This window comes from Triplophysa dalaica, chromosome 6 (assembly GCF_015846415.1).
Source record: "Triplophysa dalaica isolate WHDGS20190420 chromosome 6, ASM1584641v1, whole genome shotgun sequence".
In the NCBI taxonomy this organism is placed as follows: domain Eukaryota; kingdom Metazoa; phylum Chordata; class Actinopteri; order Cypriniformes; family Nemacheilidae; genus Triplophysa; species Triplophysa dalaica.
Window position 1 is genome coordinate 12,392,318 of NC_079547.1, and position 60,948 is coordinate 12,453,265.

The 60,948-nt window shown below is 39.9% G+C and overlaps 2 protein-coding genes across 2 annotated transcripts; one reads left to right on the top strand and one right to left on the bottom strand.

Moving 5' to 3' along the window:
* Window positions 1-8,165: 8,165 nt before the first annotated feature.
* LOC130424986 (claudin-18-like) lies at window positions 8,166-12,289 on the top strand. Its single transcript, XM_056751014.1, has 5 exons — window positions 8,166-8,385; window positions 11,438-11,602; window positions 11,685-11,823; window positions 11,931-12,041; window positions 12,166-12,289. Exons 1-5 carry the CDS (start codon window positions 8,166-8,168, stop codon window positions 12,287-12,289), a joined length of 759 nt encoding a protein of 252 aa, XP_056606992.1.
* dzip1l (DAZ interacting zinc finger protein 1-like) lies at window positions 11,633-58,308 on the bottom strand. Its single transcript, XM_056751167.1, has 17 exons — window positions 58,190-58,308; window positions 56,855-57,418; window positions 56,663-56,747; window positions 56,306-56,430; window positions 29,634-29,795; window positions 15,692-15,820; window positions 15,358-15,420; window positions 15,162-15,278; window positions 14,462-14,492; window positions 14,277-14,330; window positions 14,029-14,153; window positions 13,756-13,945; window positions 13,482-13,653; window positions 13,167-13,369; window positions 12,932-13,068; window positions 12,702-12,856; window positions 11,633-12,028 (listed from the first exon to the last, which is right to left on the bottom strand). The coding sequence occupies exons 2-16, from the start codon at window positions 57,362-57,364 to the stop codon at window positions 12,710-12,712; spliced, it is 2,250 nt and encodes a 749-aa protein (XP_056607145.1). The 5' UTR covers window positions 57,365-57,418; window positions 58,190-58,308; the 3' UTR covers window positions 11,633-12,028; window positions 12,702-12,709.
* Between the last annotated feature and the right edge of the window lie 2,640 nt (window positions 58,309-60,948).

Consider the following 60,948-nt stretch of genomic DNA (forward strand, 5'->3'; position numbering starts at 1 on the left):
ACACCACAAAATCTGCCTGTAAAAGATGTTGTTAACAAGCAGACCAAGAGTGAAAAAAACGTCAGAAAAAACAAAATCAATAAGTAATAGGCTATTTTCTATACAGGTTTTGAGGCCAGCTCTGCTCTGGTTTTAATGAGCATTGAAGACTTTTTAACTAATCGCCCACCGCTTTGATAGGATAGCAGTTTGCGTAGTTGGAGCCTTCTGTGAATATGTTTAGAGACGTAACGTTAGATTACACATTAGCAACATTCACAGTTTTGGCACGGCATTAGTATTATCTGGAGACCTCCTGTGATTTATAAATTACCTCCCCACATCACTATTTCATGTGACGCAATCGCAAGGCATGATTTTACTCAAATTTACTGACTTATTGATTCGCACAGGCTTAAGATCACAGACAACCTCTGCAAGTATTACAAATGTATAGTGGTCCATACGTAATACTACTCTCATGCGATAGTGCTCAGGGCACATCAAGCGATCTCTAACAAAGCAATAGTGATGCATAGTACAACATTTTTTTACTCACATAAGATTGCTGCACCATTGCTGTCAGATCCAATATTGATGACACTGCACTGCTTTTTAATTTTAGACTCAACCAGCGTCAACCTGTGCCTTGTTCACAAAGGAATCCATGACGAAATGAAGTGAACAAACGCTCACCCATGTGAGCTGGAATGTCTTTAAAAATTAACTTCCATCACGCATAACTAATGTCGGAATCCAAAGGAAGGTTATGCAAAAGATGTGTTCTTCCACAACAAGGTACTGACTGCACAGTATTTAGCGATCTTTAACGGCATGTTTATTGTTTTCTGGTTACGTGCAACTTGTGTTACTTCAGTACTGTCATTCGCGAACCAGTGGGCTGTGCTAGCGTCACTGAAATTCCTCTGTGGAGGCTAACTATAGGTGCATTCCAGGACCTGCCGTTTTTTTCTTTTTCAAAACTGCATCATGGCATTTGCTACTTTGTCAATACAGAAGCATCCATTTTGTTACACGTATCAGCAAGGATTGCACAACAATATACAATATACAGTATTGCTGTATTGATCTTTCAATGTTTTTAGCACAGCCCTAATTAAAGCCTTGTTCCATGTGCCCCTTTCATACTTTGAGCACCTGCCCCTTAAAAGGTCGCTGCACAGCCCTGCTTGATAATAATATTACACTTTAAATATACTGAGAAGACTGGGTCGAACAGTTCGTGATTTGCCACGTTCCATCCCATTTAGGACAGTTGCATGTCATACGGGACATGTAGCTTACATTCTGTATGTGCAAGCTCAAGTTCAAAGTCTACTCCTTATGCAAGTGAGACCAATTTTAAAGGTGCCTTTGCCCACAATCCCCTTTAGTTAGTGGGTAATGTTGCTATTAGAGCATAAATAATACCTGCAAAATTATTAAGCTCAAAGTTCAATGCCAAGCGAGATATAGTCTTTAACAGAATTCGCTTTTCAAGGACTACAGAGAACGGCTGGAATCGGACTACAGCCCCCCACTTCCCGGGTAAATGATTTCACTATTACGAGTGTTTATAGTAACCCCCGCCCACAGGGCAAGGCCTTTCTTAGAGAAAAGGAAGAGCCGCTGGAGTAGTGTTTTGTTATCAGAGATTGTAAACATTTGACTGAGCTGCTCCTTTCACTTTAATCACAGTCCTACAGCTGGTAAAATAATTTAGCTACACACATTCTAAGATAACCAATGGTCAAATAACAGCTTCCATGACTTTAACATCGGCTGTGAAAGCCGTTCTGTGTAAAACACTGTTATTGAGTGTGTTTGCGCATACCTCTAAAACAGTTCAATGAAACGTCCTTAGAAGTCCTGCTTGCAAATGTCTCCTAGTCAATCTTCTTGTTTTATTTTATTATCCAACTTAGGTCCAGTAATATTGATATAACCGGTCTGACCCAATCTGTCCGGTGTCATTTCCCTCGCCGAAGTAGGAAAAAAATTGCAATCTCTAACAAAGATTGAAGTTTGCACATGCACTAGTAGACGTCTGTTACACTTTGATCAATCCGCATGTATTTAACTGATGAAGTGAAGTTGATGCCATTGTTACTGTTTATTGCTAAAAGCCAAAGCTACTGAACACACGTGCACTGAGAGGGGGACCGACCAATCACAACAGCCTGAAGCGTAAGCTCGCTAATATGGTATGGGTGGGACATATTTATTAACACACTCTATGCGGGGAACCAATCCCGACAGACCTGGTCAGCTTTACCAATCAGGGCTGCATTTCCTTGAACCTTCTTAATGCTACATTGTTCTTAAGTTATACCTTAAGCTCTACCTTATGGTTAATACGTCTTTTCCGAAACTTTCGTAGTTAAGTATACCTTCTGTAAGTCATAAATATTTTTTTTACTTTAAATTAGTTTTAATTTTACAAATAAAATACTCGGGTTTAATACACTCAGTTTAGGCTATTGAAGTGTTTTCATGAATAAAATTGTCATACAATGATGTTTTTTAGCATTTTAAATTACAGCCTATTTTCCCAAGGCACATCAGCTGGCAAACCATTTGACAGGTAAGGCATAGTCTACATAAAGGGAATGAATGTTATGGGGAGTTTGTTCAAACTATGTCTTAAATCAAAGACGGCACCGTCCGCAGAGCCAGTTAGTGTATTTGCACAATTTCATTAGAGAACATTTTGCCACCTATTACAAATGTATGCCTCTCGCCAGGCACATCAAGGCTTCCATGTCATTGCGGGTGTCCCTAGAGTGATTGGCATTCTGGATGGCACACTTATCCATTGAGTGATTTACGCCAATAATGTGAATCAACACAGATCGTTGAGAACATTAACACACGATGGCAAATTATGAGAATATAAATGACCCATTCAAAAACAAGCGAAGCCACACAGCTAGTTAATGTAGCTGGTTAACGCAGAAAATGGCCGTATGTATGGCCGTGAGGTTGCGCGATTGGACGCTTGCAAAATTATAAATACATGCACACACACACACACACACAGACACATTTCTTTATTTCTTTATACTATTTCAATGAGTCTGATAAATGCAATTTCTACTATTTCTAAAGCATTTCTTTATAATAATCATTGTTTTCTAATACTTTACCCCCTCTATAACGCAAGGTAGAGTGAACAAAAGATTCTCGAGGCATTGATATAAACCTATTCAGCACCACCGCCATGGACAGCACCTGCTAACGTCACACTTAAGAAGGTTTACGTTAAGTTACATCGAAAGGTATAATTCGGCGAACACGCCTAGAACAGGTATAACTTGAGTTCAGGTGTACCTTTAGAGTCTTTGTAGCGCACTGAGAGGCAACGTTATGGGGATACGCAGCCCAGAGCATTTCGGAAGGAGGGATTGTATATAGACCAGAACAAATCCAGTCGTTTTGTGAGAAGAGAGACAGTGGTTAAAAAGATACTTGAACATCCATTGTTAAACAACCCAAAATCTCAAAAACAGCAAAAGAATGCCCCCTTTAACTTAACTATTTAATTTATATCAAAAATATGTGATATTTGAAAGTTGTTTAATCAAATAGGATCTATGTCACGTTGGTAAATAAGTTATTATTGTAAGTGTTTGTTATTAACGTGGTAGAATTGAGTAACAAATAAGGCTTTCTGTATTTATGCACTATTTTTTCCAGTTTTCCCAAACAGAAAAATATATCTTGCAGTCTATGTAATGAAGTTTATTTGTATAATAAAGACAACATGCATATTGGTTGTCTATTAATATGTTTAAAGCACATATTAAAGGTATACTTCACCCAAAAATGCCATCATTTACGCACCTTCGCGGGTTAGTAAGATCTGTTTGGTTATAAGCATTCTTCAAAATAACTTTCTCTTTGTTCATCAGACCAAAGAAATGTATACAGATTTGGAACAACTCGGAGGTGAGTAAATGATGACAGAATTTTTATATTTCGGTGTAGTATCCCTTTAATGCCTTCTTCTGCATGACCTTACTGTACGACCCACTACCTAAACCTAAAAGTGTATCTTATAAGCAGTAATTAGAAATTCATTTAGGTAAAAGTGGTGTGTAATAGTAAGTTAATAGTGAGAATTATTCCCTATTCTAAAGTGACCAACATTAGTCAACTACATTACTAGGATGACCAAAATACTCATACTACATTTATTCATCTTATAGTTAATACAACTGTTATCAAAAAGTTTAGAAACATTTTCTTTGATATCCATTTATTAGATATTCAATGCATTATGCTTTTTCCTCAATAATAAAATTGTTCTTCACAAATGATTCTAATGTTGTGTGTAAGCAGATTAAATATACTGTACAATATTGAGGTATTATTGAACGTAATTGTAAACAATAATGTTGCTATTGGAGAGTGATTACCAAGAAAAGATTAAACTGTACATCATGTCAAATAGGTTGCCAACCCCCGGAACTGTTGAATCATTTGCTAGAAATCCAAACAGACATTTGGTTACATGTCATTTAACATTTTATTCGAGGCAATACAGTTAGTTCAAAGCAATAAACTTTCCAGTAAATTGCATCACCTTCACTGCTCCAGTGTGTAAGTGATATGTATCTGGATTAATTTACCTACCTGCTATTTCACATACAGTATTTGCAGACTATTCCAATCACAATTCACATACTCTGGATAGAACCAGGACCTCATAATTGCAAAGCATTTGCACTACCACCGAGATGCATTGTCTTATTAGCATGAAATAAACTCCTGAACAAATACAAACTTAGAAATGTCAGGAAATTGATCAATTTAAAGCCTGTACTAAATTTGAGAAAGTGTCCGTCCCAAGGGTTTTTGCAACAAACACAATTTCCTCCGCACCCCCATCAACGATAAACAGGAAGGGAGCAAATTCACTGTCTCATCCTTATTCTTCCTGTCGTGCCAAGAAGCTGTACAAAGTACACTGCAGATCAAAGCCTTAATTGAAAAATAATTATAGGCACTTAATCATGGGAGGTGGTGGGCTAATTGAAGCAAAAACAAGGTGGCAGAAAGAGGATATTGTGTGAGCACCCTTCTTTAATAAAGCACCGTCTTCAATCCCCCATTGTTTCCCAGATTAAACTGGAGAGGGCTATTAGCAGAGTTAATTGGCTCTCTAATTTAGATCTGGCCAGTCTCAATGCATAACGGATGTGAGTCGCAGAAGCCTGTGATGTGCTCACTCTGTCACACCATATTGCCAGACCTGATTGGTTAATTGCTCCGGAATCTGCAAAGTTAGTGGCCATCCTTCAATTCCAGAGGATCTTGGTTGTCCTAGAGAAATCTAAACCCAGAGCTGACTATTGATAAAAAGACTCTGTTGTGGAAAAGTAGCTTCAGATTGAGTTTCCTATGGAAATATATGTATTTTGACCAACGCACACAAAACATGGAGTGTGTTTTGAAAAATCACACAACTTCAATTTACCTGTGACCATGTTATGCAAGGGCCTCTGGGCGTGCAGGTCAGTATACTGGGTTCAGCTATCAGTATTTGACAAAAATGTCCTAAATATCTTCCTGGAGCCTTTTCTTGAGAACTTAAGCCTATTTATCATGATGCACAGATGGGACCATGTCTGCGCTCCCACTGTGTTAGAACAAAAATCTTTTTCAATGTAATTTGAATACACTGTATCCTGTATTTTCTGTGAGCGCTGCACTGAATGTTCAATTGGCTGCTCTGTGTTGTGTATTAGTGGATAATGTGTATTGAAGCCAGGCCCCAAGGCAGTCATCTTAGAGGATTTCAAATTCTCTGTCTGTCAGCTGAAAGCAGCAGCCATGGCATTATGGAGCATCAGGATGGACAGAAGATAAAGAACAAGACCCAAGAAGAATGGCGAATGAAAGAGATTGAGAGGCTCTATGAATTCACTGTTTCAACACTTATTTCTAGTGTGAAATGTGGGTAAAAATCCTAATTGTCCTCTTCTTGACTGGCCCACATTCAGTAAGAAATCCTCAAGGCCTGTTGAGAAGTACAAACAAACTCTTTCCGCTTGGGGCATCAGAGAATGAAAAGCGCATGAAAGGAAACACTCTTATCAGCCTCTGCAAATTCATGCCCTGCTGTCATACAAGCATCTTACTCTGTTCACACTGCGCCCTCTAGTGGCAACTGGGTTGCAATAACGGTTTATCATCAATCTTGGTTGGCAGGGAAAGTTTTTGAGGACCTAAGCCAGGTAACCATGGGTAAAAGGCTGTAAATGACACCCTATTTGTCACAATTTTCCCTGAAGTCTTTCATCTTGGCCAACACAGCACAGCTCGGCTTCTTTTCTCTGAGAATTCACTAATGGAGGGTCCAAAATGATTGCAGCTGCTCAGGCTATCAGAGCTCACAGGCACAGAGAGAATTTAAAGGGCAAGAAACCTTTATGTCTCTTTATGAGGATGGAAGCCATTCTAGGTCATGTCACAAAATAGGACAAACAATCGCCAGAAACCTGCTAGAAGCATGAAGGTAGGTTGTGCGTTGCCAGGTGAGAAATGGAGAGAGGTATGATTCAACATTTAATCTCATTTTGAGATGAATGTGTACTGATAAGAATAAAAAGGAACCCAACTCTGTTGACAGAGATAAGAGCAGGCAGCCTGGTCATTGTGGGGATGTAGTCTCTGTTCTTTTTTTTTTCAGAACATCACTATAATAATGTTCTAATCATTACATATTTTTGGATTTATTTATTATGTATGTCAAAATCAATTGTGTTTATTAATTGTCACACACAGCAAACATAAGAACTGATTACTTTCTCAGCAGCAATTGTTTTGCTTGACTTTTGCGTGTCATTGACTGAACCTTAAAGGAAGACCAGTAAGTGTTTTAGCAAAATATTGTGTGATACAGCCTTTGTAAAAGGTTAATAGACCCACACCGTAATTATCTGTGTCAAAACTGTTTTAAAAAAGTACAAGTATACAAGGAACCTGTAAGATTTTGTCAACAGTGTGAAACATTCTTTTGGTCTAAATTTTAAACCAGCCAACATTACCTGCAGAAAAAAAAGACAAAACATACTACTGTAGTTTCCGTATACAAACCGTTAATGGAAAACGAAAGAAATGTTTGCTAAAACATTTGCACAGACAAATCTGGTTCTTTGTACAAGTCCTGTGAAAATGAATGTAGAACCCACCAGATGTTGTCATCCATGATACTTTGTTTTCCTTTTTTACATAGACAAACAGACACATTATGTATCAAATTAAAATAAATAAATAAAAACAAAAATGTTAAATAAGATGTAATGTAAATGCAAATCAAAGTTGTTGTTTTTCTGTGAATTTTATATATTATTCAGACGAGTGATGACAAATAAAAATAATTATAGTGTAAATACGATATATGATAGAATGATAGAATAAATGAAAACCATACTCAAGATTTCCAAAAATGGAAACAATATGACATTTCATGACTCATAAATGTTAGTGTATGCAGTATCGGTCCAAGGCACATTGGTTTCAGTTGATAATAATACTATCAGTGTTTACATTCGTTGATGTGATAAACTTGTGTTACAGCTCCACCCAAGATCAGCCAAAAAGAAACCAGTGATTGGTTTCACCAGTGACCTGTACTTTATTATAAGCGTTATGCTGGGTGCTAACACAAAATAAGAGAAAGACTACTGTGAAGAAAGTATATTAGAAATCCAAGTGTACTACTTTGCATTCATATAATAATAAATAATACTTGGCATTATATATTTAAATTAATTTCATTACACTAAAAACAAGATACAATTATATGCACCTTCAAAGCTGGATTCACTTGGGTGGTCCGTATTCATACTAAAACCCTGTTGAATAAAGAACTATACACATAAATTGTACACAAAATATTCAAAAACAACTTCCTTTCTGAAAATTCCCTACAACATTTCCATATCTGAGTTTCGCTATAACGTCATATGGATTTCTGTCCAATCTCCTGTATGCAACAGTTACACTAGTGTCCCACCCATTTGATGACTAGACTCAAACACACAAAGGGATGCAGAAAATATAGCTCTAGTCAAGGTCAAACCTTTGCACACTATACACTACCACCTAAAACCTTTTCAGACTGAGGAAAACAGCAGGACAAAGGCATTGCGTACCTCTACATATTACAAAGCTTCACCATGTCTGCAACCTTGTGTCAGGTGATGGGGTTTGTGGTCGGTCTGCTGGGGGTGGCAGGAATTACTGCATGCACGGGAATGGATATGTGGAGTACAGAAGACCTGTCCGACAATCCTGTAACAGCCATCAATACTTACGCTGGTCTGTGGAGGTCTTGTGTGCGACAAAGCTCAGGATTCACTGAATGCCGACCATATTTCACCATCCTAGGCCTGCCAGGTACCCTCATTGCTAGACAGAGCTAAATCAGATAGAGACTAAAAAGAACACAGGGTAGTTAGGGATATGTTTAAAATTTGAAGTTAAATCAGTTAAAAGGGCATTTTCTATACTAAACAATTAATCATTATCTCACAAGAAGTAAAAAAATATATGTGATATTTTGCCCTACAAAGGAAAAAACGCTACTGTGTTAACATTAAAACAAAGATTTTATTTTCAAATTTCTGTGTTCTCAAATTTGAGTACAGTTGAGCCTTATAAATATAAACCACGGATTTACCAATAAATTCAAGGTTACTTATACCATGGTAAACACAAAGATTTACTTTATCCATAGTTTAACCGTGGTATTTGTTTGAAACTGTGATCAAAGAAGTGGTAATCAATCTGTCAAAATCATGATTAATAGTCTAAGAGATCTGGTTTCTATAAAAATTCAATTGGGACAAAATGTGAGGTTAGTCAGTTTTTCTTTGCACAGGGTTGATTTATTAAACAACAAATATATTTATTGCAAACTATAACTTTAAAATGAATTGATTAAAAGTAGTGCAAACACTAAAGCTTCTAGCCACACCCAACACGGAAATATTCAACCAATGGCTCAAACTGAGACAATAGCAAATTAAACAAACATAAGATAAGAGTGGCTTCCTGTTATTATCCTACTTATTAAAGAGCAACTAAACTTGCATTGTGCTCATTACGTTAAAAAACAAAATGACCGCCACAATGTTTCAGGTACTTGGATTTATAATGGCTGCCCTTGGTCAGTTTCTGATATCATCTTCTACACTATTGGATATGTGGAGTATTGAGGACCGTTCTTATACTGTAATAACAAGCGTATATGCTTACTTTGGATTATGGCGTTCATGTGTGGAATCTACGTATGGTACCACACAGTGTCGACCTTACTTTACTATTTTGGGATTGCCTGGTATGTAATTATTTATAAATAAATATATAAAAAATGTACAGGCATATGTTTTATTTCATCAGCTCCCTAATTGCTGTGTTTACATACACTCTCATTATGTGATTATTGTCTTAAATTCTAAAGGCCATATAGTCAACAAGGTCATCATTCTTAATGACAATAATAAACATTGTTATGTTTTTTATGCCGTACTTATCTCTAGAAAGTAATTTTACCTGTTCCACCTTCTGTGGAATAAAGTCTAGGTTAGATTACAGTAGCTACTTTCTGTCTAAACCAACAGAAACTTTAAAGATTCCTGCAATAATGTGCTGAAATACCCACCATATACCACCCTAAAATTAGCATCTGCACTAGACAAAACAATTATCACAGCCTTTTATGCTTAACTAAAACAAGCCAAAAATGATGCGTCTTAAAGTAAGAAAAAATACAAATTTCATTTTTCGACAACAATTATTAGAAAACTGTTTTTGTTGCTTGAAAATGTATTGCTTCTTTGAATGTTTTGCAGATAGAACCGTAAAATTCTAAGCAGAACGTGATTTTTCAAAAATAGAATGTTCTATCTGTCTTTGACTATTCCAAAAATCCCAACTTACAATTTTCAGAAAACGTTGATATTGTACATTACGATAAGGGTCTCTGTCTTCATAATTTAAGAAAGAGATTTTTTCCTTTTACTATATGAAATTATACTTTAAAGCTTAATTTCTCAAAACTCAGATTACAGATATAACCTTATAATTCCAAGGTGACGATTTATAGACCTTTTCTCAAAATTTTCATTGTTGTAAAGCAACATTACATACATTATAAAAGATAAATAATAATAAAATAAAACAATAGTAATATATAAATAAATCAAATAAAAACATTTTACGGTATGAAAATACACAGTATTATTGCAAGTTTTTCTTGAACATTGCTTAAACGGATAGTTCACCCAAAAATTTCTCAAGATCTAGTTGTTCCAAACCAGAATTTATTTCTTTGTTTGGTTGAACATAGAGAAATATGTTTGGAAGAATGCTTGAATGCTTGTAACAAACAATTCTTGGAACCCATTGATTGCCATAGGAAAAAATTAAAATGGTAGTCAAAAGTAGGAAAAACGTCCTACATTCTTCAAAATATTTTCTTTTGTCTTCAACAGAATAAAAAATATCTTCTTTTGTCTTCAACATAATAAAAAAATATAAAGTCATTTTTCCTACAATGGTAGTCGATGGGGTGCAAGAACTGTTAGGTTTTATGCATTTTTCCATTTTTAGCCAAACTCCTGTCGCTTTCAGTCGAGTATAGACGCACTAAGTAAATGCTGGCAGAAACACCATTGTGGACACAGCCCCTTAAGCACCTTTATTTTTAAAAGTGTATGTTGGATTGTTAGAAACTGTTCATTTTTTAGTTAAATATTTTTATTTAATTTAAGCATATTATTTATTATTAAAACTGGAAACTTAAAATGATAATATACCAGAACAATAATGTCAAAACATACGAAAAGAATGTAAGTAAAATGCACAAGTTAAATGTAAGATGTTTATGTTTAAAGTATAAAGCCCCAGGAGATAATTATTAAGCTATACATATACATGAATATAAAATATTATAATATCATATAAAATATATTGTGTTATGTTTTATAATGTATATTGTATTTTTGTCCATATTTTATTGTTTTAAAATAAATAGACAAAGGTTACTTTACATAAAAGTAAAACATTCTGGCATTTTGTATTATTCATCAAATATATCTAGACTTTCTTTCTCTTATCATCCTCAGTACCCCTTCACTTCTACTGTGTGCAAAAAAATAGAGCAGCATCAACAAAAAGTTCCATAGTGTTTTTACGTCATGTGTAATTAGATAGGTGAAATGCAGTGATATAGACATGAACAGTCACAGTTGTTACTTTATGTACTTTATCACAATTTAATTGCTGTATTTTAATCAGAACCATACAGTTAAAAAAATGATAATTTAATTATTTATATAAGATCTTAAGACTAGTATCCATGTATAATGGCATTGGACTGCTGATGTGCAGTGCAAAATTAACTGTAACTCTAACATGTGTCCTCTTATGTGTTTCTGCTCCACAGGTCTTTTTCAAGCAGTGAGGGCACTTATGATTGTAGGAATTGTTCTTGGAGTCATTGCCACTATGATTGGCATTTTTGCCCTAAAATGTCTAAAAATAGGTAACATGGAGGACAATGTAAAGGCAACTATGACACTGACTACAGGGATTATGTTTGCTCTCTCTGGTAAAACATTTTTTTAAATTCTGTATTTTCATGCATTAATTAATTTCCATGCGTTATAACTGTAATTATTTTCTTTTTCCAGGAATCTGTGCTATAGCTGGAGTATCTATCTTTGCAAATCTCATTGTTACTAACTTTATGATGACTACATGGAGCTCAAGTGCAGGTGGACCTGGAGGTTTCGGTAATTCTGGATTTATAGGCTCACCTCTGACTCCGAGGTAAGATGACCATTTCATTCAATAAAATCTAAATAAAATAATTTACTAAAAAAAATTTTCCATACCAAAGCATATTAACTACATGCCTCATCTTTTGTGTTTTTTAGATACACCTTTGGCTCTGCCTTGTTTGTAGGATGGGTGGGCGGAGCTCTTTTGGTCGTGGGTGGGGTTTTGATGTGCGTTGCTTGTCGCTCCATGATGCCTGAGAAACAGCGGTAAGATAAAACAGGCTATATACATTGATTAACTGTCAAGACCATTTAAAAAAAGACAAACTATGAAACAAAACTAAATTGTTCTTGCATTGGATTGATAAAAGCTTGCATTTTACTTTTCCAGATACGAGACTGCAGCTTATAAAGCAGCAACCTACCGGTCAGAGGACAAATCCAAAAACTACAACGACTCCTACAAAGCTCAGAGTACAGTAGCAGCCCCCAACCAAAAATATGATTATGTGTGAAGGTCCAATTTAAAAAAGCCAATATTATATATCTACCACAGATTCAGTACTTGTCAGTGAAATTAAAATAATTAGGATCAGTATAGTATTGTGAAAATGTGATTTCTCCTTATCTTTACAATTCTTTATGCATTTTGTCTACATTTTTGTTTTGTTAACACTAATAACTGTTTAAAACACTGTTTAAATTTTTTTACACACATATGTTTGTGATGTTTGACTGATAATATTGAATTTCACATAGCACTGATGAAATATATGTGTCAACAAAGCATCGATTTATTTTAAAAACATATGCATAAATAAAGCACATACATTTTAAATATGAACTTTTTTTATTTATGAAACCCAAAGACCGTAAACTGTAAAAATGTTATCTTCAACAAATAAATGCATTAAAAAAGCATATTACGTCACACTTCAGTACGCTCCTGCTTTGCTAGCAGTAGAGCTCCACACGCTGGTCCCCGATGTCCCGACCACCTCTGAACTCCTGCATTCTCCTGCAGGTGGGATTGTGAGCTCTTCTATGGAGGACAGCTCCAAATCACTCTTTTCATCAGACAGCTAGTACACACAAGTCCAAAAGTTATTCAACAAGTTGGGAAATGAAAATTAATTGTGAATACGTGCAATTTTTACCGCTCGTTGTTTTACAATGGCGGGACGAGAGGAGAGGTTGGAGGCTGGAGGCAATACTCCAGTCCATCCTACAGGTTTCTTGGTTGGTGTGCTGAGCTGTCTCTCTAAACTCATTGTCAATGTTTGGACAACAGAACCTGCAATAATGAATCCTTTAAATGTGGTGACATTACAGTCTTGTTGTATATAAAGCAAATAAGTCTACTTTTCATTATAGGAATTTATTTTTACTCACCATGTGGGCTAAGTGTTTTTTGGGCTTTGGGTGTGTCTGATACCTCTGAAAGCTCACTATCTGAAAAATCAGGCTCAGCTGTTGGGTTTAGCAGTGACCCTGATTGGACAAGCCGTACTGACAAGGATTGCTTGCCTCTTGAGCTGGTGATATAAGCACTGTCCTCAAATGATTCAACCTCCTCTGAACTGAAAGGCGGTGTGCTGAAGAGAGAAACACTATCATGGAACACACACTGATGATATTAACTATAGATAAAATCTGCATGGCCCTTCAACATTGCTGCAATTGTATTTGAAAAATTGGGGAAATTACCTGGTCTTTTTTTGGCGTGTTGGTGAAGTCTGAGTAGGTGCTCTTGAGCGTGGTGTGGGGGTTGGGACAAATGTTTCTGACTTCTGGATCTTGGTTCTCTGAGTGGATGGCTTTGAGCCCTTCCTGGATCTAGGTCTATTCTCCTTGACTTGGGTTGAATTTGTCATTCCTCCTGCGAACATATATATACACATCAAAGTAATTCTATCTGTGCTAAAAATGCACATAGGTTTTTTATGGGTAGTATAGGAATATAGTTAACCAATCTGCTCACTTTTTCTGAAAGTGTGAGGTGCAGTTTTTCCCTGTTTCTTTTGTAGAACTTTCACTCGCTTTATGACCTCATGTGCATGGGTGTCTCTCAGGTTCTGAAGATCTGGATGCTCTCTGGAGCTCTGTAGCAACTGACCACTCAACAGTGCACTTAAATTCTTAAATGTCTGCATGGATATGCCCTTGGTACCCTGTCAAAAAAATCTGCATATTAGCTACTAACCATGCTTTGGCATTATATCATGTACTGTAGTCTCGTGCCTGTGTGTTCTACCTTTCGCAGTCCCATATTCTCCAGCTTTTCATCCAGTGATTCTTTTAGGATGGTTCGAAGCTCTCTCACCAACCGTGGGTTTTCAATAAGTGGCTCTGCAATAATATCATCTGAATCTTCTAGGCCTGAAAGGCATGCATAGTTGCGCCTTGAGCATACAGTGCTTTACTGCTTTTAAATATTAATTACTCATTAGCTGATTGGTGCATATTTATTTCTATAGTTCGGTGTACAACTGAGCCACATACTCTCCTCATATTCCTCTTCTCTGTCCTTAGGAGAATCTTGGAGCTTCTGAGAAACTATGGGATCCATAAAAATGAAAGTAGACACTAAATAACACTAAAGGGTTAAACTGGTCTTAATATGGTTTTAAAATATAAAATTGTGTAATCAAGCTTAAGTACAAATGGCTTTTATATTTTTTTTTTACCTGAGACTGGCATAACTGACATCTTTTTATTCTGTGGTAAAGCAACATTAAGAAAATTATTTGTAAATTATGACATTTACACATTTGGCAGATGCTATTATCCGAAGCGACTTACATTGCATTATACAATACATTTGTTTCGGTGTATGTGCAATCCCTGAAATCCAACCCACGACCTTGGTGTTGCTAGCGCCATGCAATAACCACTGAGCTACAGGAAAGCTGTACTTTTAATTTTATGACATCATCAAAAAAACATAACTATAAGATATTTTACTTATATATATTAAGAAAAATGGTAAAATGTGGAATTTATGGATGATAAAATACTTTTCAATAACTCAGTTTAATATGCGAAGAAAACTAGTATAGGCCATTCATATTGTACGTTGACTGTACTGAAGAGTGTTAACAGTGTAGTCCTTTATGTTTTAAAAAACTGCTCTGTTTGTTTGAGCAGCCTCTTTAACTTAACCACTGACATGAGTTAAGGGCAGGACAATAGCTATTTGGATGAAAATATATTACTAACATGTAGTAACACTTTACTTTTAAGATTTGTATAGCATATATTTAGACCACAATAATATAACTGACTTCAGTGTGTGTGCGTGTGTGTGTTTGTGTGTAGGTGTGTGTGCGTGCGTGCGTGCGCAAATGAGTGCGCGAGTGAGTGAGCGAGTGAAAGTAAATAACCCACTTTTTCCACCAGAGATGCTATAAGTCTGTCTTTCTGTTTCATCTGAGAGGAGAGAGAGAGTTCAGAGTTCTGCTTCACAGACAGAGCCTTCAGAAGTCTGGCGTTCTCACTCTGAAGCTGTGGGAAAGGATATAACATAGAGTGTTGACATGAATCAGACATGTTGCACAAACAGTTGAACACCAGAAAATCTTGCCTCTTCTTTATCCTCGTGGTACTTATTCTGAACTTCCTGTAATTTCTTACTCCATTCACTTTCCTAAAAAAAAAATGTGAATAGCTAGAAATAAATCCTACCTCACTATAAAAGAACAGAATACTGTTTACAGAACACACAAAAAAAGAGCAATTATAAGAAACAAGAGAATTAACTTAAACCAAATCTGTGTGTCAGTGTTTGTAGCTTGTGAATGACTCTGCATTGTAGGTAAAGTGTCATTGTCAGGTTTTGAGATTAAATTATGCAGTCAACACTGTATTAACCATGAATTTATCTATGCAAGGAGCGGTAAAAAAGTAAGAACTCTCACCTTCTGGGTCATTCTCTCCTTCAGCTTTCGTTCTCTGTTTTCTCTCATTTCTTTATCGTGGTCCCATTGTTCTTGTAAACTATCTTTCGTAAATGTACCAAACTCTCTGTTTTGCCTTTCTAGCAGTTTCTAGAGACAGGTGAATGACAAATAAGTAAGACTGATAGAATATTTAACCTAGTCAGTTACATGGTGATCAGTCTCAAGGCCATTGCACATTGAGTCCGAAAGCATTATCAGAGGCATTTTGACAATTCAGACACCATACAAAAGAGCGCCAAATACAAAACAACGCATTCTAAAATTTCGGACTGTATATGCAAAGACCTTGAGCCTCAGACGTCAACCCCACAGACCATTGGCTGAAAGTCTGAGGCACAAGGCACACTTTTCTGGAAATACTTCAGCACGTTCAAAGGCCCTGTCCCAAATGGCATACTCCGTTCTTGTGGACCTCCTCCGAGTCCACACATGGTGACGTCAGGAAGTGCAGACATATGGGGCACTAGACACGAGTCAACAAGGGTACATGGGAATGAATTTTTTGGGAGAGACTTGAGGTCATCACACCAGAAAGAGGAAGCAGTGCTTTCTAATGGCTCTCGCGATACTTCGATGTCATAAACCGCATGAAGTCGACCACACTTCTGTCCCATTCTTGTATTTTTGCAGGCGGCAATTCACGTTTGAGGTGCATATCCGCCACCTACTGTACTGGAATGTAGGCCAGATATAAGCCATGTGATGTTATGACAAACGCAACAAGTTAAGTAATGAGAGACAGGTTGCATTAACACCTTATTGCAATAGTAACGCTATAACCTTACCTATGTAAATAGGTAAATACTAATAAAGCACTACATCCCTAATCCTACCCAATACCTAAACCTAACAACTACCTTACTAACTATTAATTAGCACCAACTTAAGAGTTTATTAGAAAAAAAGTCGTAGTAAATTGCTTGTTAATAGCGACAATTGCCCCCTATACTGAAGTATGACCAAAAATTCCCAAGAATACAGCATCTTCGTGATTTGCTATGTGTTTTCTCAGATAACTTTCAGAAAAAAACAGGTCCGTTCACACTTCTCATTGTGAAGAATGATAATACCAAGGGAATTTTCTTTTTGTAACAGAAAATGGTTATTGACTGAAAACTGCTGGTAATTATTCTTTTGTCTTTATTCTGCCTATTGGTTGATGTCTTTTACTTAGACACACCCATGTTTCTCTAATATGCATTCTATTGTAATATTAAAAACAATCTGAGAAAATCTCTAATCCTCTCAAATTAACTAAAAGCTGCAAAACTTTAACGACTCTGTCTGTGTTTCCCTGTTTATTGTGGACTGTGTTGTAGTCTGTTGTAGTTTATTTTGTTTATTGATTCCCTGTTGATTTGCTCCCAGGTGTATCTTGTTACCCTGTTTGGTTCTGTCTTTATAAGCCCTTGTGTTTCACATGTCAATTGTCAGTAGTGGTTGAGAGATGAAGCCCCATGAAGCTTTAGAAATAACGGTGAAGAACACGTGCTTCACTGAAAGCTTCCAGGTTTTCTCGGCACACGGTCCGAAGCCTAAGCACAAAACGTAACATCACTAGTAGTCAGTCTTTGTTTCTGTGCTTTGGGTTTAGTCATGCTGTTCTGCCCCAACTAGAGTGACTGTTGATGTGCTCGGGCCTGACTAGCTTGGTAGACAGCTAACAGGTTCCTCCAAGAAAGACTTCGATACCAGACTTCGTTGGAGTATGATTTACTTGAAGAAAGCACTGTAAAACTAAACATATAAATAAAGAAAATGTTAGTTAACTTGCATTTGGATCATTATTTAATTGTTACAATCGGATTCTAGCATATGAGATATATAGTATAACGTATCACTACATGCAACACACTAAACATGTTCACTTCCTTTAAGATGGATCTACAAACCAGCTCTTCTTTATTATCTTATTGGAAACACAATTTACATACATCTTTCTTAAAACAGCATTTTACCCACTTAAAGGTGAAGTGGTGCTGTTCATTGTTTTATACTTTTATATGAGGTCTACGTATGACGTTTCCATGGTTTTCAGATCCAAAAACATCAAAATCAATTAGTAATGGTATTTTCTACCCAGGTTTTGAGGCCAGCTCTGCAAACCCTCGGTTCTAATGGGCCACCGCTTTGATTGTATAGCAGTTTGTGTAGTTGGCGGCTTAAGTAAAGTTAGGTTACACATGAGCACCATTCAAAGTTTTCGCACGGCATCAGTATTATCTGGAGACCTCCTGTGACTTATAAATGACCTCCCCACATCAGTATTTCATGTGACGCACATGCACTGCATGATTTTACTCAAATTTACTGGCTTATTTCCCGGATGTGATGGCAAGGCTTTGCGTATAGTTTGTAAAGCCTATACTTGTATTGCATTTATTGATATATGTCCGCATTTGAGATCAGTGATCTCGAACCCAACAAAAGATCACTGCGATCGCGGTTCACAAATGTTAAGAGTTTCCATGATAAACAAACAAACGGGAGACTCCAAATAACTTATGGATATCACCCAGCACCCCAAATAATACCAAAACACTTCAAAACAGCCTCCATTTTTCGCAAACGGTGTATTTAACCTTGAAAAATAATGTATGAGCCCAACAAATCACAGAGATGGCGATTTGCACGGAATTAAGATCACAGACAACCTCTGCAATTAATACAAACGACTAGAGGTCCGAATAGTGCTCAGGGCACTGTAGAGATATTAAAAGCAGGGAAGGAAGGAGACGGGAACCGGACGACATTTAAACATTTAATAAAGTAATAACAACCGGCGGCCCCTCACGGCCGACCGCTGGCGAACAAAACAATAAATACAAATACAAACATGTCCGGGCCCGGTCCTCTCTCTTCGACGGTCCGGTCGCTCTTCGCTTATATGTTCCCGATCTCCTACGTGACCAGTGCGCGCACAACTGGCGCTCAACTTACAATTTTTTTTATGTGTTGCTGACGCAGAAAAGCTTATTCCTGCATTTGTGACCTCAAGACTTGACTATTGTAACGCTCTACTTAGTGGTTGTCCTGTATCATCAATAAACAAACTACAGTTAGTTCAGAATTCAGCTGACAGAGTTCTTACCAGGTCAAGAGAATAGGATCACATAACCCCAGTTTTATCATCTCTTCACTGGCTACCCATTAAGTATCGTTTTGATTTTAAAATTCTTTAATTACTTACAAAGCTTTAAATAGTTTAGCCCCTACTTACTTAAATGAGCTTTTATCACATTACAACCCATCATGCTCTCTACGATCTCAAAACTCAGGACTTTTGATGATACCTAGGATAACTAAATCCACTAAAGGGGGTCGAGCTTTCTCATACGTAGCCCCTAAACTCTGGAATAGCCTTCCTAATACTATTCGAGGGTCAGACACACTCTCCCAATTTAAATCTAGATTAAATACACATCTTTTCAGCCAAGCTTTCACTTAAGGCATAGTTAATGAATAGCAGCTATGCTAATTATTCTCCTTCTGCCAATCCCGAGGTAGGAAGAAATTCCGCCAGGTCCAGATGATCGACATATGCCCATCCCCACCTAGAGATTACGCCAGCTACAGATGCAGACTGACTGACCATCCCAGCTCCATCTAAGATAATTCCACCACCACCCAAGAGAAGTACCTAACCATCGGACCATCCCAGCTCAGACCACTTCACCCCAACCAAGAGCAAAGACGGACTACTTGTCACATAAATGCTGAAGTTACAATACTTGGTATTTAATGCTAAACTTACATCACATGTCAGCAGTTTGAAGTTATAGCTACATTCAGTGGCCCTGATTGGAGGTTGTTGGGTGGGTGTTTGTGGGGAGTGGTGGGGGCTCGTTGGTTGTGGGGATTCATCTGCTGGGACTGTGTGGGTCCGGTTTGGCCTTATTTTGTGGTCGATGTCGGACAACAGAGGAATAAAGTAACAACATGCCATTACTATTTTCCCTGGTTGTTCCTCTGTTTACTGGTTTCGATCGCGGAGTGGGACCGGGTTGAACCTGCACGGTTTTCGGTGAGTGGGACTTTCTGGGTTGCAGATGGTGGCCTCTCCCTCTTCCTCGTGGATATTTGCTCGGTGGCTTTTGGTCGGGGTCACTGAGTGCAGCTATGACACGTCAGAGGGGATCTGGCCCTCCTGGCTGAGCCTGGTTTCTCCCGAGGTTTTTTTCTCTGTTAATTAATCATTGGAGTTTGGGTTCTTCGCCACTTCAGGGCAGTGTTGGCTTGCTCACCGGGAGACTGCATTTATTTATTAATTATATATTATTTATTAGAATGATCTTGCTTGTTCTATAAACACCACGCACTGTGCTGTGTTTTACCTTTTCTGTTTTTCCTGTTTGCCACAGTAAAGCTGCTTTGGAACAATGCACATTGTGAAAAGCGCTATATACAGTTGAAAGAAAAAGTATGTGAACTCTTTGGGCTTACTTGGATTTCTTCATAAATTGGTCATAAAATGTGTTCTGATCTTCATCTAAGTCACAACAATAGAGAAACACAGTCTGCTTAAACTAATACCGCACAAACATTATACGTTTTCATGTTTTTATTGAACACAACATGTAAACATTCATAGTGCAGGTTGGAAAAAGTATGTGAACCTTTGGGTTTAATAACAGGTTGACCCTCCTTTGGCAGCAATAACCTCAACCAAACGTTTCCTATAGTTGCAGATCAGACCTGCACAACGGTCAGGAGAAATTTTGGACCATTCCTCTTTACAAAAGTGTTTCAAAAGTGGTGTGAATCGCTCTCTTGAGGTCATGCCACAGCATTTCAATCGGGTTGAGGTCAGGACTCTGACTGGGCCACTCCAGAAGGCGTATTTTCTTCTGTAGAAGCCATTCTGTTGTTGATTTACTTCTATGCTTTGGGTTGTTGTCCTGTTGCATCGTCCATCCTCTGTTAAGCTTCAGTTGGCGGACAGATGGTCTTAAGTTTTCCTGCAAAATGTCTTGATAAACTTTGGAATTCATTATTCCATCGTTGACAGTTATCCGTCCAGGGCCTGAGGCAGCAAAGCAGCCCCCAACCATGATGCCCCCTCCACCATATTTCACAGTTGGGATGAGGTTTTCATGTTTGTGTGCTGTGCCTTTTGTTCTCCACACATAGCGTTGTGTGCTCTTTCCAAACAACTCTATGAAAAAATCAACTTTGGTTTCATCTGTCCACAGAATGTTTTGCCAGTAGTGCTGTGGAACAGCAGTGGCTTCCTCCGTGGTGTCCTCCCATGAAGTCCATTCTTGTTTAATGTTTTCCTTATTGTAGATTTGTGCAAGAGATTTTTGTAAGTGTTTAGCTGACACTCTAGGATTCTTCTTCACCTCATTGAGCATTCTGCGCTGTGCTCTAGCAGTCATCTTTACAGGACGACCACGCCTAGGGAGTGTAGCAACAGTGCTGAACTTTCTCCATTTGTAGACAATCTATCTTACCGTGGACACATGGACATCAAGGCTTTTAGATATACTTTTGTAGCCCTTTCCAGCTTTATGCAAGTCAACAATTCTTGATCGTAGGTCTTCTGAGAGCTCTTTTGTGCGAGGCATGGTTCACATCAGACAACGCTTCTTCAGAACAGCAAACTCAAAACTGGTGTGTGTTTTTTATTGGATAGGCCAGCTTTAATCAACACATCCAATCTCATCACATTGATTGGACCCCAGGTTGGCTGACTCCTGGCTCCAATTAGCTCTTGGAGAAGTCATTAGCCTAGGGTTTCACATACTTTTTCCACCCTGCACTATGAATGTTTACATGTTGCGTTCAATAAAAACATGAGAACGTATAATGTTTATAATGTTTCTCTATTGTTGTGACTTAGATGAAGATCAGAACACATTTTATGACCAATTTATGAAGAAATCCAAGTAAGCCCAAAAGGTTCACATACTTTTTCTTTCAACTGTATATACAGTTGTGTTCAAAATTATTCAACTCCCACTGAAATTGATTGTTTTGGTCGGTTTGACATTGATTATGATCATTCAGTCATCCTGCTTACAATTAAATCAAAGAGGCACGTGTAGGTCAGACAAATATAACATAACATTTATAATGAAATAACCACAAATGTCTTTTCTGAGCTCACATCATTATCAGTTTTATTCAACCCCCAAGTGACATTCAATCTTAGTACTTAGTACAACATCCTTTTACAGTTATAACAGCTTTTAAACGTGAAGCATAGCTTGACACAAGTGTCTTGCAGCGATCTACGGGTATCTTCACCCATTCATCATGGGCAAAAGCATCCAGTTCAGTCACATTCTTAGGCATGCGCACTGCAACTGCTTTCTTTAAGTCCCACCAGAGGTTCTCAATCGGATTTAAGTCTGGTGACTGCGATGGCCACTTCAAAATGTTCCAGCCTTTAATCTGCAACCATGCTCTAGTGGACTTGGAGGTATGCTTGGGATCATTGTCCTGTTGAAAGGTCCAACGTCTTCCAAGCCTCAGGTTTGTGACGGACTGCATCACATTGTCATCCAATATCTCCTGGTACTGAAGAGAATTCATGGTACCTTGCATGCCGAAGCTTCCCAGTACCTGCAGAAGCAAAACAGCCCCAAAGCATGATTGACCCCCCGCCATGCTTCACAGTAGGCAAGGTGTTCTTTTCTTCATAGGCCTTGTTCTTCCTCCTCCAAACATAGCGTTGATCCATGGGCCCAAACAGTTCTAATTTTGTTTCATCAGTCCACAGAACACTATCCCATGACTTTTGGCATACTGCAGTCGACTCTTCTTATTCTTTGGGGACAGCAAGGGGGTGCGCCTGGGAGTTCTGGCATGGAGGCCTTCATTACGCAGGGTGCGCCGTATTGTCTGAGCAGAAACTTCAGTACCCACATCTGACAAATCTTTTCTCAGTTCCTCAGCAGTCACATGGGGACTTTTCTCCACTCTACGCTTCAGGTAGCGCACAGCAGTCGAAGTCAGCATCTTCTTTCTGCCACGGCCAGGTAGCGTTTCAACAGTGCCCTTTGCCTTGAATTTGCGAATGATGCTTCCTATGGTGTCTCTTGGTATGTTTAACATCTTTGCAATCTTCTTATTGCCATTGCCCTTCCTGTGAAGAGTAATCACCTGTTCTCTTGTCTTCCTGGACCATTCTCTTGACCTCACCATGTTTGTAACCACACCAGTAAATGTCTAGAAGGAGCTGAGTATCACAGTCATTTTAAAGCTGCCTAATTGGTGCTTATTAGGCTTTATTGCTGCTCCCTGATATCCACAGTTGTTTTCAATACCTGATTGAAAACACTTCATTGAACCTCTGTTCTTTAGAGTGGTAGTCTTTAAGGGGTTGAATAATTATGTCAATGAACAATTCACAAAAGAAACATTTACTACTGTATTACAAAACTAATTGATGTCATTTTAGTTGCATATGGTTCTTTAAGAAGTCCTTGTAGGATTTCATTCTGAATACAATTACAAATGTACACTAAATTCCCTAAAACCATTTACAGCATTGGGGGTTGAACAATTTTGAACACAACTGTATATATATATATATATATATATATATATATGCATGAAATGAAATTACCTTGATCGAGACTGATAGAGCTTGCTACGCGTAGATGATGATTTTGGTGTCAGGTCTTATGTAGAATTCAATTGTTGAGGAACACCATCTGCCCATCACGTGATAGCTGCCGTCGAACCCTGTAGACGAATACTGTAGCCAATAGAGGACTGCTCAAATTATTCCATGAAGATATACCTATGACGAGCCACTACTTAGACCACGGCCTAGAGAAGCCGTAGCAGTGATAAAGGCCTTGATAGATCATAGAGTGATGAAAGCCTCGATAGGCCGCAATGTGGGGATGAAAGCCTAGATTGGCCACACATGGAGATGAAAGCTTTGATAGGCCGCACCATTAGACTAAGCCTTTGATAGGCCATGACATGAAGATTGAGCCTCGATACCTGCAAGTGAACGACTGCACAGACTAGTAGAAATGTGATTGTAGAATAATGAATGAGAAAACGAGACACCCCCACCACCAGTAGATGCATGGAAATACTTGATAATCATACAACCCGCCAAATCATTAGTTAAGCTACATATTACCATGTTACTTGTGAAAGAGCGCTTCATTGTGTGTATAAAATTGTTGGAGTGAACCGTAGGGGGAAACATTTGCTAATGAGGACTGTTGAATACCCCGTGGATTTTGAACCGCGATAGGCCACTGCATGGGACATAGTCTGCAACGAAGGTGTGAAGGCCTCGATACCTATGACATAGTACAAAAGCCACTGTAGGCCACAATATGAACGAAGGCCTTGATAGGCCTGAGCAAATAGACGAAAGCTTCAATAGGCCGCAACAATAAATGAAAACCATGATAGGCCACAACAAGGAGTTGAAGCCGCCATGCCCACATACGAAACTACAGTGCTGAGTGATAGAACGTGATTGAGAGTAATTATTGAGAAGAAAGACCATGCCACCAGTATATGCATGAAAAATACCTTGAACGTGACTTGAGTTTGCTGAGCCTTCGCGTTTACTTAACTTAAGTGCATTTGACATATGTATGAAATTATTCCATCGGGAATTACGGCGAGAGTCTAATTAAATCCGCAGCTGGAGTCCAGTCATGAAGTACTTAGCGCATTTATACACTTTGAACCTACACCCTAAAATGTTTAAAAACATAATTATGCTTGTATGGAATTGTAACCAGCAGCCTTAAATGTATAGATACCCTTTCGATGGTTCATAATCCACTCTTGAAATTCTTCTTCGCTAAAATCTTTAGGACAAAACAGTATGAGACCATGTTGACTTCTATGAAAGGCAGTGATTAGAAAGCAAATGTCAGTACAGATTCTAAACATCCCCATATACACGAGTACCAGATGCTGCCATCAGGAAGAGACTGAGAATGATGTGTAAACGAATTGACTTCGAATAGAAAGTTTTGTTTTTGCCTCAATAAAATGTTGAGGTGATAAGGATGACGGGGTGTGCGATCTGACGATCTTAAATCGCAACTATCTTGAAGCTGTCCTAAATCCATTCTAACCAGGATCGCAGGGATCATGATCTTGTCTATCATCTAAACGAGGTGTGTCCGCATCGTTCGGCGCCGCACAGATTTGTGCGTATGACATTGGAGAACCGTGATGCCGGAGAGCTCTTGTATGCTTTAAAATCACTCTTACTGTGCTGCGAGGTCTTACGGGTGCGATACAGTTGCAAGAGCACTAGACGGTGCGGTTTGTTTGTGTGCTTGTTTATGCATGACGTAAAGCGATGGCACACTGCCCATTCACTTAGTTTTAGTCTATTTGCGATTGAAACTCGTTCCCGGCAACATTGAGTTCACATAGTTCACACTGTAGCTCAGTGGTAAGAGCTTTGCGTTAACAACGCAAGGTTGTGGGTTCGATCCCAGGGGATTGCAAATACCTATGTAAAATGTATAGGATAAAAGCAATGTAAGTCGCTTTGGATAAAAGCGTCTGCCAAATGCCTAAATGTAATGAAATGTAAATGTAACATAGCCTAAGAACAACGTGACTGCCAAGATGTGGACTCGGAATCCTGCCATAGTAGTCCACTGATTACTCCGCACTGGTTAACTGCCAATCAGAGCACGCCTCGCTTTTAACAGCCATGAGCTTTGAACTATCCGAATTTACAGCACTGACCAGGCCAACGTTTTTAACGTAAGTGAGGCCTGACAGAGACTAAATTGAAGTAAACAATCCCCGTATCTTGCTACAAATCTGCCGTCATAATTAAACTCTGCAGTTAAATGGCAGGGAAGTATGACCGATTTCCTCCAATCGAACAACATGACATGAATGTTGATACTGATAATGAATGATATTTCGGAAAAGAGTTTGTAAATTGGGATCAGTTGTCACGATCGTCAGGCTGACCATTGCTGAACATCCGCCAGAAAGGGAAAACAATAAAAGCAAGGGACAGTTATGGAAAGTTTTTACATCCCCTGCGCTGCTCGGCTTTTCCGATGTAAACATGCGCTATAGCCTACTAAAGACCATTTGTGATCGGGTCTTATGAACGTTTAAATCAAGTCGAAATTGGTGGTAACTTTAAGGAACAAGCGCTGCATAAGAAGTTGTTCAGATTAAAGTACTTTGAAACCTTTAACATGGACGCATCTTGGAGTTTAAATGCTAAATGCAGCGTTTGAGACTTTCCAGCACGGCTTTTGAATGAAACGCCTGCCATCACTATATGAGAGTTGAGTGACGGAATGTATTAAACAACCCAGACGTTCTGGAAAAACAAGTCCTAAATAAGCTGAAAAGGTCACAGTCGAGTAATCCTAGCATGATAAGCAAATAGCCGTGTAGTCATGATCATCCTCTGTAACATCCTTGATCACGACTGGTCGGAGCGTGTGAATATCGGCTGCTTCAACTGCGAACGAAAGCAAAGGGTAAGCGGCGATCTTATATCGAGTGTTAGTGATGATTGGTTATTGGTCTATACGTAGTAAGTGACATGAGATTGAGTCTTCCCGGCAGAACTTGTGCTGAAGCTTACATTTCCCTTAGTTTAATGTTATCACGGCTTGAGATTCTTTGGAATTGTTCAACCTTTTTGAGTAAGGTATTTTCTTTTACTTCTGCTGAAGTCTTTCCCATACCATTCTAAGACCAGCTCTGGGTTTATAATTTTGGAATGCTCTGAAGCCTGCTCTGAGGACGATGGTCCAAGCCATTTACAAAGCAAGTCAAGTTCCTCTGTGGGTGAGAGATTAAAATCTTCAGTGGCACCAAGAAAGGATGCCTTACAGGCCCGGTAATTCTCTGCATGATCATCAAATTTTAATAGGCCTGAGCTTACCATTTCTCTTCACAGTATATAACTTGTTAGGTCCATCTGAGTTGGTGGGTTTGCTTGCCACCGACTGGACTGGAAATCATTATGCTGCAATCTTGCACCTTGTGGCTGATCACTGTGGTGGTAGGGATTTCTTGGAGAGCTTAAAATAAAATGATTGCTAACATAATTCTAGTTAGTGCTTTTCCTTACAGGATGTTGAGCAGGTAACTCGTTGAACTCATAGTCACGGATTTCACTTGAAGTGAAATTGAAAAGTGAAAGTGACCAATTTGTCAGTTATGGTGACCCATATCCGAGATATACCTCTGCTTTTAACCCATCCAGAGAGTAGTGAACACACGCACAGCAAGTGGTGAACACACATACATCCAGAGCAGTGGGCAGCTATCGCTGCAGCGCCCGGGGAGCAAGTAGGGGTTAGGTGCCTTGCTCAAGGACACCTCAATCGTTACCCGCCTGACCTGAGGATCGAACCGGCAACCTTCTGGTCACGAGTCCAACCCTCTAACCATTAGGCCACGACTGCCCCAATTGACTGCACATTACTCCTTCTCATATAGCTTCTTGCTGTTTCACCACTGTCCTTTTTATGTTGGGGCAATGGTGGACATGAGAGATCAAGTCCCTTCATGTCTGGAAGTGGATTTGGGACTGAGTGTTGCATGCCAGTAGAGGTAAAACCTTCACTAGAAAACTGTGCTAGATTTTGTACAGACAACCTTATGGAACTTTTACTATCTGTCTCTCCAAGCTGTTCTATAGCAGCTGCCTCCAGCACTTCTGCTTCAGCAATAGCAGCTGCGGCTGCTTTTTCAAACTGCCGTGTGTGTAAGTTTGCTTTAAGCTCACCTTTTTTTCTAAGTGCTTCTTCAATTCAATTCAATTCAAGTTTTTGTATATAGCGCTTATCACAATGTGCATTGATCCAAAGCAGCTTTACATGAGCAAACACGAAAAACACAAAGGTAAAACACAGCACAGTGCATGGTGTTTATAGAACAAGCAAAATCATTCTAATAAATAATATCTAATTAACAAATAAATAAATGCAGTCTCCCGGTGAGAAAGCCAACACTGCCCTGCTGTGTTCTTCCAGAATGTAGGTTTCCTCTCTAATCATCTCTGCTTCCTTTTGCGCGAATACCAAGTGCGCCCGTGTTGCCTCTGCCTTTGTGCGTGCTCTGATAGCCATTCCACTGGCTGATGAAAACTGACTGAAACATGAAGCCCTGGAGCAACATTATCTTTTTTCTAGCTGTTCACCCATGTCTTCCTCATTGCCAGGTTGAGTAATTGTCATACTTGTCTGTATTTGCACTAATAAGCTGGACTTTGCTGGTGACTTGGGTTTGTATTTCCCATATAGTTCTGAAGGCCCGGCAGAAGCAATGTCTTTTTACTGTTCTGCCCTTTTCTAGAATGACTGTTGAAGTGCTCGAGCCTGACTAGCTTGGCACACAGGTAACAGATTCCTTCAAGTAAATCACACTCAAACGAAGTCATGGCCATGGCCGGTCATGGGCAGGCATACATCAATGTGACGGGATCCCCAAAAGCGTGTTTTGTGTCACAGTTGTGGTTTAAAGGAGATTACAAAAAGAAGAATAGATGGATTTGTATAATTACAGGGTGTTTATTAAGCAATTAGGTCAACCAATTACTCTTTGACAGGCAATTGACCAAATGGATCGAGAAAATAAACTTCCCAGAGCACAGAACACAACATGAAAATGAAAAACAAGTAAATTGACAAGTAAAAATGTCAATGTTCAAGTGGATGAATATCGATTATCATTTCATCTCTGTTAATCTTTGTTATATAACGTTGCCTTAGAGGTTATACATAATAAATAATGTTAATAATTCTTTTTGTTGAAGGAAAGGGAATAATCTAAATGTATAACTTAAAAGATAAAATTAAGTTTATTTCATCATCAGCACAGGTCTAATGGGCTGCAAACTCGATTGTTAGCCTACGTTTATGTGGGATATTTTAAGAAGTTTTATTGTTTAAAACTGGACAAGCTTTTTGGTTAAAGCTTTTAAATGTCAAAATTCTAGACTACGAGAATACAATATATTAGAGTTGAGCCGGATACTCGGCTGAAACGAGTATCAGGTATGGATAAAGCACTTTTGCCAAGTCGAGTATCATACGACTATTACGAGTCAATATCTGTGCTCGGATTGAATAAAAATTCTCATTGGGTAGCTCTTTGTGTCTGCGTTCTGTGATAGGCTAGTCACAGCGCCCCTCCCCTACACACATACAGATGTATTGTGTTGCTGAGTGTGTCCGCAGCTCTCTCTCTCTCTCTCTGTCCCCCCCTCAGTCACTCAGGTTTGCACGTCTTTTCCGTTAACGTTTAGGTCTCTTCAGCTTCAGGTTTGTTTTTTACTTCGGTTTGTAGTACTTACTTATTACCCAGTAGAGTTTTGATAAACGTGGGGTTTGTTCAGACGTGGTGCATGGTAGAATGCGACTCGTGTTGCGTCTCAGATGGTTAACAGATACAGAAACAGATAATGCTGTACTCGCTCATCCCTACAATATATAGCCTTATTTGGGGTTTTGTTTAGTCATTATTAAGCAAAAGATCACATAAAAAATTGTTTAGCCTGTTATCCGATTAAAAAAAAAATTTGTCAGATAATACGATTAATAAAATAATTGTTAGATTCAACCCTAATTTATTATGTATGTCTGAACATAAACTTTATGAACTTTTACTACTTTTACTACTCCTTTGATTCATTAGATTTCAGATTGTTATTTATCTTTTCAGAATTGTGTATATGTTACAGTGTGAAGCAGTTGGAATAATAGTTTCAGTAAAAGGAAACCTAATTGCTTCTGTGATACATGCAAATCTAAGTGTCACCTTTACATGATGTAAAATATAACTTGAATGAGTCCAAAGGTAATATACAACTTGTCTGCAGATTTTTTATTTGTTGTGTGTTTTCTATATTGGGGTGGCCAATGGGGGCTGTCTCCATCTAAACATGATAGTATGAGAGCTTGCGTATACTCACAGCCTCTATGGAGGAGCTCTTGATTGCCATGTCTTTTGACTCCTGTATAAAAAGCTGCCTGAGCTCCCCAATTTCCTGCTGAAATTGTCTTCTCTCCTCCTCTTTCCATCTTTCCAGTGCATCCTTCTCTAACTGTTGTCTTCTGTGCTGGTCCTCTTGCTCCTGATTAATAAAATGTAAAGATGTACAGTATATGTTGAGATAAAAAGTACATAATAAATTAAATGGATTACAGTAATTGAACGAAATTCATTACTCAATAACTAATGTATAATCAACAAAATATAACTTGAACTTAAAAGTATGGATATTGTCTTAAACGAAACAAAAAAGCACATTATCATTAAGAATTATATTAAGTAGCAAAAACACTGTTAAGAGATTTTAATTGTTAATCATAGATAATCACATATCAATGTCATCACTGTTTGGTAGCTTTCTTTTCAAAAAGAGTATTCTTGTTTCTTTATCACGTGTCTCTTTTTTTTTTTATATCTGTGACCACTTTAAACCATCTTTTGTGTTGTTTATTTTTGACAGTTTTTTTATTTATTTAGTACACCAATAAAATTGATCTTTAAATCCTGTTCCAAATGTTGTTGATGTTGTTAATGTTTTCAAATGTTGTTGGCTTCTACTGGATTGTATTAGTCTGCTGAGAGCTCACTATCTGGCACAGTTAGACGTGAAGTTGCCAAAGACAAGGTAATTTTGCAGCATTGTGGCTGTTGTGTTCATGCTCACAATTGTCTTTTATTGAAAAAAATTAAAAAAATCTAATGTTTCATTGAAGTTAAATATTTGAAAGGAGGGTAATTAAGTTTTGGATATAACGTTTCTATTTTCAAATATATAGTGGCCACCATTATTAGGTTGTTAATAAATAATTAGGTTGCACAATGTTTGTGTGCCTGCTTCTTTAGTTCACCCCACTCATTTTCTATAATGTTTAGATAAGGGAACTGGGCAACACATTCATCATTATTTGTTGTGCAAGGTAATCCGTTGCTTTCCAGAGAAACCATCGGAGTCAACACACAGATGCGATGGGCACGCAAATTTTACTGTCATAGTGAAATTGTATATTGGGGTATCATTTTGCAATGAAGACATGTTGTGGATTGATTTTCAGTTCAACGGTCAGAACAGTGGCGTTGCTAGGCCCTTTTTAGGGGAGCTAAAGCCCCCCTAAAGTTCTAGCTCAGCCCCCCTAAAATATTGTGTGTAATGTAATCTGTACAAGAATTCGAGATCGCTTTATAGCCCCCTTTAAAACTCTTATTATGAAAACGGCGTTAGGCTGCGTTATTTAGCGCATTCTTCAGTTCACACAGTAGCACATTGGAGTTAACGTCATTAGCAGAGTAACTTTACAAGGTGTGTTCATTAACATGACATCTGCATTTTTGCCATTCTTTGTGATAAATGCATCTTAATATGATGTGGAAGCGATACAAGACCCTTTCCCATTCACTGTTTAAAAGTTTTATGTGCGTTCACCCCTCGTTAACTATTTGTTAACGTTACCTCTAGAAAAATGAAAGCACTAAACACCAATGACAGCATACTTCCACGATCAAGATGATATTGTAGCGCACAGAAAGTGTCATTAATGATGATGTGCTATAGTTATAGAGAGTCGACGGTAGTTTTGGCAGCTCCGGAAAGAGGACGGGCAGATAAGAGTTACTGTAGTTCAGCCCGGTGCGGCAGTGTCATTTATTGTTCTGAGTTCACAGAAAATAAAAGTGTGCAGAAGCTCTATGTCGTTTTCAGACGCTTCAGTATTTTTATGATTAATTGAAAACATATTGTGGAGGTAATAGATGACCACGCAGTCATTCAGAGAGTGACAGCGCTAGTGCTAATCAGAATGAATGGCAGAGAAACATATTAAGTTATTCTTACTAAATAATGATTCAGCAGTTGATTGTGACATTTATTTCATGGACTGTGGCTGTTGTTGTCACTTTGAAATATAAATGTTGCAGATTGACCGATTAATGTGATATTCATTTGAATAACAATAACTTGTAATAATTGGTTAATGTCATGGTGTATTGAACAGAAGCTGCTCTTTGTAAATAATTTTGATCTGTTCTGGGAGCGACCAAGGCTTTTCCGCCCCGACGGCCTGCACCCCAGCAGCTTTGGAGCGGAAATTCTGTCCGACAACATCTCAAAGACGCTACACACCATTTGACTAGTAAGTACAAATTTTAACCATAGTCTGTGTTGCTCTCACCCACTTGTTAAGAATGATACTGCTTCCAAATGCATAGAGACTGTGTCTGTCCCCCGAATAATACAACCAAATAATAATTTATTTAAAAGTCTGAGAAAAAACCTTATCATTATTAAACCAAAAGACAATATATTTAATGAGCAAAACCAACGCCTAAAGTTTGGGCTTCTTAATATTAGATCACTAAATCCAAAGGCAGTTATTGTAAATGATATAATCACAGACAACAGTTTTGATATACTTTGCCTTACTGAAACCTTGCTCAAGCCAAATGATTATTTCGGTCTAAATGAGTCTACTCCACCAAGCTACTGTTATATTCATGAGCCATGTCCGGTTGGTCGAGGTGGTGGTGTCGCAACAATCTTTAGAGACTTTATTACCGTAACTCGGAGAACAATGCATACATTTAAATCATTTGAAATGCTTGCGTTGAACATAACTGTTCCAAACAAGAGTAAAAAAACATTGGTCTCTCTTACATTTGTCATGGTGGACAAAGGGAGTCTCAAATGCGGGGCAAAAACAGTGTTTTATTAACAGGCAAATAGTTCCACCACTGTCCGGAAAAACACACACCACAGATGACCCCCTGCGGGCCACGGGGAAGAATCTGTAGAGTACTGGGTCCGGGGAGGAAACTCGACCCGGAACTCGCTCGGCGAGAGAATCTGAAGAGAACTGGGTCCGGGGAGGAGGCTCGACCCGGAGCTCGCCAGGCGAGAGAATCTGCAGTGCCTGGTAACAGGTGGAATCCAGGAGCAATGGTGGAGTCTGGTGAAGCAGGAGGTCGCAGTCCCGGACGCCAACGGGATCTGTAGTAAGTGCAGCGGGAGAGGTTACAAGGCAGGGCAGCAGAAAACGAAGAAGGGTAGATAGCTTGAAGAGCAAAGGCTAGGAACAGAGTAGGTTAAGGCTAAGGCTAAGGCTTTGAGACAATGGCTAAAGCTAAGGCTAAGGCAAAGGCTAAGGCTAAGACGTCTAGAACACGCTAGACCGTAGGCAGTCTGAGCTGGCAAAAACACGCAACGGTCAGACAAGGAACGAGGGAAAACAGAGGGGTTATAAAGGTAATTCTAAAGGGGGGTAATAGAAGGCAGGTGAACGTGATAGTTACCAACAAGACACCGGTGAGGGGAAAGCCCTGACGGGGAAAACACGAGGGCGTGGAAAATGACGTAGACACCGAGCGCGTGCTAGCCGCTAAACACGGATCGCACGCGCTCGACAAAACAAACATATACCTCCCAAGCCAGACAACACAAAGACACGAACGGGATCATGACAGTACCCCCCCCACCAGGGATTGGGGGTGGGCCGAGAACTGGCGGGGTTGAGAGGAGATGTGACCACTGGTTTAACCCTGGATACGTGGAACTCGGGATGAATTCGACCAAGAGAAGGGGAAAGCTTGAGCCGTACGGCCACCGGATTAACCACCTTGGCGATACGGAATGGACCAATGAACCTGGGAGCCAGCTTGCGAGAGGGAACCCGGAGAGGTAGGTCCTTGGTGGAAAGCCATACCCGTTGACCGCACACATAGGTAGGAGGAGAGGATCGGTGACGGTCAGCTGCGGCCTTGGTCCTCAGGGAGGTTCGGGCCAAAACCTCTCTGGCTCTCGTCCAGGTGCGACGGCAACGTTGGACGAAAGCCAGAGCCGAGGGAACCGCCGCATCGAGTTCCTGGGTGGGAAACAAAGGGGGTGAGTAACCAAGAGAACATTCAAATGGCGACATACCTGAGGAGGAGACGGGGAGAGAGTTGTGGGCATACTCCACCCAAGAGAGCTGTTGGCTCCAGGAGCTAGGGTTGTTGGATGCCTTCCCCCCTCCAGAGGAAACACTGTGATCCTCACGGTGGTGGACCGATTCTCCAAGGCGGCCCATTTCATTCCTCTTCCCAAGCTCCCTTCCTCCCGGGAGATGTCTCAACTGATGGTGGACCACGTCTTCCGCATTCATTGTTTTCCGGTCGACATCGTGTCCGATAGGGGTCCTCAGTTCACGTCCCGTTTTTGGAAGGAATTCTGTAGACAAATCGGGGCTTCAGCGAGTTTGTCTTCAGGCTTTCACCCTCAGACCAATGGGCAGTGCGAGCGAGCCAACCAGGATCTCGGACGGAGATAGTGGTGAATGGTCCTCCCGCTAGCGTCCAGACCCAGATGGGTCGATGGAGAGGTGAGATGGGAATCCTCCATCTTCGTGCCATGGAGGCATCGAGAAAATTTCCCTCAGCCCCCGAGTCAATAAGAGCCAGGCCGGAGTGCGTGGCTTGTCCAAACGAAAGACGGAAATACATATGTGTGCGGGATGTAGGAGAGGATCTGGAGATGGCGCCCACCTGGACTCTCCGCTCTACGGATGGGCGTCGGCTTTTAACGGACATACCGCCACCGTGTGATCCGCTCTCCCGCAATAGAAGCACAGGTCATGAAGAACTCGCTCTTTCTTCTGACTCGGAGTGAGACGTGAACGACCGAGCTGCATAGGCTCTGCTGGGGGGTTGTGGGAAGAACTGGGAGAGGTAATGTCCCGGCTGGCATCTCGGTTGCTGTCCCGGTGTCGCCAAGAGGGAGGCGGAGAACGTCAGCGACGGCGTGCGTTGACACGACTCTCAATGCGCAGACAGACGTTAATAAGGTCCTCCAGGTCCCGGGGGGTTCCAACGCGGCTATCTCATCCGCGATGCTCGGACTAAGTCCATCCAGGAAGCGGGAGCAAAGAGCCCCTGTATTCCAATTGCAGGCGGCTGCTAACGTCTTGAAGCGAATCGAGTAGTCCATGATAGTGCCTCTGCCTTGCGTAACCCGAGAGAGCTGTGCGGCGGCCTCGTCACCCTGTGCTGACCTATCGAGTAGGCTGGCCATCTCCTCCCGGAAGCTACGAAACAAACGACAACAGGGATCCTGAGCTTCCCAGACTGCAACTTCCCACTCACGAGCTCGTCCAGTCAACAAGGTCAGGATGAACGCCACTCTAGTCTCCTCAGTAGAGTATCGGCGCGGTTGAAGAGCAAAAACTGAAGCACACTGCGAGAGGAACGCCCTACAGGCATTGGGATCCCCATCATAGAGGGGAGGGCTGTTGGTGTGAGGCTCCGGTTCGCCATGATTCTCGCAAGGGAGAGATCATGAATGTTCCCCAGAGAGGGTCGCTCCACTGAGATGCTCGTTGACCTGAAGCCGGAAAGTAGCTAATTGAGCACGAAGAACGTCTACCTCCTGCGCGAAGGCGGCGAGGCGGTTCGACTGTTGTCCAAGCATGATGCCCTGCTGCTGGAGGGCGGTCCCAAGCTGCTCCAGCCCCGCTGAGTCGTGTTGTTGGTCTGACCGTTCTGTCATGGTGGACAAAGGGAGACTCAAATGCGGGGCAAAAACAGTGTTTTATTAACAGGCAAATAGTTCCACCACTGTCCGGAAAAACACGCACCACAGATGACCCCCTGCGTAACACAATACATCAATAGACCTTCTCATCGATTTAACCATACTCTAGACTTGATTATATCTCACGGAGCCGATCTAACCAATATCGATGTTATACCTCAAAGCGACGACGTTTCCGATCACCATCTTATAACATGTACACTGCGCACTGCAGAAATCAGTTGTATATCTCGTTATCGACCGGGTAGAACAATCACCTCAACTACTAAAGATAGTTTCGTAAAGAACTTGCCAGATCTGACTCCTATATAATAACCTTTCCAACTAATATAGAATCGCTTGATGACATGACCAGCAACATGGGCACTATTTTCTCTAATACATTAGAAGCGGTCGCACCTCTGAAGTCAAAAAGGATTAATGAAAAGATCATAGTACCATGGTATAATAACACCACTCGCGCCCTAAAAAGAGAAACGCGTTAACTGGAGCGAAAATGGAAACAAACCCAATTAGAGATCTTTAAAATTGCATGGAAAGAGAGTGCAAGCTGTTACAAAAAGGCACTCAAAGCAGCAAAAGCCGAGCACTTCCGTAACCTCATAGAAACTAACAAAAACAATCCAAGGTTTTTATTTAGTACAATTGCTAAAATAACAAACAAACAGACTCCACCTGACCTGGGTATTCCGCCGCACCTTGGTATCAATGAATTCATGAAGTTTGTTACTGAGAAAATCGAAAAAATACGAGACAACATAGCTAAATCCAAACCTCCAAGTGTGTCGGAAGAATTAGTTTCAACCGTCACCCAAAAAGAAAAGCTACAGTCTTTTTCTCCTATAAATCAGGAAGATTTAATTAAAATTATTGCAACATCCAAACCGACAACATGCTTATTAGACCCCCTTCCGACTTCCTTATTAAAAGAGTTACTACCTGCTTTAGACCACATCATAGCACTGAAACTGCGCTCGTTAGAATTACAAATGACCTTCTTATTGCATCAGATAAAGGTAACATCTCACTCTTAGTCCTGCTTGACCTTAGTGCTGCTTTCGATACTGTAGACCATAAAATACTATTAGATCGTTTACACAATTATACCGGTTTTCAGGGACAGGCACTACAATGGTTCAGATCTTACTTAACAGACAGATATCAATATGTCCATTTAAATGGGAAATCGTCAAATCCTACGCAAGTAAATTATGGATTACCTCAGGGATCGGTTTTAGGACCCTTGCTTTTCTCCATATACATGCTGCCCCTCGGCAACATTATTAGAAAACATGGAATTAGCTTCCACTGTTATGCAGATGATACTCAGCTATATATCTCATCAAGACCAGATGATTTCTTTAATCTATCCAAACTGGCAGAGTGCATCGAAGACATAAAACATTGGATGACTAGTAATTTCCTCCTTTTAAACTCTAGCAAAACAGAAATATTACTTATAGCACCAAATTCACCTAAACAGAATATCTCAGATTACAACCTGTAAATTGAAAGCTGCACTGTTACTCCTACAAATACAGTTAAAGACCTAGGCGTTATATTAGACGGCAACCTGTCATTTAAAAATCACATCTCAAATATCACAAAAATAGCCTTCTTCCACCTTAGAAATGTTGCCAAATTACGAAATATTTTATGTGTTGCTGACGCAGAAAAGCTTATTCATGCATTTGTGACCTCACGACTTGACTATTGTAATGCTCTACTTAGTGGTTGTCCTGTATCATCGATAAACAAACTACAGTTAGTTCAGAATGCAGCTGCCAGAGTTCTTACTAGGTCAAGAAAATACGATCACATAACCCCAGTTTTATCATCGCTTCACTGGCTACCCATTAAGTATCGTATTCATTTTAAAATTCTTTTAATTACAAAGCCTTAAAAGGTTTAGCCCCTACTTACTTAACCAAGCTTTTATCCCGTTACAACCCATCACGCTCTCTAAGATCTCAAAACTTAGGACTTTTGATAACACCTAGAATAACTAAATCCACCAAAGGGGGTCGAGCTTTCTCATACGTAGCACCTAAACTCTGGAATAGCCTTCCTGATACTATTCGAGGGTCAGACACACTCTCCCAATTTAAATCTAGATTAAAGACACATCTTTTCAGCCAAGCCTTCACTTAATGCATAGTTAATGAACAGCAGCTACGCTAATCATTCTTGTTATTCTCTTTCTGCCTCTGCCTTTGGAAGCCCATCACGAGGTAGGAAGAAGTTCCACCATGTCCAGACGACCAACAGATACCCATCCCCAATTTGAGATTACGCCAGCTACAGCTGCAGACTGACTGACCATCCCAGCTCCATCTAAGGCAATTCCACCACCAGCCAAGAGAAATATGACCATCGGACCATCCCAGCTCAGACCAATACACCCCCAACCAAGAGCAAAGACGGACTATTTGTCTTATTAATGCTGAAGTTACAATATTTGGTATTAAATGCAAAAACTTAAATCACATGTCAGCAATTTGACTGCAGCTATGACACATCAGAGGTGATCTGGCCCTCCCGGCTTAGCCTGGTTCAATCATGGGAGTTTGGGTTCCTCGCCACAGCAGGGCAGTGTTGGCCTGCTCACCGGGAGACTGCATTTATTTATTTATTTAGAAATTAGATATCATTTATTAGAATGATCTTACTCGTTGTATAAATACCATGCACTGTGCTGTGTTTTACCATTTCTGTTTTTCCTGTTTGCCCCTGTAAAGCTGCTTTGAAACAATACACATTGTGAAAAGCGCTATATAAATAAACTTGAATTGAATTGAATTGATGCTCCTCTTCCCTGAACTTGCACAGAGTCTGTGCGATGAGGCTCACTGAGGTGGAAGGCGTACTTCCGCTTGTCCCGTAGCCAGCTCTGCACTAGAGCATCCATGCCGAGGGGGCTCTCGGACAGGGAATACCATAGCAGATAAAGGTTGGTGTCCAGGTAGGCAAATAGGTCTACCTTAGCCTGCCCGAACTGCACCCAAATGAGCTAGACTGCGCGGGGAGTCTCCACTCTCCCCCAGGCGTCGGCTGACAAGAGAGACCGTCGGCTGTCTGGTTCTGGTCGCCTAGGATGTCAGTGGCTCTAAGGGAGCGGATCACCTGGTGACTCCACGCCGTGAGCGTATGCCACCCTGATGATTGATGTACGCTACAGCACCTGGTCGACCGGACCAGCACGTGCTTGTCCTGCACGAGAGGTAGTAGCCTCTTTAGTGCAAGTTGCACAGCCAACAACTCTAAGCAATTGATATTCCTGCACAGGCGGGGGCCTGTCCACCGCCCAGACACTGTGGGCCTTTTGCACACTGCACCCCAACCCTGCAGGGAGGCGTCGGTCGTCACCACAACATGCCTTGTAACCTGCCCTAGTGGGACCCTTGTCCGTAAGAAGATCATTGAAGAGCGGGGGTTAGGGTGCATTGGCAGATAGGCGTAATGACCATACGCTGTGTTTTCTCGGTTGACATGTAGTCCAAATCGATCTAGGTGCCGGAGCACAAGGTCCATGTGTGTACATAACAGATCTCAAAAGTGTGCCAAGATAAGCCAGTTGTCGGGATAGTTCAGTACCCGCACGCCTCTGACGCTGAGGGGAGTGAGAGCGTCATACACGATCTTCGCAAAGACTTGTGGGGACAGGGAAAGACCGAAAGGAAGGACTCTGTACTGATATGCCTGTAGGAATGCGCGGTGACAAGGTTGAATTTGAGACATGAAAGTAAGCTTCCTTCAGGTTGATTGCTATTAACCAATCCTGACATCTGATAGACGCCAGGATCAATTCTGCGTGAGTATCCTAAAAGGCAGCTTCTGCAGGTGCCTGTTCAGGTCCTGAGTTCCTGCAGAAGCGCTGGGTCAGATTTACCCTTGTGGAGCTCTCTGAACGCCTTGGCCTGGACCTGCAGGATGGCCATAGCGTGGAGGGAGGGGGCAGCTTGGCCCTCAGCAGTGTAAGCTGGATACCAGAGATGCGGAAACCTACACGCTTATGACGGGAGTCTAGATCGAGCCCCCTTAGGTGACGTTCCACCTGGGGGACATTGACGTGACCTCTAGCTGCCCCACCGTCGAGGAAAGAAAGGGTGCCGGGACTAGTTTGATGGCACGTGTGAGGGACCGAGAGGCCAAAAACAAGGAACACAAGCTTTGCGCAAAAGAAAACGGGTCTTTATTTGAACCCAAGAAAACACTCATAAATTTCTTACAACAAAAATAAAATAATCAAACAGTAACGGAGATCAAAACAGTTAGACAAAAACCAACCAAACAAACTAAAAAACTGACCTCCCGAATGAACAAAGCAACAGCTTTTAAAGGAAAGGATTGGGCCCATTACAAATTAAGAGGGGAAACAATTTAACTTTACACACCACATATAACCATACATACGTCAAAATCAAAATGAAACAAAAACATACTATAAATAAAGATAAGGAAAACCAAATCTAATCAAATATCATTAATGTACAACTAACTAAATCAATTAATAAATACATTAACATTCCTTCCTTCCCCGGCCAATTCCAGCAAATGGTATGTCCGGAACCAATAAAGCGGAAGCAATGAGGCTTAGGTCCAGTTCCCGCCCGGACTCTAATCCTCAGTACACCAAGATGCGTTCACAGCGGACCATGTCCAAAGTTCCTCACGGTAAACTTAAACTCCAAAAATAGAAACAAATGTAAGTAACATATACACAGTAACTAATTTGTGTGCACTTCAAATCAGCAACTATGTATATAAAAATGTGTTGTAAATGTAACCAAACCTGACAATAAAGAATGAATGAATGAATATGATATTGTGTTTCTTGAGGTTGCTGTGACCTATCATACTGGAACAAATGAAAATGAATAAACGTTTAAATAAAGCTTATTCTTAAATGAACGTCCTTCCTGTAAATGCATGCATGTGTGTGTGCGTGTGTATGTTGATACATCCACATTACCGCTCTTGTGCGGCCACCACTCGGGCCGTCACATGTCCCCCCACTTCAGGAATCTCGCCAGTAGAGCGGGAGAGATAGTCAGCAGTAACGTTGACTTTACCAGAAACGTGATGTATCTTGAATCTAAAGGGCTGCATGGCGAGATACCATCTAGTAATCCTTCCATTAGAATCCTTCATTTTCTCCAACCACTGCAATGCTTTATGATCAGTCTCTAAAGTAAACTCACGGCCTAATAGATAGTATCGTAGGGAATCCAACGCCCACTTTATGGCCAAACACTCTTTTTCCACCGTTGAATAACGTACTTCTCTCGGAAACAGTTTACGACTAATGTAGGCCACCGGCTGGCGACTCTCTGGTGGTCCTTGCAATAGAACGGCTCCTACACCCCTCTCAGAGGCATCAGTTTGTACAACGAAAGGACGACTAAAATCAGGATTGTGTAGCACAGCACTAGTTGTCAAAGCTCCCTGGATGTCCCCGAAAGCTTTCAATCTCTCCTCAGTCCACTGCAATTGGTTCGGGCAACGTGCCCCTACCATGTCCGTTAACGGAGCAGCCCTGCTGGAAAAGTTAGGGACAAAGCGATGGTAGAATCCAGCAACCCCCAAAAATGATCGCAGGTCCTTACGTGTCTGGGGTAATGCACTCTTCTCTAAAGCTTGAACTTTCTTCACCTGCGGTCGCACAACACCCTGGCCAATGACGTAACCCAGGTATTCAGTCTCTTGTTTAGCTACAGCACACTTGGTGGGGTTGACAGTTAGGCCAGCATTCTGAAGACGCCGCACGACTTCTGTAAGATGTTGCACATGTTCCTCCCAGGTGTTACTGTAAATGATAATATCGTCAAGGTATGCAGCAGCAAAAGTTAAGCCACGTAATACTTGGTCAATTAACCTTTGAAACTTCGCCACGGCCCCATGAAGACCAAAAGGTAACACCTTAAAATGGAAAAGGCCCCTTGGTGTTCGGAATGCAGTCAAAGGCTGCGAGGATGGAGTCAGTGGAATTTGCCAATAGCCTTTAGAAAGGTCCATTGTTGTGAGGTATTTGGATTGGCCCAAACAATCAATTAGGTCACTTATGCGAGGGGTAGGGTAGGAATCAAACTGTGATACTGAGTTGAGATATCGGAAATCTATACAGAACCTTATACTCCCATCTTTTTTTTGGCACAAGGACTATTGGGTGACACCACTCACTATTCGAAGGCTCAATAATACCCAAGCGGAGCATAAGTTCTATTTCTTCCTGCAAGGTCACCTGCAATCTTTCAGGTATCCTATAGCTCTGGCGTTTCACGACAGCATCAGGTTTCAGTATTACACCATGCTCAATCAAGTTGGTAAACCCGGGATATTCAGAAAATACCTTCGAAGTGAAGAGAACTTGTACTTGAGACCGCTGGGAAGCTGTCAGATGATCTAGCCCGATGTCCCCAGGAACCGGCTGTGGCAGATACTGCTCATCAGATTCTTCCTCTCCAACACAGCGAATCATCAGTGACTTTGACTTCTCAAGACGAGGAACCCACTCTTTCAACAGGTTGACGTGCAAAACCCGACTAGATCGATCTTGACCCGGCATACTGATTTCATAAGTCGTAGGACCCAGGCGTTTCTTGATTTCGTAAGGACCCTGCCACTTTGCAAGTAGTTTACTCTCTCGACTGGGCAACATGACAAGTACCTTTGTACCAACCTCCAGATCCCTTTCTCGAGCCAGAGGGTCATACCAAGTCTTCTGCTTTTCCCTGGCTTCTGCCAAATGATTCTGAGCCAAACCGGTCATCTTCTGCAAACGTTCCCTCATCTGTAAAACATAGGAAACAACCCCGGTGGGCTCTTTTTCAGGACTCCCTTCCCACATCTCCCTGAGCAGAGCCAATGGGCCTCTGACATCACGGCCATACAACAGCTCGAAAGGAGAAAAACCTGTGGAAGCCTGAGGGACTTCCCGATAAGCGAATAGAAGATAGGGCAACCATTGATCCCAGTCTTGACCAGTCTCACTGACAAACTTCCTTAACATCTGCTTCAAAGTCTGGTTAAATCGCTCGGTCAACCCATCCGTTTGGGGATGATAAGGAGTAGTACGCAGACTCTTAATTCCTAAGAGCTGGTAAACCTGCTTCAGCAAGGTAGACATGAAATTAGTACCCTGATCAGTTAGAATTTCTGCAGGAAATCCGACCCTGGAAAATAACTGGACCAAGGAAGTAGCTACAGGTTTCGCCTTCACAGATCTTAACGGAAATACCTCGGGGTATCTGGTGGAATAGTCCGTTATCACCAGCATGAAACGGTTCCCTGAGCGACTCCTCTCCACAGGTCCAACGACATCCATCCCAAGCCTCTCAAATGGAGTGCCAATAATAGGAAGTGGTTGTAGTGGTGCTTTTGACGGTCGTTTGAGAGAAACCTTCTGACAAACAGGACAGCTTTTACAAAATTGGGCCACATCTACTTTCAAACCGGGCCAGAAAAAACACTTCTTGATTCTTGCAGCAGTCTTGTTTTTCCCCAGGTGGCCAGCCCAAGGAATCGAGTGACTCAGATGTAACACCATATCTCGAACACACTGTGGAACCACAAGTTGTTTCTGGACCCCAATCTCCCGATAGAGTATCCCTTTCATTACTACATATCTGGCGGTACTGTCATCTAGAGGCTTCTCTCTTACCTCTGCAGTTCTAGCAAAGCACTCCGTGAGACTATCATCTTCCTGCTGCATCTGAATGATATTGGTGGGCATCTGGAAGTTCACAGGTAAGTCACAGGCTAAATCTTCACTCTCCATATGAGCGGCATATTTTACCTTTTCTTGTCTTTTTCCTCTTCTAGTCTTTCTCGTCTTCGACATCCCGGATTCAATCTCTGCATTGAAGAAAGGTAAAGTACTTAGTTGGTGTTCAATCCCCTCCAACTGGTTTGCCTTTGCTCTGGTCACCACCACGTTACACTGTGGAGCCGGTTGCAACAACTCCAGCAGCACTGGTATATCTCGACCCAGAATCACAGGAAAAGACAAATTATCAGCAACCCCCACTGTCATCAGGTAAGTCTGTTCTTCTATTTTTACATACACATTGGCGGTTGGTAACAATCTCTCATCTCCATGTACACAGAAAATAGGCAATTTGTTGCCTGTATTGATCAAAGAGGGTGATATGAACTTTCTTCTTACCAGAGTCTGATCACTGCCGGTATCAATCAAAGCAGTCAATTTCTCACCATTAATCTCCACATTTGTAGTTCTCAAAGAGCTTGGGGATTTGGTTACATCCCTCCTTGGCACAAAACATAGCTGTGTAAGCTGAGCTGAGATCTTCGGACAATTTGGTTTAGTATGCCCTTCTTGTCCACACAGATAACATATGGGAGGTCGTTTAGGAGCAAAATTCAATTTGGATGAAGTAGGATTCCTCATATAGGGCTTACCAGACCCCTCCACCTTCCTTTGCTGAAAGTGAGGCATGTCGAGAGAACGACGGTCATTGACTGGTTTCCAAGCCCACGGCTTACTCTTTCCTCTGGCCGCAACAAACATATCCGCCAAAGACGCTGCTTCAGCTGCGGTTCTAGGGTCTCTCTCGCGAATCCACACCTGGAGTTCAGGGGACAACATTCTAAGATATTGCTCCAAAATGATGATTTCACTCACCTCTTCCACTTGTTTACTCTTAGGCTGGATCCACTTTCCAAAGAGTTCTTTGAGCCGGTTATAAAGCTCTATGGGACTCTCTGATGGATCTACTGATAAGGAACGGAACTTTTGTCGATAAGTTTCAGCATTGACATCATATTTCTTTAATATAGCATCTTTCACTTTATCATAGTCAGTAGACTCGTTCCCATCCATATGGACATAAGCTGCTCTTGCTTTACCAGTCAGCAAAGGGATTAAATGCCAAACCCAGTCACTTTTAGTCCACCTACAAGCAACTGCAATCCTTTCAAAAGTAACAAGGAAGTGTTCTACTTCATCAGTATCACTCAGTTTCTCCAATCGAGGTATCTGAGATAATGGTGGGCCCATATTGTTCCCAGCCTGATTAAAACTCTGCTGATGAACTGAAACCCCTAAGTTTCCATCAGAATCTATATGATCCACATCAGGCCTTTCCAAAGACTCCTGGTCAACATCAGGCAAGGGAAGGTTGGAAGAGGTGCGTGCTTGGACCTCTACTTGCAAAAGGCCAAACTGGTGCTGGAGAGCCTTAAACCGTCGCTCCTGATCCATCTGCTCCTGCTGCCTTGCAGTCTCCCGGCCCTCTGTCCGGGCCATATGGGCTCGAAGCAGATTTGCCAACCCAGTCACCGAAACGTCTCGGTCTCCCATTACCTCGCCTCCTTCAGCTCCTTCTACCATGTCCTGGTCCTCCTCACCTCTCTCTTCTTCGTGCTGCAAGGGAGGAGCCTTAGGCCCACCTTTCTTTAAGGTACGACTCATATCCTCTAGGGGGAAAAAAAACAGCCTCGAGGGCCAGAAAAGAACAAAACACAGCTTTGTGTCCTTGTCTGCCTGCAAGATCCCACCGCTGCCACCATATGTGAGGGACCGAGAGGCCAAAAACAAGGAACACAAGCTTTGCGCAAAAGAAAACGGGTCTTTATTTGAACCCAAGAAAACACTCATAAATTTCTTACAACAAAAATAAAATAATCAAACAGTAACGGAGATCAAAACAGTTAGACAAAAACCAACCAAACAAACTAAAAAACTGACCTCCCGAATGAACAAAGCAACAGCTTTTAAAGGAAAGGATTGGGCCCATTACAAATTAAGAGGGGAAACAATTTAACTTTACACACCACATATAACCATACATACGTCAAAATCAAAATGAAACAAAAACATACTATAAATAAAGATAAGGAAAACCAAATCTAATCAAATATCATTAATGTACAACTAACTAAATCAATTAATAAATACATTAACATTCCTTCCTTCCCCGGCCAATTCCAGCAAATGGTATGTCCGGAACCAATAAAGCGGAAGCAATGAGGCTTAGGTCCAGTTCCCGCCCGGACTCTAATCCTCAGTACACCAAGATGCGTTCACAGCGGACCATGTCCAAAGTTCCTCACGGTAAACTTAAACTCCAAAAATAGAAACAAATGTAAGTAACATATACACAGTAACTAATTTGTGTGCACTTCAAATCAGCAACTATGTATATAAAAATGTGTTGTAAATGTAACCAAACCTGACAATAAAGAATGAATGAATGAATATGATATTGTGTTTCTTGAGGTTGCTGTGACCTATCATACTGGAACAAATGAAAATGAATAAACGTTTAAATAAAGCTTATTCTTAAATGAACGTCCTTCCTGTAAATGCATGCATGTGTGTGTGCGCGTGTATGTTGATACATCCACATTACCGCTCTTGTGCGGCCACCACTCGGGCCGTCACAGCACGGGCCCTCAAAAAGGGGGCGTTTCCAGGTCTTACTGAGTTCTTCATGCACTTCCGGAAAACACGGCACCGGGGGCGGGTGCGGCTTGGAGCCACGTTCAACCCCGAGGCACCTTTTATCCGGCCGTGAGCACTGGGAGAGGCAGTGCAGTGCACTGCAACCCAATGCTTGCGGTAGCCCGGGAAAACATGGCTGACATTCCGACATCCGCTTCTTCCTAAGCTCGTTCCCGGAGGAGGGAGCTGCAAAGAATCGTAGAAGTCAGATGTCAGTAAGTCATCCCTCGATGCTGCAAGGGACATCTCATCATCACGCACCGTTTCCGATACATGGTTGAGGAACAGTTTAGGAACGGGAACGGTCAGACAAGACGAGTTGTGAACGGTACGCGAGCCAGTGGCTGACGGTTTAGCGCTCACAGTAATCCTCACATCACCCTCGCTGCTCGCCGTAGCGGACGGCAGGGCTGTAGCCACTGCTGTCACTGAACAGGAAGCAGACGAGGGTGATGTCCCGTGGGAACTTACGTTCTGCAATATATAATTCAACAGGTTGGGCTTCTTTTGAATGGGTTAGACCGGAGAAAAATGCATTGCTTGGGTGGATAAAATTTGGGCTGCTTATGAAATTAAAAACCAGCCCAAGCAGCCTAACCTTATCTTGGCTTTTGAATGGCCAAGATATTTCAAAACATTCAAAAATAATGTGTAGTGCAGTCATAAACACATTATTCCTTAACACAGTCCTTATTGGTTCAGTTTAACCAATCAGGTCTGGGATAGGGAGATCTCACCTGTCAATCAGAGATCATATGATGGCTTGTGAGTGACGGGGATTTGTTTCGATAAAGGACCAGATTTTGTATATTGAAGCGTTCGCAATGCCAAAGTGGCCCAAATATACAGTATATTGCACGGTAGGGAGAGTAACTCAAATCTCACAACGTGGATTACACATGTGGTGACAGAAGACTTTTTAAACATAACTTGATTCGTCCTTGACCGCTGCTGGACTTGCTCAATTTTGCTTTATATGTTCTGCAATATATAATTCACGAAAGACGTACTGTAGTTCTGTAAGATGTTATGGCAACTCTCAAACGTAAGCGCATTATTGTTGCTGCTGTTCTTTTTTGGTTCTATTGTATTTATCAATGAACTGCACATTTTTGGCTGTCGTGGTGTGTGAATGAAGCTCATGAACCAGTGGAAAATGCCTACTCCCAATTTGATTAATTATAGTTGCCACTTTTTGCACAAAATTAGTTTTTTGTTTAATCTCTTGATTGTCGCTTTAAAATGGTTTCTGGACATATCAGTCATATTTTTTAACTCTCTTTAATGCTACGTTTGATCCGTTAGACCGGTTTTCCTGTTTTAATTATATTTTTTCATGTTGTCGTAGTTTGTTTAAAGGAGATAAAATGGGCATTATTATCGTTGATTGACATTGCAATACATCACAATATTTTGGCAGATCAAATTTGGGCTGGTTTTTGTTGGAGTGGGTGGGTTTTATTGAGCCTTTGGGCTGGAAATTGTCCACCCAATCTGGCAACACTGTGGTCTAGTTGCAGTTATATGTCCACTGCCACAGATATGCATGAACGACCGCAGCAGATTTGTAGATTCTGAAAGCACAAGCTAGCGGAATATTAAGACACAGACTTTTTTGTTATACTTGTAAAGATTGCAAATTATTGGTATGATCGCCCATAAAGGCTGAAAAATAAATAAAGTGGTTTCAGACGGGATTTGAAACAATGCAACAAAGCATTACCACAGTAACATCACACTGAGCTATTTCACTTCAGTAACTGATGTGTTAACTTGTGACCTATTTGATTACCTCTAATGAAAAGGTTTTTGTTGTTTTAAACTGAATGATCACAATGGCTCCTGTAGCGTAACATTATTTTATACCTGCCTACTGTGATTTAATAGAAATGCCATCGCTACTGTTACTATAGTAAAACCATGATATTTTTTGCAAGCAGTGGTTAATGTCTCATTTAAAAACTGTAGTAAACAATGTTATTTTCATGCTGAGCGCTGCTGATGTGTTCACTGTTATCTCACGTTTTTTCCCGCAAATTTTATGGAGACACGGGTTGGGGTTTTTTGGGCTGCGTTCCGTATGTACTGCGGCCACCAAAGTGTTTTTTTTATAGTCGGAGGATAAATGTTAATTAATGAGATTCTTAATGTATATTCATTCTCAGATGAACACTTGGCAACTCCAGGACTGGACCCGTTTTAAAAAGTGTGGGGAACGAGCGTCTGAAAGGCAGACTACAGTTTAGGGAGCTCAGCTCAACCAAAGAGGAAAATATAGCAGTGGTTTTAGCCAGTGGTTCTCAACCGGTGGGGCGCGCCCCCCCGGGGGTGTGCGGATTCTCTCCCGGGGGGCGCGAGTAGGCTACAGGATGGGAGGGGAAAAAACATTTTTTATCACTAAACTACTGTCATAAGAAGTTATAGTTTTGTATATACATATCTCCTGAATAAAAATTAAAATGTGTTTGGACTGATTTAAAAAAAAAAAGAGTTTTGAACAAATTTGATTGGTTTGTGGATAGTGAGCGTACATGCAGGTGATTTTAAGCGAGTCATTGAGTCGTTCATTCAAACGATTCGTTCAAACGGCCGATTCATCAAGAATGAGAAAGATGTTTGTGCATGGTGCATTGAATCTTTGACTCAACGATTTGTTCAAAACACTGAATCATTAAAAACACGATTGAGTGTTTTTGCGAGATGAGCAATGCTGTGATCTTTGTTTGGATTCATCGGATCTATTTTCGCTGTTAAAATAGACCAAAACAAGTCATTATTTCGTCTAAAATGTAAGTGACTTAATATAATTAACTTGTTTGTTGAACTGTCATATGAAATCAGTATCACATTTTCAATCGTGAGGTGATGGTAAATTAAGTGATGGTCAATTGTCAGCTCTCTTGGTCGTCAGGTCATGTGATGCATGTTGCTGAACTCTATTCAAAAGTTATAAATATAAAAACACCACATTTTGAATGTCAATTTAGTTTATTGGTGTGTGCTGCACTCATAGACTTTAGAAAACGGCGCTCATTTGTTTGATTTCTCCTTGAGAAGCTGTACAAGCCTCAAAACTTTAAGGTCCTTGCACCCTAACAGAGTCCGAAAGTGTCGTGTGTCGGCTGCAAACGTATAAAACATGGTCGTATTGAGTTATATATGTAAAACGAATAAACTAGTCAGAATATAGGCTACAGCTAAAGCTTTCCTTTAGTTTGTGAAATATTTATGTTGATAATAAATCAACAATAAATTGTTGCAACCATATCTCCAAGTAAAAATGTAAGGATTTGCAAATGCAAAGAGAGTACCGCCGCCTTTTTCTCCCCACTTCAAGCAGTGATTATAACAAACAAATCATCCTCCTGCCGACTTTTTTTGTTGTTGTCAAAAGCGACAAATGCAGCGACTTTTGCTGGTGTTTTTGGAGACTTTTGTGGTGTTTGGAGACTCGAAAGCACGAATCACTCTGCAGTTAGGCCTACTGTGCACAACGAGCAGCGGGTGCTACCGTGAGCCCCTCTCCCGTCCAAAAGCACTCACAGGCGGTCAGTCTCTCAGTAGCCTCACGCAGCAGTCAGAGCAGAGAGGAGACACACCCCTCTGCGTCCAGGCTGCAAATGAATCGCGCATGCGCATGGTCACCGCCGTTCCCGCCCTGGCTTTCAGAGCGGGGTGTAAATGTAAATGTTCACTGACTCTCACAAAAATAAATCACTGCATTTAGATTGACTCACGACATAGCTCTCCATTCACTCTAGTCTTGTCATGAAACTCAGGGGAAGAACCCAATTTCAGGCAGGTAGGTAGATTTATTATAACAAAAATGAAGAAAAACAAACACCCACGATGGGGGAAAACTAAACTGAGAATATCCACAAAAAAAAAAAAAAAATCCCAGGAGGGGGACAAAGCAGGAAACAAATGAAACTATTAAATATATATACTTTGACTAAAACAAGATTAACATTAAATACATACAGAACAAGGTATGCAAGAGCAATCTCAAAGTAAACTTACAAAGACAGGAACAAGGAGTGATACAAGACGAACGAGCTCAGGACAAGGGACGAGAAGGCATTATAAAGGGGAGAACTACACAGGATAATTAATGAGGACCAGGTGACAGAGATCAAACACTGAGGGAAAGTTGACGAGACGAAAAGGGCGGGAACACAAACGTATACCGGAGAGAGAGTATAGAAGGCCCATAGGGAAACTATCTCTCCTTCCACACAACTTAAGGCTATGCCATGACTCAGCTGCAAGAACAAGAATAAACATGGCATGATAGCGGAATCATGACAAGTCTAGTCTCTTGCCAAGTTAGCTTGTGCCAGCTCTTGCTAGTCTGTTATCAATCTCGATTTACATAGGCCTTTACTACAAAACCTCAACAGTCTTTTTAAAGACTAAACCCACAAACATTCTTGTTAAAGATTGGATCGAATCTCAGCCCTTGCCAGTATTTTTTTTTTAACTGCTAGGCAGTAGCTACACTTAGCTAAAACTACCAACATGACTAAGACACACACACACACACACATTACAATCGTTAAGTATTAAAATAAAATCTGAATTGTCTGCAAAATAATTATTTTGTTTGTTTAATTAAAGATCGTGCCTAAATCCCGACGGATTAGCCCCTGATACGTCTCTCAACATAGCCACACTAACGGTTACATATTGCCTCAACTTTATTCAAAACACATAACAAAAATGGAGAAATTTATGGAGGACCAACAAGCCAACCGACGCACCACCAGCTGCAAAAAAGCTTTGAAGGTACGATGAAGCATACCTGCAGTTTGGGTTTACAGTCACGGCTGATCTGAGACCTCAGCTCAAATTAAAGCCCTGCAAATTAAAAAGGCACCTCGAAACAAAGCATGCTGGCATTAAAAATAAACCGGCTGTTAAATTTTTTAAAAGAAAGCTTGATGGCCTCCATCAGCAACAGTCAACCATTTCAGTGCACAGCACTTTGTCTAAACGGTGTTTGGTATACTTTTTCCACCCTGCAATATGAATGTTTACATGTTGTGTTCAATAAAAACATGAAAACGTATAAAGTTTGTGCGGTATTAGTTTAAGCAGACTGTGTTTCTCTATTGTTGTGACTTAGATGAAGATCAGAACACATTTTATGACCAATTTATGAAGAAATCCAAGTAAGCCCAATGGGTTCACATACTTTTTCTTTCAACTGTATATAGCAATAGCCTAGTAATGATGATAGGCATACTACTCATAATAATAATAATATTAATAATAATAATAATTTCTGCAAGCTCACATTAGAAGTCTGGTGCTACTGCCAATTATAACAATAGCCTAGTAATGATAATAGGCCTACCTACCGCTACTGATGATAATAATAATAATGTGGGCCTAAAAATAATAGCCTAGGGCTATCTATCCATCCATCCATCCATCTATCCATCTATCTATCTATCTATCTATCTATCTATCTATCTATCTATCTATCTATCTATCCATCTATCTATCTATCCAAGGTGGTGTGGGTGGTGTGGGGGGGCCCCACTGGGGCTCGAACTCTAATGAACCAGCTTTGGGGGGCCCAGCTTGCAAAAGGTTGAGAAAACCCTGGTCCAGAACAACTAAAACATTGACGTGCTTGTACACATTATACATATGCAATAAATTTAACCATGCTTATTTCTAAAGCAAGTTTTTGCATGTCTTACGAAGATAAAACATGTTTCTCGTCCATTTCCATGCGTGGCCTTGTGAACACATGGGATCTTTTTTAAAGGGACACTTAATTATCTTATGGATTACTCACCCTCTAGTTGTTTCAAACCTGTATAACTTTCTTTGTTGGGTTTAACACAAAGATATTTGGTAGAATGATAGCAAGTGAATATTCTTTGGCATCATTGACTACCATACCAAGTGATCCAGAATTGTTTGCTTTCCTAAATCTCGCAAAACATCTTTTGAGTTCAAGAGAAAACATATTACTACTTCTGTAGTTATTTTGGTGAAAGTAACTGAAAGGCAATTCAGGGGTCATATAACGTATTGCAATTCTGATGGTAGTATTGTAAGGTAATGGATTATTTTTTAATAATAGTAATCTGTAATGTATTACAATTTGGAAGTAACTTGCACAACACTGGTGATGACGTCATGAATATTAATTAGCCTTTGTTAATTAGCCTATTTCCAAGGTATGTGCAAATATCACATCGCTGGTGGAGATGTTGATATTGATATTGCATCCTATCGTGATTAGACATCTGCCCGATTAACCAAAAATATTTATCACGTGATTTATGCACAACTTGTGAGTGAAGTACGGTAAAATGCTGCTGCATCCGAAAGCAAGAGGGCACGCTCGTGCAGAAACTCCACATCAAACTGCAGAAGAATACCATAACACACTTAGTTCTACGAAATGCCCAAGAACTTGTTTTTATCACCGATCCTCAAGCCTAAATACGTCAACTTAGTTTGTGAAATAGCATTGGCTCCCATGTGTCTAGTGATCGTCATTACGTCTGCTATGAATGTGAAAACATATTGGCTCCTACGATTGATTACATCATGCTAACTTCTCGGTTTCTGCTTGAACAGAGCAATAGAGCTGCAGTCTATATGCATTCACAGGCCTGGAGTTCTCAGTATAAAGTTATCGTATGGCTTTGGTTCAGAAGGTCTGCAACCCAAGCTGTTTGTAATACTTACAGTAAATGCTTTTTTTTGGTCAGTTTGTGCAAAAAAACATCTGTGACTATGCTTTCACTACCATCAGCTATATTTTGTTTGTTTTTCTTGTTTGTGTGCTTGTCCTAATTGTACACACTAAAAAATGCTGGGTTATTTAATCTACCCAACCGCTGGGTAATGAAATGGTTTACCCATTATGGGTTATTTATATCAATATTTGGGTTATATTTATTTATTTGGGTTATTTTGTGCAACTCATGCGTTGAGTTAAAATCCATCAACCCAACATACATCGGTTGACCCAGCACGTGGGTTGTTTGTGCTTCGAACGTCATCACATCGTCACGGGAGTCAAGAGTCCACACACCGAGTGCTCGTCACAGCAGAAAGCCTGACTGATCATCCAGCGAGGCAAATGAATAATAAAAGGTTTGTGTAACTTATAATACATGTCTGATTCAGATTGTCTGTGTTGCGTTACCTATTAATGTAGTATATTTATATTGTCGAGGCTTTGGTTTGGCTAACAACGTAGCTAACGTTAGCCATTTAGCCGTTATCATGGATCGCCTAACGTTACAGCTTATCCGTTTGCTCTGAATTATATTAATGAATTAATGAAACAAGGTCATAATGCCCATGGGCATGTTTATTGAGTTCACCAGTCTAATTTGCCAGCTAGTTTCAAGCTAGCCAGGTGATTCGGCAGTTACCTAGTTTACTAGCCAACATGCTGTCAGTTAGTTGCTTTGCTAGCTATATTATTTTAACTGGCTATAAATGAGCGCGCTTTTTTACTTAAGAAATATATAATAAAAAGTTTGGGAACCACTGCTGTACAAATATTCTTGTGAAGTAAAAACATAGACAATTTACATGCATGCAATTTGTCATATGAATTGTATAAGGAGAGATTGTTTTCTCTATATTTTGTGATGCTAAATAAAATGGCTGTTATCTTCACATTGGATTACATTTTGCTGCTAGTCTGCATTGCTTTTGCATAGTGAAATCTGAATAGTTAATACAATAGCAATTGTTTTTTTGCTTAAGCTCTTTTTGTGTTTGTTTCAGATCAATGGACAGCTTTGTCATTAACACTTTGACAGAGTGGCAGCTGACAGACCTTGTCGACAAATTTAAAGGTAAGAAATATTTGTTTTCCCATCAACAGCATATCAAGTCTGCATTGCTACTCAAGTCCTTTTCAGACATTAATTCTGAGGATATTAATATGGGGACGCATTATTAATAACCTTTTATTATTGTGCCACATTGAATTGGTTTTAAAAATGTGTTTTCCATTTTATAGATTGCACAGGACAGTCTTGTCCTGCAAGGGGATGCTGCATCAGAATTGTTTGAAACTTGGCTACCCATTTATGCTGAGAAGATCCTGTGCCTGGCACCTGGATGGAAAAACACCAGGTAATATATTCTTGTATGAAGATCTTGTAAATTCAGGGTTTTCCCTGGCTTCTTAGGGGCTTGACCAAAAACTGCAATTTCACATCATTTTGGCCACTATCATTATCAGAATCAGAACTATAGCTAACTAAAAAGTGTAAATTTACTTTCGATGTATTTGTACACCTGTATTTGCACAATTCACAGCCTTCTCGAACATGAGCTCTGAGAATAGTCAGTGATATCATAATAGGAATAGAGTTAAATAAATCTGTCAGCCTCTTTATGCTAATTGTGTACAAAAAAGTCCAAGTTTTTTACAACAGAGTCAACACAGCAGTACCGATGTAACTAATAGCACTAATTTTTTTTGTGATTGTCGCGGGCAAAAATCCTTAATTTTGCGGCACGTTTTCTGAAAAAATGCGATGGAATATGCATTATATTTATGCAATTTTATGTGATGAAGCCACACAATTTATGCGGAGAAAATGCGGCGCATTTGAAAAAATATTCAAATTTGACCTTGCATTACAAGATCGCCATTATCCTAAAGACTGGTGACGGTAAGAAAAAATGCAAGCAAAACAAGCCATGATCACGTTTACTGCCAAAGAAATGCAATGACTGTACTCCGGTGCTCTTTTAAATACTTAAATCTCTGCTGCCGTCCGGCCCACTGAAGGGAGGATTAACTACACTACAAACTAACCAGCTGCAGGGCGCGAATTAACCGCACGTAACAGTTATCATGGGTTTTATTTTAGTTGGATATTGAATGACAAAATCAGAGGTATTCCATGCCACATCGTATTGACACCTATGTCTTCCTACAGATGGTGTTGGGGATCTCGCCCTGAGGCAGCTGCCAACCTTGCTTCCACCTACAACTTACAAAGTTGGCCGTGGCCGCAGTGTGAAAGTGGTTCGCCACACCATTCAGGAATGCAGCTTGGCCTTCATCGACCGTAAGCCTGTAAGTCCTCAAGCACATCTAAAGGGGAAACTTTATTTATTTTATCAACATATCTGAGCTTAAGAATGTGTGCAAGCACACATGCATATCCAGGTTTGTTTTACTATACTTTTGTGGACAGTCATCAAATAAAGCCTGACAGTATTCGGAAAATAGCCATTCTACAAGCTTACAACACAAGCATCCTGTGCTTCTAGAACACCTCAGCAGTGCCACAGGCTAATTACCTCTGATGCAGTAATTTGTTCTAAAACAGGCACCAACAAAGGTATTGAGTGCAGAAATCAACATATTTATCAGAAGGTTGACACTTTTGTATTTTAACCCATTTGGACCTGACTCTGTAAGGTTGACTAAAGAAGTCTTCTAAATCTACAAACCATTTGCGGCCCACCTATCTGACCACCTAACTCGGCTGCCTATCGGCCAGATAGGAGAGTCAGATTTTCTGATCATGTTTATTGTAATGATAGATCATCAGTAGATTTATGGCTTTTTAGGACAATTGAGAACATATGATACAGTTCAACATTTTGAATTAGAGATGCACTGAATCTTTTCCAAATTGTCAAGCTAACTAGACTTTATAATAAAACAATAATTTCTGTAGTGAGGACCAGGAAAATGGTCCTCACAATGTCTATATTAGAATTCTTCTATAGTAGCCTGTAGACATTTGGTCCTTACTCACTCGCACTCTCTCACTTGCTCTCTTGTATTCTTTCTTTTTTAGCCTGGAATAAACATGGTGGAGTAGCTCAATGAAGCCAAGGCATGCAAACCATACCCCCACATCCTGACGCTGGGAAATGATCAGAGGGCATTTCAGAATTTGTTCAAGACAGTTGACTGTTGGCATGTTGAATGTTCAGCCAGTTCATTCATAATTGTTGTTTTGCTATGAATGTTTTCCTATCTAGTGATATTAACTGCACCAGTTACACTATTGTTGATATTAATGAATGTAATACAATAAAAAAATTCTGAGATTCCATTGTTGTTTTGCTTCTGTATTTTTTTATTGCATAATATATGCATACATATAGCATGTATTCTGTTCTAGGTTTGTAGTTTAACAGTTTTATAGCTATGGGTAGTCTATTGCAATTTATTTTCTTAAATTGTACTGTAATGTGTTAGCATTATCTGGCATATGGGTTAATTTAACCCAGCATTTGGGTACACTATATAACAAATCTGTAGTTGTATCAACCCAGAATTGTATTTAATTTGCCCCAGCGTTTGGGTAGAATATTTAACTCATCTGTTGGGTTAAAAATGACCAACCCATCTTGCTGGGTCAAATTAACTACTGTTGGTCTGGTGCAATAGTGACCCAGCGGTTTGGTTATAAAATAACCCAAGTTGGGTTATTTTTAACCCATCATTTTTTAGTGTGTATGATTTGTAAAGCACCTTGTTAATTTGTAAATGTTTTATTGAGGTTTGTCCAGTATAAACTACATGTGGTGCTGGATCATGACTTAAACAGAAACACACCTGCTGACGCCTCAAACTGTCAGTTTCTCTCTCTGCCTGTAGCTCCATCTGTGTTACTCTCAGTCTATTCTTCAGCTCTTCTATCCCATCTTCCATCTTTTCCACCTGCTGCTTCTTTTGCCTTTCTGAACATCACACAAACAAGAAGTTATTTTAAAATTTAAAATCCACAAATTAGCATGATTATTGGAATGGGTCATCAATTAAAATAAAAGAGGTGATGAGAGCCCTTGCACACAAATTTTCAATAGTACAAATTACAACAATTAAATAACTGCATGTGTGAATGCCTCTTCAGTTTACTGTTATCTATAAATGTTTGCAACTTCAAGATTTTACACAAATTTTACCACCAACCTGCATCTGTGATTTCAGGATGTCGTCGCTGAACATGTGCTTGTAGGTAGGAATAATTGACAAATGATTTTTCACAGAACTGGCACTGTCACAAAGAAAATTTTGAAAGATTATTAAATCAAACTTCTTTGTAACTTAGGGCTTTACAAAAACATTATACGATATACTTAGCTGGTCTTTTTTGAAAACCACCTTGTGATAATTATTAGCGCTGGCCTGTAGGAGGAGTTGTTGTGTGGCAACCATCTTCTTTCTACGCCGCAGCTCCAGCTTAATTTCACACATTTTTTTCTCCAGTTCTACTCGTTGTTTTTCCTCCTGCTGGGCCCAAGAGAGTGCCCCCTGTAGACGCTCCTCCAATCCTGCCAATTGTGCACTCAGGTAGTCCTGGCAGTGCAGAAGGTATTCAGTGCTCAGCTGAGACATGCGGACCAGTTTGATCAAAGAAGGGTCAGCAGGCCCAGAGCAGTTTGGACACCGCTCACCCTCCAGAGCACAGAAAGTTACTGCTGTAATGAAATCCTGAAGCACTCCGACATCCATCTCCCGTGCAACTCGATCCACATCAAGGGCAGCGAGACGCCTCCAGTCTATAGGTTCAGTGCGTGGGCGAAAGTGTAAAGACTGAAGTCGGTGCATGGGTTTCCAGGATGTGGTGGGAAGAGCAGAACAGGGCTCAACAGGAGAGAACTGCCCAAGCATGGTGAAAGGTTTAGGATAGAAATATGAATTCACAAATTGATTCCTAAATGAAGGCTGTATTAAGAAACGACAGAAAGGGAGAATTAATTGAACAGGTAATTATAGATGTACAAGACACTTGAACAGATACCCATTAGATACCCATTTTCCTCAAATGTTTCAGGATTGTTCAACTGAAATTGCGGTTCCATCTTTTTCGTTTCAATTCGTGTGCCCCATCTCAACAGTAAATTGTCATTCTGCAGTCTTAACTGTATTGTTTCTCAAACTAAATTCCACACAGTAAGGAATAATAGCTTTTCACTCCACTTGTTTCTAGACAACCAAAACCACGCCTGTATTAAGCCCCAGTAGCTTAGATACGTGTTAACAGTTTATAATAGACGGAGATTTTGTTACAGTATACCTTATGAAAGAAAATCTTTCCCTTTGACATAACATCGTTGATAAGTCGTACAATAAATCTTAAAACAGAAAATGTTTAGAAAATGTAAGAAAAATAGAACATTTTGCTGTTAAAACACCCACATATGAGGAACAACGCAATAATCGTTTGTTACAACGCTAATTTGTCAGACAAGATTCTTGTTATGCATACACCAATAAAGTTCCTTTACAATATAGGCTAACGTTTCCAGTAAGTATAACTTTGGTAGAAGTATATAGCAGTATAATATTGTTAGCTATTTGAAAATCGCCCTGTTTTCCGTCTATTTTATCTCGTCTAAACGATTATTTCAGCAGTCAAAAGAATTGACTTAACGCTAACAGAGTAAACCAATGTTCAGATCGCAGTTTCCTGCAGAGTTCGGACACTTAACTTACCTCAGTTTCTGCCACAACTAATCAAACGGATTAAAGAAATTGTAAGCAATGCATGATAACAGTTTGAACGCAAACAGTGAAAGGAGAGCTTGACAGCTTCGACTGTTGTTGAAGGGCGGGGCTAGGAGAGAAGCGCAACCTGTTACCATAGAGACCCCTGACTCATGACCTCAGGTTCAACAACTGAGGAGATTTCAGCAAAGTAGTCATTAAACAAATGAAACATAACAAACAAACAAAACAACAACAAATGCATTAATTTAATACGAAAAAAAAGGTGGTCAGAACATAATAGAAGTTGCCGAAAAAATATAATAGAAAGTGTTCTTTTTTTGTGGGTAAGCTATGTGACTTTTCTGCTGATTTATATTCAGTTTGTCTGTAATGATGGACAAATGTGACCCTGGACAACAAAACCAGTCTTATGGGTAAATTTGTCGAAACTGAGATTTGTACACAATCTGAAAGCTGAATAATTAAGCTTTTTATTGATATATGTTTTTTTATGATAGGACAATACATGCCAGGTTTAAACCTCTGAATTCTGAGGTTGCATAAAAATCTAAATATTGAGAAAATTGCCTATAAAGTTGTTAATCAGAGGCACTGTAGCATAAAGTTTTCATATATTTAGAGCAGGAAATTTACAATATATCTATATGGAAAATAATCTTTACTTAATATTTCAATGATTTCTGGCATAAAAGAAAAATCGATAATTTGACCCACACAATGTTTTTTGGGCTTTTACTAAAAATGTTCTCATGCTACTTAAGACTGGTTTTGTGATCCGGGGTAACAAATGAGGTTTAAGACCTATAGACGCATTTTTGGTTATATTTATATTTTGTAGGGGAGAGCATGGTAAGAAGTAACATTTTTTGGTTTTAGCTCAGCAATATTAAACTTGATTAATTAGATTTTTACACAAGCAACATATATACATCTCATACAAATGAAGACCAAACGTTTGTTTTTAGACTTTTTAGACTTTTGTACAATTACCCATGGATGGGTTTAGTTGTAACACTTGCTAGAAAATTCTGTTTCAACACAAAAAACTCAATATTATTTTGTCTACAAACTAAGGGTGGATATTTTTTGTACATCTGACAATAACAGACAGATATCTACACATCTATCATAAAGCCACCCCTTATTCTTCTATTATACATCAATACACATGGATATTTATGAGGAAATGCTTCACAATTATAAGCAAAAATCTATCAATTACTATCGTATTAATTAATATGAATGTTGTAATTTCAGTTATGATTTATGAGTTATCGCTACACTTTCTTTCTAAACTACCACACAATAATGCAAATGAACACCAGATGGCAACACAGACTTGTACATGTGTGATGGAGAAAAATGCCTAATGTGCAGTTCACTTAATACTGAAGCAAGGAAAGGCCACTCCATCCATAAAATTACTAAGTAACAACAAACATATCAAACCATTAGATATACTTAAGAATGAAAAATAATAACGTTAAGGGATAGTTTATGTTATGAATTACCCTCTTTTTGTTCCAAACCTGTATAAATGTATTTGTTCAATTAAACACAAAGATAGATATTTAGGAGGAATGTTAGCAATGTTGGTTTCTTTTGTGTTTAACAAAACAAAGAAATTACAATATAACTTTTTTCTACTGTGGTAGTTTAATGATGCCTCAGAACTATTGGTTGCTAACATTCTTCAAAAAATCTTTCTTTGTGTTCAACCGAACAATGAAATAAAACCGAACAAAGAAATGCAGGTTTGGAACAGATAGAGGGTGAGTAATTCATGACAGAATTTTCATTTTTGGTTGGACTATCCCTTTTTAAGATTCTCTGAAATATTTCAACTACCATTCATGCCAAAGAGTCATAACAAAAGAGGCAAATTACATTAAAAAAAATGAAATTAAATGTTGATAAATACTTGTGATGTGACAAATGTGACCTCGACCACAAAACCAGTCATATAGCACAGGTACATTTGTACAAATAGCCGCAACATATGTAAGGGTAAAAAACTACAAGTCTTTTATGCCAAAAATCACTAGGATATTAAGGAAAGATCATCTTCCATGAAGATATTTTGTAAATTTCCTACAGTAAATATTAAAAAACTTTGAACTCTCAAATCTCACAAAAACACCCTTCTTCCACCTTAGAAATGTTGCCAAATTAAGAGATATTCGATGTGCTGCTGACGCTGAATAGCTTATTAATCCATTTGTGACCTCAAGACTTGACTACTGTAATGTTCTACTTGTCCTGCATCATCTATAAAGAAACTACAGATAGTTCATAATGCAGTTGCCAGAGTTCAAACCAGGTCCAGAAAATTAAATCAAATAACTCCAAATTTATCATCACTGGCTACCCATTAAGTATCGTATCGACTTTAAAGTTATTTTAGTTACTTATAAAGCCTTAAACGTTTTAGTCCATACCTATATAAAAGAGCTTCTATCACATTACAACCCATCACACTCTTTAAGATCTCAAAAGTCCAGACTTTTTTTTTTTTTGACCATCCCAGCTCAGGTAATTCCATCCCAACCAAGAGCAAAGACAGACTACTTGTCACATTAATACTAAATTTACAATACTTAGTATTCAATGCTAAACGTATATCACATGACAGCAGTTTGAAGCTCAGTTACATTGTGCCATTACTATTTTCCCTCCTTATAACATTCCTCTGTTGTCTGATATCGATCAAAAATAAGACCAAATTAGACATAAAAGTTTCAACA

Coding starts and splice junctions, on each gene's coding strand:
- LOC130424986 (XM_056751014.1), top strand. CDS start 8,166: ATGTCTGCAACCTTGTGTCAGGTGATGGGGTTTGTGGTCGGTCTGCTG. Junction 11,603..11,684: donor GATTATGTTTGCTCTCTCTG/GTAAAACATTTT, acceptor TTCTTTTTCCAG/GAATCTGTGCTATAGCTGGA. Junction 12,042..12,165: donor ATGATGCCTGAGAAACAGCG/GTAAGATAAAAC, acceptor TTACTTTTCCAG/ATACGAGACTGCAGCTTATA.
- dzip1l (XM_056751167.1), bottom strand. CDS start 57,364: ATGCTTGGGCAGTTCTCTCCTGTTGAGCCCTGTTCTGCTCTTCCCACC. Junction 14,331..14,461: donor GTCAGTTATGCCAGTCTCAG/GTAAAAAAAAAA, acceptor TGGATCCCATAG/TTTCTCAGAAGCTCCAAGAT. Junction 14,154..14,276: donor AGAAGAGGAATATGAGGAGA/GTATGTGGCTCA, acceptor CATGCCTTTCAG/GCCTAGAAGATTCAGATGAT.